Source organism: Lucilia sericata, unplaced genomic scaffold (assembly GCF_015586225.1).
Source record: "Lucilia sericata isolate MDLA Ls3-8-SP2 unplaced genomic scaffold, ASM1558622v1 Contig000106F_arrow, whole genome shotgun sequence".
Classification (NCBI taxonomy): domain Eukaryota; kingdom Metazoa; phylum Arthropoda; class Insecta; order Diptera; family Calliphoridae; genus Lucilia; species Lucilia sericata.
In genome coordinates, this window is record NW_023994138.1 from 331,123 (window position 1) to 403,211 (window position 72,089).

Here is a 72,089-nt window from a genome sequence, read left to right on the forward strand (position 1 = left end):
AATTATTTTTCTAAAATTAAAAGAAATTTAGTACAATGTTGTATAAAATAAAAATAAAAACTAAACCTGTAAATAATAATTACCATATAAGAGTGAGTATCTCTAGTTTCGGTTTCAACATATTTTTTGCCCGTTATAAAACAAACGTTTTTGTTAACGGCTCTTTTTTATTTATTTATGTATATAGTTTTTGTGGACCATTAAAATTTCTATTATATACAGATTTGGATTTTTATATTTATATAGTGGAGAAAAGCGCTAAAAATAATCCCAGTAAGATTTACTCATTTGTCGAAAAATAAATTTATTTTAATTTCGACAGAGTCATAAAGAACAAAAAAAAAGTATTCTATTTGTTAAATTTTATTATTAAGTTTAAGCTTTTTTGGTTGCATCTCTGTTAACAATTTTAAAACGCCATGTGGAAACATTTTGCAAATTCTTTTAAATATTTGTTGTAGTGCTCCTCACTTTCTTATCCTAGTCAATGATGTATATTGTCTGTATAGAGACATCATCATCATTGTTGCAACAGCTAGAAAAATCGCATGTGGCACTCAATCGTTCAGTTCATAACCAAAAAAAAAAAAAAAAAAAAGAGAAAAAATACTGCATAATTTTCCATGTAAGTTTTTATTTAGTTGTAGCTTTTGTTGCTTTAGACCAAAAAGCGTGAAAAGTTGGCAACTCATTGATGAGAAGAAATGTTAAATACATCCGTCACAGTCGGTCATAATGCACAATGATGATGATTTGTGTAAAATGTAAATGTTTACTCAAGGAAATGAACAACTGAACAATGGAGCTAAAAATACTCACTGACTAACATTGGCTTGCAACAGAACATTTGGCATAAATAAATAGTTGCCTAGAAGATAAACAACAAATATTGTCTGTGTTCATTATTCCTCTTGTCATTATCGTCATCATCAACCTCATCATAACAATATTTTGTAACATAAACTTACTGCACTTCATCCATCATTCATTCTACACATATGTATATGTACATGAAAATGCTGCAAAAATTAAAAAAAATCATCCTTGGCGAACATCGTTAGTTTTACTGGCTTAAATGTGCAGAAAAAAAGTTAATGGACTGTGCATGTTTTTCTTTCAGCCGTGGCGCTTAACATTATTTATGATCTATGTATGTATGTATGAATTACAACAACAAATGAGAGAACAAAAAGTAAAAACAATCCATGCAACTTGCAACATGCGAGCAAAATTAAATGCATTATTTAAACTTTATTGCAAATATGTGTATAAAATACATACATCGACACATTCATAGGTACATTGTTCATATATATTTATGTGTGTTTCCTTTGTTTACTAGAATTTTTGTATTTGTGGCTATTTATTGCTGTTTAAAGTAGTTACTTTGGCAATATAGAAAAGTGCATATCTCAAGTTATGCAAAAATATTTCTTTCATTTTTAAAATCACCATACCCAACTCTATGATGTATCAATTTGTTATACATACTTTTAAACAATCTTCTGAAATGTATAAAAAACTAGTTACGAATTTGTTCCTAGTTGAAACAGATTTACACACGTAATTGGAGCACTTAATAAGTTATAATTAAATAAATTTTACTTGCTTTTCTAAGTTCTTCATTGATATCCAAAACTTTATAATTTCATTGTATTAATGAGGAAAATTTTCAGTTTTAATATTCGCTAACATTCTGAAATTCAATTATCATTTACTCCTCCGTATCTCCACCAACACACATATGTATTAAATAAAGAAAGAATTGATCAATATACTGATCATCAAACAAAATTTTTTAATTTCAATAAAAAAACTCACAAAAGTGTTAGAATTTTTTATAATATTTTTGGTGACGTTTACTGTGGAATGGCCCATCAGTTAATTACATTAAATAAAACTATTCGACAAAACTAAATACACACCTGGGAAGTAATACCATCTTTCTGAAAGGTTAATCCGAGTAGAACAAGAATCAGTTTTTGAAAGTTGCCTAGCACCTCCAAAATCTTGAGAAAAAACGGTTTTTCGTACCTTTAAGCACTTATAAGTCAATAACTTCAACCGATTTTAAGTTTCTCAACGGATTTAGAAAGCAGAAGCTGAGGCATTTATAATGACATATATGTATAATGTTCAAGTAACCTAGAGAAATATGTGTGAAATATTCATAGGCAAACATGTTTTTGATTTTAGTATTGCAATGTTTTCCAAGTTTGGAGATGTTTTTACAAAGTATTTTATATAGGAAACGTACGTACGATTGTATAATCCTTAGTGATGCCGCTGATTCTTTTAACACTCTTTCAAAAAGTGACTTTATTTCCGTAATTCTCTTAATTATATTAATATCACGATGAAGTTCAGCAAAAATAGCTTTTATATAGGATCGGCCCACATTTAACTCTATTCCCTTATAACGCATCTTTCAGAAAATCAGTTTTTAAACATTTTTGTACTAAGGGAAATATCAATAACGCCAATGGATTTTAAAAAGAAAAGTTGGGTTTTACTTATGAACAGACAGTTTTCGAATGCATTAATAAATAGTACTGTTCCTATATAAAATACTTTCTAAAAACATCTCCAATCTTGGAAAATGGTGCAAAAATAAAATCAGAAATATGTTTGCCGATGAAATGCACACATATTTCTCCAGGTTACTTAAATATCATATATGTCATTATAAAGGCCTCTTCTTTCTAAATCCGTTGAGAAACTTAAAATCCGTTTAGATTCATCTAAATTAAAGACTTATAAATGCTTAAAGGTACGAAAACCCGGGTTTTTACTCGTATTGGCGGTGTTTGGCAAATTTATAAAACAGAATCTTGTTCTACTCGGATCCACCTTTCAGAAAAATAGTATCACTTCCCAGGTATTTATTTTTGTCGCATAGTGTAATCTATGTATGGCAAAATTTAAAACAATTTTAAATTTTCTGAAAAACTATAAAATTTTTAATATTTTTGAACTCTGCACCTTTGAAAGCGCCTCTCAAAGACCTTTTAGATGTTATCAAAACTTTATATCATGCAAAAAATTTAAAACTTTAAAACAGGACTATTTTATTCTTTGACACAGCACACAAAGTATTGACCCCAGGACAAAAATACACTACCAACTAACCAACCGGAGGCACCCCTAGTTTTAGCAAAAAATATGTAACCAGGATCGTTTTTTGTACTTATGTATAACTGAATCGTTTATAAAAGAAAGTATTATTTATTTGTTTATGGGAATTATTGGTTTTGGTAGGTGAAGCTCCAATATCAGAAATGTTCTATTTGTACTTTTAGCACACACATGCTTATTAACTTTTTGTTTAATTAAATATAAAATGTAGCATATTTGAAGTACATGTATATGTATATAGAATTTACTATTTATTATTTAGTTAATAGTTAATAGTTAAGAGAATTGCACAGATGTTTTTTTGTTTTTGAGAACTGCAACATGCATTAGGACAACAGATATGCAATAGTAAAACAAACAGACGAACATTTGTGCCTGAGTGGATATTAATGTAAACCATTTTGTACATAATTTCACCCTGATTGAATTCAACTAAAACCCACTCTTCTACATGTTGTCAAATATAATTAACGCCTTTTGGCTTTGAATACCATTTTCTTGTAGTTTCATTTCATTCCTCCATTAAATAAATCAATATATTGTGATGACTTAATTATATGACATTAGCTGAAACATTCGGGGGTATCGGTAAATGATGGCAAATATCAGCAGTTTGCGAAACGTTGTCAAACTATAATCCTATAGATTAGTACAGTAACTACATACAATAAGAAACAACCCTAAGTTCATTTAATTAATATAATTGAGGCTTTTTCTGTTCCAATGTACACATACAATATTATTATATACTTATCTGGTTCTTGTTAATTTTCTTTTTTTTTTTTGTTCCATTTTCAACTGAAATTTTTGCTAAATAGAAAATTTTCGGAAAAAAACTAAACATGTCTGCTAATGATCTTCTTTCTTCATTATTGTACAGACAAAGTGAATGAATGAAAAAAAAAAACGAGAAAAAATTCACGTTTAATTAAAAAGTTTTGCAATCGTAAAAAAATTGCGTTCACAACTGTGTAATTAAAAAGTCCGTTTAGTCTGTAAGTGGCATGAGTGAATGTATGAGTGTAAGTAAGTGGCTGTAAGTGTTTGGTCAGCGAGGCAAGTAAAACGGGCATTACGAGTAGTAGTACAAAACACCAGCAACATCTTCCGTCTATATTCTGCTCGTAGTAACTAAGTACAGGCAATACAAGTTGGAAATACATACTCGTACTATGAAATCTAATTTTTTTTTTTTTTAACAAAATATTGTTGCTTTTGCTGTTGTTGGCAATGATGATGACGACGACGACGATGATGAGCATTAATAAAAATAATTGTCAGTGGTTTTGCCACTATTTAAAACATTTTACGACTTTGCAAGTTTAATTAAAAAATTTCGCTGTTATTGCGTTCATTCGTTCGCTTGTCCGCTTCGTTCATTCGTTTACTAACTCACCGAACCACTCACTCGGCCCACTTTTTACATTCAAGTTTTAGATTGTATTTCTGGTTCCTCTTGTAGTTATCTTTATACCTGTAATTTTAATGAACTGCTTTTTTAAGGTTGAGTAGTTGTTGATTACAATTTCTAAAATGTCTTTGCTTTTGCTTATGTACATATGTATGTATGTATCGCTATAGAGGTCATGGTATTGGAACTTAATTTCCCTTTTGATCACGAATTCATACGTTTAATCCAGTTTAAATATAATAATCTCAACCATTTTTATTCTTTAAAAATCGAGGCAAAACTCAACATATGATTTTTAATTTTAGGTGGCGACAATCGCCCATAATTTGCTTATTGCAATTTTTCTAAGCAGTTATTTATTATAACTAATTTCCATTAAATATTCTTCTTTCAGTATTCGCATAATAATTATAAGTTTATTGATTCCTTTTGTATTGAGGGAGAGGTATGAAATAAAGTTTCAGAAGAATAACCAACATATTTAATTTTCAAATGGGACCACACACATTTTCTACATGTGTGGTAAGAAATAAAACGAAAAGATGATATAGATAAATAATATTTAAAACAATAAAATAAATTTTAATATTATTCAAGACAGCGGATGAAAATTAGATATTATAACCTTAATACTTCAAAATTGTTCATATTAGGTACTTGTTTTGATTCCCAGTCATAGGACTGATGTTGGATTCATGAAATATTTCTCAAAATATGTATAAAATTAAAGAATTTTTTTAATATTGTTAAACAAGAAACTTTAAAAAAGTTAGAAGTTTTTTTCAAATCAAAATTTTAAATAAATTCACTGTTATGAATTGATCGGATTTTACGTTCTTTACATTTGAATTTTAGTGCATATTTATAATAGCTTAAGTGCTCTTGGATCGAGATATGGTTTTAGAATATTTCCAGCACGTTTTTTACAATTAAAGCGTTTATACACAAATTAATGTATTTTTTCATCTTTTTTTAAATTTTTAACTTTGAATGCTTATAACTTCCAGATGGAACCACACTTGGTCTTGAATTTTTGCAGGTTTACGACCTTAAATGTTGTAAATAAGTATAATGACATTAAAGAAATATATTTTGGAAAACAAATTTCGGTAAGGTTGAAACAAGGGTTAATGCAAAAATTTTAATATTTAAGAAACTCGACGTGACAGAAAGAAATAATAAGCAGATGTAGGTTTTGAATATTAATATCTTTAATTATATTACAATTTTTCTTAAAGGAGGATTACTAGTGTAGTCTAATTTCTGCAAATTCTATATTAGTAAAGCAAAATGACAATTGGTATTCCATTTTTAGCACAAACTGTAAACATTCCTTTAAAAAAATTACGACATTGGTTCATGTTTTCGAATTTAACTGAAATATAAAATAATCTAGTTAAAACAGTATCCTATTAATCCGGCCCGCACACCTAGGGGCCGGATGAAAACTAGGTTTTATTTTTAGTAAAATTTTGATCAATATGAATGATTATCAATAGATAAATGTATGTACATACTTGTATATATGGAAGTATGCCATTTGTTTAAAGGAACAATAAGTGAATATTGTTAAACTTAGTCTTTAATTTTAAATCATGCTGCAGCAACTTTTGCTGAGAAGTCTGAGAGATTGTAGGCAACCAAATACTGATCGTCAGGGGCTACTGTGCGGACTGGCTGAATTGTTGTATAATTTATAATAAAAATATAAATACAACTGCACTGCATATATACGAAGGCAGTTTCAAAAGTTATTTATAAATATTAAAAATCTAAGTAGATTTGCCATTAACATTTCTACGACAAAATTTTGAATTGTAAACAATACATTTTGCTTCTCTAATGAAAAATCTGCCTGCATATGCTTCCTTAGTTTTGCGGTTTAGAAGCTGACATTATTAAAAAGTCATTATTATTCTAATTTCATGTACATATGTATATAGTGGTAGTCAGTATAAGTACTGAAAATAAAGTAAAAGTAGTTTCTGTGTATTGCTATTTTCAAAACATTAAGTTATTGCATCGATTGAAGATAATTTTCAGGAAGAAATTATAAGTATTGCCTAGAAGAAGTTTCAAGTTGGGCCTCGTATATTCAAACATAGTTGGCGTTCGTATATTTTAAATACGAAATACATCATCTGTGCCGCGTATTGTCTGTCTATGTATAAAGATGTATGTATATTCATGTGTATAAGAATATCAACATTTATTTATTTATACGTGTACGTATCTACTATGTATGTATGTATGTCTTGTATCTATGTGCGATTGTAGTTTATTAAGAGTATTGCTGTTGCCGCTGCTGCTTCTGTTTCAGTTGTTGTTGGTGCCACTCATTGCTCATTTTATTCCATTTCAGACAAACCAAACATTTTTCAGTCTTCATATTCTTCGTATTTTATTTTAGCTTTTTTTATTTTTTTTGTTGTTTTAAATTTTATATGTTTTTCTGTATTTTTTTAGTATTTTTTTCATTTTTTGTTCGTCTAAAGTAAAAAAATATTGAATTAAATTTTTTTTATTTACTGTTTGTTAGTAGCAATTTAACAATTTTCGAGTCGTTATCGCATGCGCGCGTCGCATTATTTTATAAATTTTATTTAGTTTTATTTTATACTTTTTGGTTTCGTTCAAATACAAAATTATTTTAATTACATTTAAATGCTTTAAAATGATAATATTCGTTAAAAGAATAAAAAACCAATAAAAAACGTGTTAATGGCAACGATGTAACAAAAGTGTTTATAAATTCGATAAAAAAATAATTTATTGAATTTTGACCAAATACCAAAAAAAAAAATCTTTCAATAACAGAAGTGTTAAGAATACCTATATTAATTTGAAAAGAAAAATAAATTATATTTAAAAAAATAATAATAATAAAATAATTATCTACAAAGATTATCTGTGCAATTTCCAACAAGTGTTTTAATTATGTTTAATTTACAATAAAATTCCAACAAAATTAACATTTTTTTAAATAAACTGCTGAGGTAAGTTTCAATTGCAAAGCTGCAATCTTTATATTCATAAAATTGATGATCTTTTGTACAAATTATTATTTCATTTTATAAATAAATATTAAATTTATGATTAAAATTATTGACAGAGTGTTTCATTGCAAAGAGATAACAGATATACGAACACACACAGCTACTCACATACTTTTATAATCACATTCACACATACAGATACACTTAAACATACAAATATAGATTTTGTTTATTCTGTTATCGATAATTAAATATTTTTCTTTTTATTCTTATTTAATCCACATCGACTCAAATTTAATGTATTTTTTTTTCTTTTCTGATGTTGTCATTTATTATATTTATGAAATATTTTGTTTAAATTTATATTAAAAAATTAATACTGTTTGTACGTATGCATATGTATATGAATGTGTCTGATTTGATCCCATAATTAATTTTAACATCCATAAATGTCAGTTCATCTTGATGAAGATGTCATTAGCAACTGAAATCTGAATTGTGTTAATTTTTTAGTTTGGTTTATTTATTTTGTATTTTATTTGTTGCTGTGGCCTTATGAAAAATGTTTATTTTAACACATAATTTAAAACGAAAATTATTAATTATATTAATCATTATGTCTAATTAATTTCGAAACTAAAATATATATTTTATGGAAAAAAAAGAATTATTAGAGATACATTTTTCGTGTTTTAGAGATAAATATTAACATTAACAATAAAAATTTCTATGTAAATATTTTTATTTATATTAAAATTTTCACCCTTACTTGGGACCTTTAACCCATAAATTTTCACTTAACCCGTCACCTTGGGTTCGCTATATATTTGTATTTAATTTACCGATTGTGACTATTTAAGTAATACATACATATGCTGGTTTACAAATCATGTGGTTTATATATAAACTAAAATCTGATATGTATTTAGTTGAAATTAATATGTTTCTTACCGATTATTGATACAAAGTATTAAAAAGGGTATTTCATATAAAAAAATATATATATTTAGGAATAATACGTTCCAAAAAGACAACAAAAAATAGTTCGCTTCTGGGACAAATGTGAACTTTTTATTGGTATTTTAATGAAACTAAAAGAACATATTTCACAAGATCTGGAAATTGAATCATGGTATGAATATATATTGGAAAACCCGAAATTGTTTAACTAATGTCCCAGATCATAATATAATATTATTCTACATTTGTATTGCAATTAGTAGTCTCATGCTATATTATCAATTATAATTTTTGGCTATTTGTGTTATAAACTATTTCCCCGATGTAGTCATTAAAATGTTTTTAACTAATTTAAGTCTAAATTTTATTTAAAATAAATTTTATTAATTTTCTACTTTTCTCTTTACAGATATAAAACTAAATTCAATTAATTAAATTCCTGCTACAAAAACATCAAATACGGTATGTACAAATTATTTTTTAACAAAAATATATAATACATATAAATAAACCACAAATTTAAAAATATGAGTATGTTTCACACAAAAATAATTGCAAGAATTCAATTTGTTAAAAAAATATATGTTTTATTTGAATAATTAAAACAGTTTAAGTTTCTATTTATAGAAAACAATTTTTGTTTTTGGTGTCTCTTGAATATTTTTTGTTGCACTTGTACAAATTTCTGCCATTATTAACCAAGCAATAAATATGGGCAGGGAGGACATAATGTATAGTGACGGCCAAATAAAAACATGTTGCCATAATAATGGCGACGATTGTTTTTCATATCGTTAGTAAAAATATAAACGGGTTTGGATACTTATACACAAATATTTAATACAACATTTTGAGCAGAATTTAAACTAAGTATCATTTCATAATTTATAATGAAATTTATACAAATCCTGTAAAATATTGTCTTCTCATGATGCGTTTCAAGTATCGATATGAGGGAATGAATTTGGTTTTATTTTTATGTTGTACCTTTTTAACTTTATGACCAAAACGATTCACAGAGATTCTTTTCAGCAACATACGTCATATGTGGTAATAATACGTTTTCTCAATACATGCAGAACTTAAAATGTATCTTTTCAGTTAGTCGGGGTTTTAAGAAAATATTTTCTAACGAATTTTCTGTCAATTATCCGATTATCTGCAGAAAAATATTTGATGAAATTTTAATAAATTTTCTATTTAGTATAAAAAATATTTAATTTATAGAAAATTTTTCAAAAATATTTATCATTAATTATTGGAAACTTTTCTAAAAAGAATTCAAAGCCTTTTATTTAGTATATCGAGTTAGACCTGGTTCATACCGGGAAACTTTTTTTGGGCCTGTCTATTTATAAGTTTTAATTATTCCCTTTTGAGATCGGAATGGAATTCTGTGACAGGCTTGTGTATGTTGGTTCATAAAAAACTCTGTTAAAAATTTGTTTTATATTTGAATTGCCTTATTCATAAGTTAACGAAATAAACAGTTTTTTGATCTCCAGAAAACTTGTGTTACTTAAAACAGAGACTATAATAAGTGGTAAAATTATTGGTAATAAGGGATAAAATATCAGTTTATTATTTAATAAACACGTGTAATCAGAATAAACTATGGAATATAAATATGTATATAACTCCATATGTAGGAATATTAAATGTAACAAAAATGAAGTAACTCCCTGAAGTAACTCTCAAAAAAAAGCAAAAACAACGAAATTTGGGGATTTAATTCGCTTTTTGGGGCATTATTTCACATTAAAAATGGGGAGTTATTTTATTATGAAATAATTCCTCAAAAAATGAAATAAATCTCTAAAAATATTTTTGGGGAGTTATTTCATTATATTACTTTTATCATACGAAATAAAAAGTAAATGTCTAATAGCCGGCCTTCGGCCGGTCGCAAGGCTTTTCTCTTTGGGGTATATTGGACACCGGCTTAGCTAAGAATACACTCTCCGTGTATCAAGCCGTGTATCAGGCTATGTAGGAAATATTTACTAAGCGAAGCTGGTGTTGGACATATTATATAGTTGTAAATCCTTGCGTCCGGCCGTAGGCTGTCTATTTAAAAATATTTATTAAGCGAAGCCGTAGTTGGACATTTCATAGAGTAGAAAGTTCTTGCACCCAGCCGCAGGCCGGCTATTTAGGAGAGCGATTAAGCGATTAAACTGAAATTTATTAAACTTCGGTGCCGCACTCGAAAGTATGCTCGACCTACTTTATTTAGAAATGTCACTAAAACCGACTTGTTCCATAATTTGTTATTTTTTATCACCAGATTACGAATTATTGAATGGGAACTTATTTCATTTTAAAATAGGGATTTGTTTCATATGAAATAAGTCCCTAAAAATGTGGTGTTATTTCATTAGTTTGGGACTTTTTTCATTTTAAAATTGGGGAGTTATTTCTCAATGAAATAAGTCTCCAAATTTGAGGAGTTATATAATTTTTGTTTTGGGGAGTTATTTCATGACTCCGGGCACAACAAGTTGCATTAACTTCACACAATTTTTGAACGCATTCATTCCTTTAGACTTTTGCAAAAATGTCTGATGTAAATACTTAAATTTGAGGATTGTTAACTGGAACAGTTTGAGCATGTCAATTTGAAAGTGTGTGTGTATTTTTTCTATTTTTAAGGGCATTACACATACTCACGTATGAATATTCCTTGTTAAATAAATAAAAATAAAAAAACAAGAAAACAGTGCCTTGGGAACATTGCATAAACATTAAATTCCAAATTGTTTTTATATATAGACGACATACATGCATACACTGTGTATGTCGTCTACTGAGCAAAAATAAATGGGAGGGGGTATTAAAAATGGTCATAAATAAAATAAAGTGCGCTGAGTACATGATTTTCCTGTTAAAATGGTCTCTTTCTATAAATTTAAGCGCAGTGAAAAAATTCAAAAGAGAATCGTTCAACGACTTAGAAATTAATGTCCTTTTGTTGCTCTTGTGATATGTGGTCAATCAAGAGTCACCCCCTCCTGGCCCTTGAATTGCAAACGAACTTTGACTCCTTCTGATTTTGTGTTTTGTTGTCGTGCAAAAAGGGCAAACTGGCCAATTGTGGTAAATCGGAAGTTAAAACAGGCAATAAAATGCCGCTATAAAAATCTATGAATGACACATTAAATCAATCGCCAAAAAAATAAAAAGCAAATTTCTCAAGTCTTTAGAAGCACAGAGTAAAATTCCCAAAATAAAAAAAGTATGAAATGAACAACTGAAACGAATAAATATTAAGTGAGACTTACTTAAGAGGTCTACCACTAAGATGATTAAAAGTCTATAAAAATTGTTCTTCAAGGTGGGGGCAATAAAATGAATTATGGAACATATTGTTGTTGCCGATGCCGATGCTATTAAATAACGGTCTACTGTTGCATGAATCACCAAATGAAAAAGGTGACAACGGCTTTGGAATGAAAAAGTACACTAACACACATAAGTATTAAAATTAAAATGTCATCAAATGATGAAAAGCCATTATCGAATATTATTAAGCCATTAAAACGGACTAGAGGTGGAGGTTATAATACAAAAAAGCAATTTGTTGCGCTTAAATCTGCTAGATGCAGCCACTAATCACTAGATAATACTTGTACACATACATACATACATATGTATATAAATTTATTCGTTAAACTACTACTCCCCTTGTAAATTGAAACTTTAGTTTTAGTTTGAGTCTACATTAGGCAGCTGTTGTTTTAAAATGCGCCATTTTATTTATTTTATTTACCTTTACGTCCGTTACTCTGCATGATATAATCAAGTCAGGTGTTTCATTTATATACCTTTAATTTCTAAATTAAAAGAAAAAATAAATAATTTGTATCTTTTTCCCAAAAAACAAAAAAAAAAAGAAACTTTAATGTTGTGCTGACATTTACAGCTACATTGTTTTTTTCATTAAAAATTCTTTTGTTTCTTTGTTTTAATCTATAGATTATTTTCTAATAAAGTACGCAAGAATGCAGCAAGAAAGAAATCTTTAACTAAAAATCTATAATTTTATTACTTTTTTACAAAAACAATTTAGCATTTAGTATGGCGTTCGTTGATCATCGTCATCATCAGTTTTGAGCCTTAAACAAATCAAACTGTTAACAAAGAGAGTGCGTGTCGTTTACTACTCTCTTGTACACTTGTTCAATTCCCATAAAATGTCTTCATTTTCAACCTTTATCTCTAAAAGGAATCATTTTATTTTCTACTCGTTTGTTCTTACATCATCACTAGCCTTAAAATGGTTTCCAAAGCAGTCCATTTTTGGGTTTTTAAACAAAAGAACGTTGATAAAAGATTTTGAATTACAAGAGCAATAATTGCTTGACAACAGGATATTGTAGAGAAATATTTTTATTGCATTTCAATCAGCTAAAGAAACGAATGAATTCATTCCACTTGATTGATTTTTATAGGAAATTATTATTAAATATTATTTTTTTTTAAAAGATCATGTGTAAGGTGAAATTATTTAATTCACTTCTTTTTTTCTTTGGTAAAAATACTTAATCTTGTTCAATATTGTTTTACTATAGTGTTAATATTATTATAATGTTATTATTAAGAGAAAACTTCTATGACATTACACAGAGGGAAAAGGAAATATACACGCCTGGTACCAAATTCACACCAAAGAGTTTATAATTTTTCAATAACATCCGTTGTCAAAGTATATATGTACATACGACAACACTATGTAATGTTAACAACGCAATGTTGTGTATATTTCTTTTTCCCTCTGTGCAGGAGGACAAAATGTAAGAGTTTTTATGTATATTCCCAGCAAAAACTGGGTAATTGCTTTCAGTTGCAATTACTTATATACTTTTCCATGACTACTACATATCGTCTGTATTACATAGAAGTAGTAATATATAATAATTAATACTTTCTAATTCATTAGTAATCTTGCCAGTAAAGATATACGATTTACAATCACTACTTTTTCTAATTACTAGTAATCGTTTCTGGTAAATGCTTGCCTCCAATGACATCACGGTGTTAAAATAATGACTTAAAATGCTATTGTGTAAGTGAATTTTAGCATTGGAACCCCTTACATGGTAAAGATTTTTCTGGGTTAATATTTATCCGTAATTTTCGCAGGAAAGTCAAATTATTAGTTTTTTAGTTTTATACACTCAAGTAAATTTTCTGAATAGTTATGCTTTGTAACATCATACCCAATTTTGTATAAACAAATATCGTAAAGATAGAGTAAATTTCGAAAGATTGCCCTATATATGTATGTACTTTGATCATTAATATAACCATTATGTTGAATTTCGAAATAGAGCCATAAATGAGGGCTTGTTTCAATTATGGACCGAGCTCCTGTCATAAAATTTGGTAGAGAGATTTTGTTTCCCTTGAAACTAGTTTGTGTAGAATTTCAACGCTACACATTGTCTAAATAACCTTATAAGAGTGGTTGTGCCAAATATGGCCCGATTTCCACCAATATCGGTCCACGATACTCAATGAAACCGTGGACCGAATCATTGGTGGACATCGGGCTATATTTTCAATACCATTCAGTCAACACACGGACAGACAGACATGACAAGATCGTCTTAGAATTTATTAAAGACCCAGAAATTGGTAGCAGCAACAAACATTTTACGCAAGTAAGGAAATATTTGTATTTAATGAAATCGTAGTATTCAGAACCATAAACGATTTGGTAATTTCTGTGTATATTATCGGCATATAATGATCATTCTTCTTCAATATTTGCATACAAATGTCTTCTGTTCTTTTTACTAAGGACTAAAACTGCTAAATTCTCAAACAATCAACAACAAACAATGAAATGCTTTCACCAAAATATTTAAAATTTCATACTTTAAATTATAGTTTTACCTAAAAATGAAACAGGTTGTATTTTTGTTCAATTTCTTTTGAAATTAATTAAAAAAAGAAACTCATTAAAAACTGGTTGATATAAGGAAAAATTAAATATTTTCTTTTTAACTAAATAAGGTTTCTTTCTTCTTTTTAATTTCTGAGGCCATTTTGATGTCTTCATCGAGTTGTCATTTGAGTCAAGTGAAAACACGTACAAGTAGGTACTACGTACTTTTGGTTCTTAAACGAAATTCTTTTTATATTAATTATGAGTTGTATTGTTGTCAATGTTGTTGTTTTTTTCTCTCTCTCCTTGTTTTTTATTAACGTAATGGTGAACCTTTTGGCCCCTTGCTAAGAATGTATCTGCTCGGTTCTGTATGTCCGTGTTTGTCTCCAACTGACTGAATGACTGCCTGAGTGTAGCTAGCTGTCAGTTATTTGTTGAACGCACATAAAATTGTATAAATTATGTGAAAAGGCGTTTGTTTTGTAACCATGATACTGAGATCACGATGAGTGCAGCCATATACATATATTTTTTTTAAATTTGTTGTTTTTTCTTTTTTCAGTTGCTACAACTTGTTTATACATAGATACAAGTGTATTTTTCTATCTACAAACAAATAAGAATATTATATGCACATGGGATACAAACCAAGCTGGAGTTATTTTCTTTGAAATGAAATCTACTCGTACGATATTTTTTCAAGAATTAAAGTGCTTTTTTTGTATGCCATTAAGCAGTTGTTTGATAAGCTGACTTTTAGATTGTTTCTACTTAAAGAAACTGTTTATAAATGTAAATTAACTTAATTCCTCGTCTGGTTTGGGTTGTGGCTAAAATGACTAAAATTTCAACTTTAAATACCTGCAGTGAAACAACAACATACGAAACCTAAACGGACAAGTGACTGGCCAGGAATAATTCCGAGGCATATCACGTAATCTTTGTTGTTTGTAGAAGACAGAAAGACATAAAATGTTAAATTTATATTTCAATTAATAATGTCATCGACAAAGAGTCACGACACCATCATTGTTGATGAACAAAAAACTTGGTTGGCTGTTTGGTCACCAAATACTATTGATTGAATCAATTTTGGTTCTATTCCCCTTTTATTTGAAACATTTGAAAAGATACAAAAACAAACGCATTTTAATATCGAAATTAAAAAACAGAAAAGGTTTATTGTAATTCATTCCGTATTTCACTTTAGTGATAACTGATATGAAATTCTTTTAAAAATGCAGTTCTGCTGTTCTTTCTGTCTGTCTTTCTTACAGTTCTGTTTGTGTACCTTAACGTTCAAATTCTTAATGTCGGCAGCACCTTTTCATTTTTAACAAACAAATTTTTATATAAAAAAATTCTTTTTGTAGAATAAAGTCATATAAATTATAATAAGCAGGAGGGTTTTTTCGTCTCTCTCTTCTTTAATAAATTAAGTAATTTAATGTGCTTAAAGCGTATCCTATAAAAAACATTCACAATTCCCATTTTACTGAAGAAAAATTAATTTTATGTAGAAAATTTAAATATTTTAGTACTCGTTTAAGGTTCAATATTTTAATAGCTAAATGAGGACTCAGATAACGTTTGTATGATAATTAATTTAAAGTCGAAATGGCGTTTTCAAAATGTTTGCAGTTGGTCCGATGCCCATATATGTATATGTATATGTAAATATATATGTATAAGATTGTACCAAATCTTAAAAATTTTCTCTAAAGAAATTTTTAATTTATAAATCAGTAAATGTTCAGAAAATTACATATATAAAGAATTTTTTAAGCTTGGTCATTCAGAAATTTAACATTGTTATGTTTACTGTACTCACATCATACAATAACTATCTGAATAACTAAGAACACATTAAAAATTCCTTTAATGTTTTCAATTCATATACATACATAGATAGCATTTGCTATAATTTAACAATATATCGAGGGACTATATTCAATAGTCTCTATCTGTCATTTTCATGAAAATAAAATTTTAATGGCAAAATATCCAGAAATCTTCCCGCATCAGTGATATAAATTTCAAAGAAAAAAAATATTTTTTGACAATTTTATAGCATTTTTAAAATTTCTCTATCTTAAAAAAAGAAAAACTCTCTATCTGAAAGTTACAAAAAAATTTTCGCTCTATCTGATATAAATTTGTAAATAATTTTGCAAATAATGCAAAATTTAAATTCTTTTTATATAAGGATTTAGAATATGGTCGTAAAAATATATTGTAGGAGAAAAAATTTAAAAATCTTCACGAACTACCGAAATAAACAGTTTTTTTTCTCTCCTGAAAACTTGTATTATTTTAAATAGAGACGAATATAGTCCCTCGATATGTATGTTTCTTACAACTGAAAATATGATCCAGTAGATATTCGAATACATCTTTTAAGTTATTCACTCAAATTGATATATAGTTTAAAATACTCTCGCCTCTTGCTGTATGATCACACAGCAAGATACATTTTAACTAATTTAATTTCATAATTTCACTTCTATTAAATAAAAAAAATATGTTCAATTTAAAAAGAAATCCATTAAATCTTAAAACACTATAAACCGTGAAAAATCAAAGTTAATCCCTTTGAAGAAAGAAAACAAAATCTCGCTAAAATAACAAAGTACTAAAATACGAAACAGAGGGAGAAAAAAGGGAAAACAAATAAAAATCCCTTAAAGAAAGACTTGGATTTAGTTAGAATATACTACGTATACGTTTCCCTCGTTCTTAAACAGAACGAAGTGTGAATATAAAATATTCAAAATTCATAAAGCTTTAAATCCCTAACACAAGGCAAAATAAAACGAAACAGAAATAAATAAAAAATAAAACTCTGATATTTCTAGTTACATAAAGGAGTGTGTTTGTATGTCTCTAAATATTTCAATATCTAAAATAACAATGTAAAATAATCAAAATAATGAAACAAGTGAAATCATCATACTCCCTCCTATTGCTCGTCTTACTATGATTGTATTTCCAAACAGTTTCTTTTTTAATTTTTTTTTTGTTACAGGGGATGATTTCAACTCATTTCTTTTGAATAAAGCTGGTTTCCTTCTTTTTTATTACATTTAACAGCGTTCAGTGCAAAAAAAAAAAAAAAGAAAAGCAAATACTTTCATCTACATTTTATACTTTTACATTTACATAAGCATAATTTCCACATAGTTATATTCCTAAACAGACTCATCAGATAAAATAAAATAAGAACGAATTTCATAAATACATTTACGTGAGTTGGCAGAAATCGTGCCGGGGGGAACGTAGAACGACAACTGTAGATGATGTTGCAAACGATATAAGGAAACAAGAAAATATAGTATAATGGAAAAAAATAGTAGAGGAGAGTAGAAGGGTACAGTAACAAAAAAGAGAAATGTTTAAAAAACACCCACATAAAAGTTCAATGTATTACAGTAGAATGCTTATAGATTCTAAGAACAGCACTTAAAATAAATTCATTCAATTTTTGGAATATTAAAAATGGTGTTTTATTAAGAGGGTACAATTTTTTACTACAACATACTTACATAGATTCCAATTTGTCTTTTAAAACGACTTGATATATTTAAAACATGTAAAATTTTATTCCAACTTTATACCGATGATTATAATTCTACTTATTTCCTAAAATTTAAATTAAATTTATGTAACGTGTTGTCAAATTTTAACTACCGACTTGTGAACATTTCAGTCACTATAATACACAATAATACTAAGTATAGTGACTAAAAAGTTAAAAATATTAACAATTCTGCATTCCCTTTGAAGAAAATCATTACTTCAAGCGTCTGCATTCTAGCAAACAAGGCGCACATTTTGAAGTCAGCAAAATATTTATTCAAATGGCGTGCTACTCCCTTAAGGTTAATTTCAACATTTTTCTCTACATCGATTATTTTAATGTAAATATGTATATATGTATGTATACTATACGTACATACAAACATACTATGTATACTCTAATACAAACAATTGTGGGTCCTTAAAAAACACCCTCTTTTTGTTGGTTTCTTTCAACCATCGTTGCTTTCGGTTTAAGCATCATTATGGAAGCACGAAAAAAACACACACTCACATAACCTACAGACAAATGCGAGTGAGAATGGTTGGATGGATGGTTGTCAGAAGTGTCTTTTCATTTTGCTTTCGAACCCCATGTTTTTTCTTTTTTTGTTCATTTGAAAGGAAACCACCCCCAACAAAGATTTTTAGTTTCAATTTAAGTTAAAGGCAAATGTACATCACTGATTGTCTGTCTGGTTTTTACTTATTATTATGGGAGCGGATGGTCTTACATTTTGCATGTTCGTCTGTCTGTTCCACAGTCTGACTGTCAGTCTTTGTATATGTATCCACAATTTGTATTTATGCTTCAGTTTGTATGTATTTCTACATTTGTTTTATTTTCGATGTTTTTGCTACAAGTCTGCACAACATGCGATAAACGATTTTTGTTGTTCCTATAGCTCTTATAAGTAACGAGACATACAACATTCGGTTGGAATCCCATCCTGGTTACAATCAAAAGTGTATAACACGAAATCGACTTCAATGTAGAAATACTACTTACATACAATATTTTGTACGTTCTTCTTGTTGAAGTCAAGTTTTTATTCTGATGTTGAATGAAATTTTGTTGAATATGTTTGTATTTGTATAGCAAATACATACATACAACGTTTTGTGCCTCAGTTTGAAAAATAAAAACAAAAAATATCGATCCCTGTTGGGTCGTTGGCTGTTCGTTGTTGTTTCTCTTTTTATTTTAATTTTTAGCTTTCTCTTCTTTTGTATAGTATGTATAAATCTGTTTGTATTTTTACATAATTTCCCAACAAACTTTTTGTTTTCTAAACATGAAATCAAAGAATATTTGCTCTGAAAATAACATTTTCTCGTGAGTAATCTTTAATTTCTTTTAAATTTTTAAACATTTAAAAACAATATTTATATTTCCTGATTTCAATTTGAAATTAAAATGTTTGCTGGGTTTAAATAGGGCATATAAGAAAATAATTTACTTAGTCAAATGGTGCTGGCAATAACAAGATTTTCCATTTTTACATTTATTATTTCCATTTTGTTTTACTTTAACCTAGTACTTTTAAAGTAGATTTTTAAAGTTGTCTGTAGAAACCCAAACTACACTTAGATCCAGTTAGTACGCACACTCGCACAAATGTTTGTGTATATATGTATGTATGTTAGATTTAATTCGTTTTGTTTGTGAGATAGTTTTCATAAAAGTTAGTTATCCCTTCTTAGGACAAAGAACTGTATTAAAATATAAAGTAGATAGAACAGATTTCTAAAAGAAATTCTACTATATTTATAGATATCAGCTAAAAAATTGTACCAATAATCAAACCTATCTGAATATTGAGCATCATGGTAAAACAATATTTTGATCTGCATTCGTAATCATAAAAATAATTAATACAAAAATATGACCTATATATATACATTTACATACATACTTACATATGTATGTATTGTACGTATGGTTATAAATTAAAAGTAATAAACATAGAAATATGTTTATAGTGACCATAACATAGTTGAATTTCCTGCAATGAAATAAGCTTTTATAGGAATTTAAACTGTAGAAATATGTACATATCTGTCCCTTGCGGTTTGCATTTTTTAGTCTTAAAACTACATATATTTACATGAGTCGTACAAATTTTTATTTCGTATGTAGTTCTTCAAAGGAATAATATATTTCATAGAATAGTATAAAATATAATCTATTCCAAATTTGTATCTCCTTTGTATCTATTCCAAATTTGTATCTCCTACATTAGATAATTGCCATTAATAGAGATTTTTAAAATTGATTTCAATCACATTGTATTAAACAATTAAAGTGGCGCTAAAATGACAATGAAAATAAACAAATAAATAGAGTAGAACAAAAATAAAAATAAAAAAATATATATGTATAATAAAAAATCTATAACTTTCGCTTTCGTCACAAGTCGTAACTCAATTTTGTTGTACTAATAAAAACTATTTACGATTATGACGAGTAAACTTGAGCAGAACCTCAACAAGAAGTAGACAAAATCTAAAAACAAAAATAAATGAACAAAATGAATGGGTTCATTTAAACTTAAACACCCATATACTGGATCTACACACAAAACATACATACTTGAGAACACTAAAGAGTGTGTGTATTTAAGAAATAATTATAATGAATATAAGGAATCCAACAATCAACCAACCGACCGACCGACTTGTGAACCACAAAATAATAATTATTTCTTTTTTATTAGATCTTTTATAAATTAAACGAATGACGGATGGATTTTACAATGGCAAATGACAGACTGAATGGACATACATTCATATATGAATGTGAGTACGTATGAATGTCGGTCTGTCTGTCTGTCTGTCTGTCTGTTTGTAATAAAATAATAAATAGTGGCCGTTTGTTTATGAGCACAAAATAATACAATAATAACAATCATAAAAATAAAACATCATCATAAAATTATACACGTACACGAGGGGCAATCAAGAGGCAAACAGAAAATATCAATATTTTAACTACAAATATCAAATGAACCTCGCATACTTTTTTTTATAAATAATTATTGAAAACAGTATCTTATTGTTGAATTATTTAGGGGACACCCCCTCTCCCCCCAAATACACATCTACTTCATAAAGACATGCAGCCAAATACGATATAATTGATTTAAACGACCTTCAAGTTGTAAAAATTTGTATAAGAAGAAAAGAAAATGAATAAAAAATGAATTAATGGCATATTTAGCGTATTTAGCATATTTAACATTTATTTATTGTCCAATAATAGAGTGGTAAAAAAATACACCAACAAGAAAATCATATAGAAAAATTAACTCATTTAAAGTCCATTGACTTTATTTTGATTTTAAGTTATCAAATGAATTTTAATTTGAAACTTAAAACGTACAATATTTTGCAAATATTTAATATAAATACATACATATGTATATATTATTGTTGCTGCTGCTCTTATTGATTTTTTACTTCGATTTAATGAAGACCATAAATTTAATTCCAAGTGATGATATTATTTGAACTTGTACAATTCTACGATTTCTATTTCATTTCGTTTGAGAGCCCCCATAATTTGGAATTTGTCATTATTTGTTCGAATTTAATTTGAATTTTATGGTTTTCTCACCAGCTTATTAATCTTTTATGTATGAGGTAAATATTTGTACTAAATGGATATAAATATTAAATATTCTTAATTTAAATCAGCAGTCATTGATCTTTTTATAATGTTATAATATTGATTTAAATTTAATCGGCTGATCAATACTAGTAAGGTTAAGAGATCAGTAAACATTACGATAACTTATTTAAATAAATAATTAAGTAACGAAAAATATTTTGCAAAAGTTAGAGAATTTTTAACAAACCTTGAAAGATATATAAAATGTTCTTTGTATGATTTCGAATAAATTAATTACTTTAAAATTTAACTGATTGACCAGATATCGAAGATTTTTCGAGATTTTCAAATTTTTTAATGAGTAATGTAGTTATTTCATACATTACGTGGTAAGATATTAAATAAGAATATCAATAATATTAATTAATTTTTGGATTAGGATTTGTAGTTAATGCCGCAAATGAAGTTGGATTAAGCTTGGGCAAAAAATGCCAAAAATTGCGCTAAAATTTTGTTTAACGAAAAACCTAACAATGTTATATTTTTTTGGAATATGACAATTATTAGAAAACGGTTATTTATGATTAATTCACCATTGGATTGGATGCGTCTTTCAAATAATACCACATATAGATTGCCAAAATTTGAAAACAAAAATAATTTAAAAATTCCTCTTCTTAAATTTGGACCAGCTCACGAACGGTCATCGCTAGACCTAAAATATTTTGAGAATTATTGAGAGGGGTAACAAAAACACGATCTTGCTCCTCGTACAGGGAGAGTCGGTCTAATATACTTACATATTTCACTAATGGACGCAATATGATTTTACTCACAATTATGTGATGCAGAGATAGCAAAATTGGTACAATGGTGCTTTTTTTATACTATTTGATGTTCAAAAGTTCCGTGATACTTCCGAGTCTTATTTGATACTCTCAGAGCCACAATCTCAATATCCGATTATCGTTTAATTGCTAGATAATAGGGTTGATTATTCGACATTTTTCAAAAACCGGTTTTCGTATAGTTGGCATTTCAAAAAAACCGGTTGACATTTTTCCAATTCAGGAAAAAGCAGTTAACCGGTTTTTTATTATAAATAACAAAATCCATTTTATATATATCCATTTTTATATATTGAAAAAATTAAATTTAGATATAGTCGTCTGATTTACATTATTTCTTTAATGTAAAAAAAATTGGAAAAAAGTGGGACACTTCTGTTAAATATAAGCAACTATGTAATCCTAGATAAAATCCCTGTTTAGACAATTTTCATAGGCATTCCAAAACATCAAAAATTGTTTAACCGCCAAGTAATTATTGTAATTGAAATATTTTCTTAAGATTGATAAAATTTATCAAATAGTTATTCCAATAAATTTTAAAAATAAAATTTGGTAATTAATTAGGAAAATCAAATAGTTTAACCAAAGGTGCGTTAGAAAAATATACTCTAGTTCCTGGACTCCAATATTTTTAAAATTTAGACGGGCTGTATTGTTATTTACTTCAAAATCTAATCTTTGAATACAAAGCAAATAAAAGTATTCGAAACCGGTTTTTTTTCGATATTCGAAAAATCGACATTTAGAAAAAACCGACACTGGTAAAGCAGAAAAAAACGTTGAAAAACCGAGTAGATCACCCTACTAGATAATCTGCCGGTTAAAATAATGTTTGTGTGAAAACTTTCAATATTTCGTTTCGATCAAAAATAAGAAGACATTGAGAAAATGGGATCAAAGTATCATTAAAATTTCAAATTTTTGAAATAGGAAGTTGTACTTATTTTTATCTTGATGGACATTATATGAATATAAATCTAATTAAAATTTCATTCTTAATATTTAATGCGAAAATTACCATTTCAATTTTGAAAAAATATTTTACTATAAAACAGATGATTTCCAAATGATAGAAACTTAAATGATTCAATTTCTATCTAATATAAAACAATATGTTTTGAAATTAAACATTCAACCAAAGATAATATAAGAAGTTTCTGATCAAAAATATATGGACTTTAAAGCAAATTATTGTTTCATGTCATATTCAGAATCAAATGTACGAGTAAATATCCTATGTAAGGTCTCACGTCATGGAGCGCAATGTGTAGATTTGACAATTGATTTGACAATTGAGTTTTTAAAAAATAAAGAACATATTCAAGCGATTTATTGACAATAAACAACCGATACTAGCAAAAAAATATTTTGGTACTCTCAGATCCAAAAAAGTACCCTGAAACAAAATCTTATTTTCCATTGTGGTGTTTATTCAGAATTATTCACTCGATATTTTTTGTTCAAATAAGATACAATAGCAAAATAGGTCTCATTATAATTGTAACTTATCTGATTTTAAATTTTAATTAATTTTTAAATATTTCGATATCACAATACACAGAAAAAAATATGTACAATTTTTTTTCTTAACAATCGTTTTAAATCGATTTTTATAAATATTTTTATTTAAGTTTATAACGAATTTGTTTGATTTTCACACAGAAGGAAAATGTTTTCTAACAAACACTTTATTGAAATAAATTTAATTTTCAGTAAATATTTTTACTGATTCAATAAATGTTAATGATATAGTTCTTACTTGGTTTATAACATTTAATGTATAAGTGTTTCAGTTTTCACAGTACAAAATTATAGTTTCTAGAATGTGAAATAAAATTGTTGTAAATATATACGTACTTCTTTCTACAAATTTTTATTTTATAGAATTAGTAAAATTTTTGTTAAAATTCAATATATATTTATTAACAAAATTTTTGTAGATCTAATAAGGAATTTTGTGTATAATTATTGCCAAAATAGAATTAATACTTTATATGTTTCAGATAAAATATTTGCTTGAATTTCAGTACAAATAATTTGCGTTATTGTTTTAGTAAAATAATTCTTTGGAAATGGTACGAATATTTATTAAGGTTTTTCGTAAATAGTATATTATTTTAATAAGAAAAATCCTGAAATTTTTTCAATAAAGAATTTATGAATTTGAGTACTTGATTTTACGAATTTCGTGATAGGTCCTATTTTAGTAAAAAAAAATACTTGGCTTTATGAATTTTTTGTTTGATTTTGAATTTTAGTTTTTTCTGTGTACGATATGAGTATTCCTAAATGTTTGAGTAGATTCTTAAATAATTGTAGTACAATTCGGAGGAATTCCATATTAGAATTTGGTGTATTTTTGCTTAAAAAATTTAAAAACAACCTTCTTAGTTTTCTTTGAAACAAATGTAGTTTAAAAGTTTTAAATAAATATTTGTATGCAGCAATACAATACATATAAAACTTTCCCAAAACTGGAAACTGATACTCTTTTTATAGATTATTCAGTTTTATAAATATTTTTAGAAATTCAAGTTCTCATGCTTACAGTTGTAAATAAAGTTCAGTGACTTTAAACTTTTATAAAAAAAAACTTTTGATGAAATTTAAGATGAATTTGACCGAAAATTCTACAAAAATCTTAAATTTTGTGACTACTTTTATTTGAAGTCCAACAAACACATTCATTACTTAGATACAGCTGCAGCTTCTATCAAACAAAACAAACAAAAAAAGAGGCATATATGAAGTTATAGTTGTATTAAGTGTATCACCATCATGATCATCGTCATCCTCTTCAAGCAGAGTTGAGTAAGTGATCTTTTCCGACATTAACTTCATTTTGTATTTTTTTATATCTTTATTTATTTTTTTGTTCTGTTGCCATGTTATATTTTTTAGAGTGAATTTTTATGTCTTCTTAATTGCGGCTTTATTTCTTTGAAATTTTCTACGTTTTAGTTCACAAAAAAAAAAAATATAAAGAAATTTATCCAGAAGAATGTACACAACATTTTAAGTATATGAACAAGAGATGATAGTACTTTTGGCATCTAAAGATGTTGTTGCTTGATTCTTCGAATGACTGGATACATGTGAAGCCATCTTTGTTTTTCGAAATTTTCTTTGAATATATTTATCATTATGGGAACTTGCGACGTACAGATTTTGGGATAAAATTAAAACATTAAATAAAAAAAGAAAAAAACTGAGAATGATACATTACAATGCATTAATGATAAAGCTATGGTGAGAAATTTTGTTAAAATCTTAGAAAAGCTTACGGATTTCAAGGAAATCATAACGTATCCCAAAATATGTTAGATAATATTTTGTGTTTTGTTAAATTCATTGCGTTGGATGTATTGTATTTGCATAAAAATCGCATTATATACTATTTATTTATTTTTTATTTAATAACTTTCAAACTCGTGTATTCGATATTCATCTCAATTACATTTTATATACATTTGATCCAATTAACAATCGTGAAACAGTGTTTGCTTGTTAGTTAAATGGATTTTGAATGTTTGTTAAAAATTTTGTGTTAATGAGTTAATAAAACAATAACAAAGCAACAATAAAATGATTACAGGTGAAATACAATAAATATTCAAGTATGAGTTATTTTATATGATCTACTTAAACCAAAAAACAAACAAAACCAATGAAGAAAAAAGCGGAAAGTAAAAGATCATAAACATTAAGTATATATTAACACCTTATAAAAGCCAATTAACACTTTTAAAGGTCGCTCGCTTAGTCAGTTTTTTCTGTTTTGGTCATAAAGACCAAATTAAGAAATCATATTTTGTTCTTTGTAACTTTCTGACAGATAGATTTCTTATAATGAAAATGTGTTGTTTAGTTTCCATTTGCAAATAAATATGAATGACATGCTGAAGATGTTTGGTTGAATAGAATGAAGTTGGTTTAGTATGGTAATAATGTCAATAAAATAGTAAAATGACTCCAAGGTATTATTTACACGTACATACATACAATTTGTATGCGGCTATTCATTCTATCATCAACAACTACAAGTACAACAAAATATAAACAAATAATAAAAATTAATTTTATTATCATGCAATATTGTATATTTCGTTTGCCACCATAAAATGACGGATAGATGGACTTATGGCAGTATAACTGACTGACTGGATGAATGAATGTGTGAATGGTTATTTGCTTAAATAGTTAGACTTGCTGGATGAATGGTTGGTTGGTTGTTTAGTTTCCAACTTGGTTGGCAATTTGGTAGTGACCAATAAAACTAAATTCAGTTAAGTATGCAACAGCAAACACCAAATAGCGGAAAAACTTTATAAGCATAAAATTCATAATAAAAATTTTTAAAAAGTATAATGGATGAAAAACATAATAAAACATTAGATTCAGCTTTTTTCAGTATTATTTGTTAAAATAGAGAAAACATCGAAATTTGAACGATTCTAAAGAAGGTCAATTAATATTTTAAGTATGTATTTGTACATACATACATATGTATAAATATATTTGGGATAATAACAATTTGTCAAGTTAACTAAGTCCTACAAAGTGTTACAATTAATAACCCTCATGACTTTTCTTTATCATTAAAAGCGGGACTGAGGCAATAAACATAATTTTTATTATTACTTGAAATCAATTCACCCGTATTTTCCCAAACAAATAAAACTCAACTAATACAATATAATCTTAAAATGTTTAAAGAAAGAAAAAGAACAAAACTTTGAACTATTTTATAAATTTAAAGAAAATATAAACGATTGATCTTCAATATAATTTGATGCTCGACTAAAGATCGTGACTTTGAATTTTGGGATTTTACGACAAAAACAAATATTTATCCAAAATCGAGAACATAAAAATTAAACAATTTGCAGCCATTATTTATTAGGAAAACAAAAAATTATGAAAATAAAAGATGACGACAGACGCAAGGATGAAGAGACATTAAGAGTTGTAAATTAAAAAAGACTGTTGACAAATAACAGAAACAATAACAATGTGGAAATGACATTAGTTTTGTTGTAATCTTTTCATAATTCAACAAATTACATAAAAACATACAGTGGGAAATGTTCGTAAGTGTATGTATGTATGTATTTAAAAATTGTATTACAAAAGAAACTTTATTATACAAAATGAAAACATTGACAGCAGGATTTTTATATGCAGGCGCCAAGGGTTCAATTTCTTTTGTTTTCAGAATCCTTTCTTTTGTATGACATTTAAACTTACTATGAAAAAAGGGTTAACATTTCCTTCCCGTTTCCCTTAATGTGACTATTTTTGCATACTCTCACTGACGCAACAACAATAATGTCGTGAGCATAAAGGAAAGATGTCTCAGAGTTGAGAAGTCATTAAGTTTATGACCTGATTTGTTTGATTTTCACACATTTTCTGTCTTCCTGCGTGTATCCAGGTATTGAATCATCATCCATAAAAAATCTTTTTCATGTTGTTACATTTTATTATGCCATGTTTCTTGTTGTTTGCTTTTACTTAAACAAACAACAGGAAGGAAGTGCTCACTTGAACAGAATTATTCAAACTCTCTGCTTAAAGAGTTGCTTGGATGAAAAGACAAGGATGGCAGAAAAGAAGAGAAATCTTAAGACAAGTCATCTTTAGGTAATAAAACATTAAAATTCCTTGTCCATGCTCATCTACAGTTAAATACATAAATGTATGTATATACAGACATGTGTGAGAGTATACATTCATATACAACATACATACATATATAGTACTTATTTATTTATGCATTTAAACGGTAGTTAAAAATTATACATCGTAAATAATGACTTTTTTCCTTTAGACAAATATCGTTAACGCCATTCAGGGTCAAACTTTAAAGGAATTTGTAAGAAAAGAAAATTAGTGGGCATGTTTTCTCTTAAGGCATTTGCGTAATACCTAAACAAATACAATAAAATATATGTAGTATGTATTTACATATAGAATTAAAATGTGTTTCTGTAGTTAGAAAATCAAACCTCTATACATGTGTACATATAGATTTTTTATTTTTATGAACCAAATTACGTCAATGGCAAAGTAGACTTCTTTTCCGTTTGCCTTACAATTGGGGAAATCCAGCAATTAATAATGCAATGAATGAGAAAAATTAAGCAATTAAAATTAATTTGAATTCCCGAACAATGTACGATAGATAACAAGAAATATTGAAAACATAATCAAACACTTTATTTCTGTTAAATCATTGAAGACTTTAGAGGGGCCATATTGTACTGCAAAACTAATGTCCCCATAATTGCCTTAGAATTTGTTTACTATTGAATATCTTCTTTGATTCAACGATGTACGTCTATAGTGTCTAAAATTAAATTTCAACGATTGTAAAAAATTAGCTAATTTTCATAATGATTGATCCTGGACTGACAATCTCATTTTATGTTAATGTTAAACTTCAAAGCAAAATTATTGAAAAACGTTTTACAATTTTGTAATTTAAGAGTTGTGAAAAGAATTGACCATTTAATGGTTTATTTGAAAATTTCTGCCATTAATCAAATATTTTTCAGATATAAAAATTAAACGTTTTCAACATTCATCAAAAACTGATAATATAATAATATTCAATGGTTAATAAAACAAACTTATACTTTGGTATAAAAAACCTTTAAAAATTAGTATGAATAGGATTTTAGGTTTTTATATTTATAAATTCATAACATTTAAATTTATTTAAAAAATAATCTTATTCTATTGTTGAATTGATATCTAGATGGAGCCACTGCAAATTCTTTTGTTTTCATTTGGCTCCAAACCAAACAAATTGTACAATCTATATCGAGCCTGAGATACACACATGTACACGCACCAAATAAACCTTAAGATACATACGCACACACTTGCACAATTATGGACACGAACATGAACATTTTATCAATAAGTTAAAGAATAAAAAAAATTACAATGTTTTGTTGAACTATGAAATACGTGTGGAAGTGTGTAACTGAGTATGCGCATAGAGAATTATTTAGTAGAATTTTTAAATTTAATAAATTAAAGATTCTTTTTATTTTGTATTACATATTTTATTTTGTATTATGTTTTTTTGGAAATCATATTTCTAGAGTCATAAGAGTTTTGAAAATGTTGTATCCATTGGATACTTATTCATTCTTACGTACTCTTTATGTACGTAATCGTTGTCGTAATTCTCTTTAATTCACACGGATTCATAGATGGAGTCACACGTATAGTGTCTGTGTATACATGTGCCTTGTCAAAGAGAGAAAATTTTCTTTGAAATACAATTTATTCAAATTTAAATTTCATCCACCTTACATGCGAAACACTAAATATACTCATACTCCCAGTACAACTTGTATTTCAATATTTTGTGGATACTTCTGAGCGCAGCAACAACAACAACGACTAGATACAAATTTTTATAGTTAAAGAAAGCAAAAAAGAGCGCTTGTGAGCTCAAACTAATCGCTACTACCACCACCAAAGAGCAGCACGTTATCAAACTCATGAACGTATGTACGTGAATAGTGAGAATTATTTATTGATAGAATATTTTTCAAAAAGTTTGTTTTGTTTATATCCACTAGATTGTGTTGTATGCACGTTGGAGTATATGTGTGTGCCTCCGCTTTTTCAACATTTTCAAGAGTATCTTTGAGTACGTTTTGTTAGAAACAAACGAGTTTCTTTTATTTTTTCAATTTTCTAAACTCTCCTGGCTGCGAGAAAAACAAACGTGACGAATTTTCCTTTATTCTAAGTGTTGTAAGTGCGCGCTTCTTGACTTTAGTTGAACGGACGTTTAACTAGTATCTGTGTGTATTTTCCGTCTGTCCGCCTGTGTGTATGAGTAGTGGATGGATGGTTGATTGGAATACGTTGCTTCAACATTGTGTTGTTTGTGTTTTCAGTCGTGTGTGTGTATGAAGACATTTTCAGTTTGTGTATGCGGACAAAAGAATCTCTGTTGTCAGTGTAGATTTGTACTCCGCTGCGTACGGTACAAGGCACACGGCATACAAAATTCAAAACAATCATTTCTTATATTTGTGACAACTTAATACAAAGTCAAAATAAAAAAACAACACATACTACAGTAAAACAAAAAAATCTTATTGTGTGCGCTACAAGCAAGAAAAACCAAAAACAAATTTAATTTTGAAAATTCAACATTGGAAACGGAATAAAGAAAATTGAAAATTTCTAATTAGAAAAAATTGTGAAGTGTGCCTCAAAAGAAAAAATATTTTAAATTAAACATTAAATCACAGAATACAATAAATGTGCAATAAAACTTAATAAAAACAAAAATAAAACAATTAAAAATTGTTTTAAACTCGAAACATACTCAAATATTTTTAAGTTTATGGTTTATTTGAAGATGGAATTAAATACTATAGAAGATTTCAAAAATTAAAATTAAAAAAACAATTTAACTAAATCAACATTGTGCTTTCTTATTTTATTTTATTTACTCCCCAAATTCCCCATCACATTTGACTGCCTTAAAAATAAAACAACAATAACAACATCACCTGCCTATTTGCAACATGGAATACTTCTTCTTGTGCTTTTCCCTCGTCATAAAACGAACATAAATTTCGTTTTTATGGAACCGGCATTTTTTGTGCAAAAATAAACTGAAATAATTAAAAACTACTACTACAATAAAACAAAAACTGTGTTAAATCATAACAAAACGTCATCATCGACATCCAAACAAACAACAAAAATTATTATAAAAAATTATTATTTGTTTTGATCGTAAAATGGAATTTTATGGCCCTTTAAAATACCACCACCAACAACAAAAATAAATACAATAAAAATTATAACAATACAACAACCAAATATCAATAAAAACAAAATAAAACCAAACGCCAAAACTTTTTAAAAATCATAAAAAAAACTATTTTTAATACAAATTGATTTAAAAAAAATTAATTTAACAAAATTATAAACACCCTGTGTTTGGATTTTCTCTTAAACCTTTTAATACAAAAAATCTTAAATTTTGATCGAACTTTATAAAAAATTTTATTTGCAACGAATTTCTTTATTCGCATTGAACCAAATACTCTTCATCTAAAAATCGACTTTACTCTTTGTTTCATTCTAATAAATGTTCTCTTAAACCCAAAAAAATCTAATTCAAACCACCACCATAAATACGTTGTCATTCTACACATGAACACTGTATGTGTGACTACTGAAATGTGTGTAAATGTGTCCACTGCAAACCCTCTGGCGTACGTGAAACGTATACAAATAAATTTATTTTAAACAATTTAATTTAAAAAAAAAAAAAACTAAAAAACTCTCGAAAAAACACAAAAATCGTTACGTATTTGTTGGAAACTTTTAATCTTTGTTTTCATTATCTCGTGTTATTTCTTTAAATATTGCAACGCGTTATATAATATTTTTTAAAATTATTGATTGCGCGCGTACGGTTTAATTTAAATCGCGTTCAAAATAACCGTAAATATTCCACCCCTCCCCCAAACCCCAACCATCCCGCTGGCGTGCGCTCTTTACGACCCCCACGATGTCTCGGCAGTCGGGTCGCACGCCGCTGCCGGGGCTTGGTGGGGGCCACATCATCACGCTACTCCACATCCATCCACAACTGCTGCCACTGCCGCCCTTAATCACCATCAAACGGCAACTGGGACGACGCATCATCATCAACAATTGCATCATCCGGCTCATCACGCACATCCGCATGCCCATGCGCATTTGCATCCACATCATCAACCGCATCTGCAACATCATCACCTGCACCACCAACAACAACAACACAATTCCTCCTCGGCGGGTTTGGCATCTTCGAATGCATCATCTGCCTCCTCATTGTTGGGTACGGAATCGTCACTGCAACAACAACAACAAACATCACAACAACAACAATCCTCAACACAACCAACCACACATTCCACACCTACTCATGCGGTTATGTATGAAGATCCCCCGCCTGTTCCTATAGTTCAACAACAACAGCAGCAGCAACAACAACAACAACAGCAATTACATCTCCCGCATCAACAACAACAGCAAACAAGTAGTCAACAGTCCCACAATAACGTTGATACTACTCCCGTTGGTTGTCTTAGTCCCTCAGAAACACCTGCAGGTCCTGCACCACAATCTCAGCAGCATTTAACATCACCTCATCATCAGCAACAACAACAACAGCAGTCAAATACAGTACCCTCCAGTGCTCCTAGTATTCAACAGCAACAACAGCAGCAGCAGCAACAACAACAGCAACAAAACACAGCAGTGGCGTCCGGCCAGACACTAATTGTTACGCCGACAGCGGCGAGTGTTTCCCCATCCAGTGTTAGTTCCCAACCTCCAGGTGAGTTCAAATGAATATAAAGATTTTTAGTTTCTTTTTTATTTTTTTTTTTTAAATTTACGTTTAAAAAATTAAATTAATTAAAGTTTAAAAATTGCTTTCTAGTAATAATTCAATTAGAATTTCAAGAAATTAAAAAAATATCTATTTAAAAACATATTCAATAAATTTTTTTCTAATTTTTAAAAAATAAGTGCTTTTTTTGTAATTTTGAACAGAAGCATATTTAGAACATTTTGTATATACAAAATTTAAATCTGTTTCATATTAAAAAATGTTCATCTCAATAATTAAATTTTATTTTATAAACGATTTATAAATCAAATTTTGTATGGAAATTTTGTTTTATAAACCATTTTTAAATTAAAATGTGGGCAATTGTATATTTGCAGTAACATCCCAGCAAAAATAAAGCGAAGTACTTCCAAAAGAAGAACATTTATCACCACTTCAAAAGTAGAAATAAGTGATTTTTTTTACCTTCTGTGGAAGTGATGTTTAATGACTTCCGAAGAAGCGAAAATAATTTTATTTTTTCAATGCTAACGATATGTATATTTTTTGCTCTTACATTTTTATGAGATAAAAAATTTTATTTTTGGGCTTCCGTATTAAATTTGTCTATTACCCTTATTAATTTTATATTATTTAAGTCAAATTACTTGTAATCTATAATACTACAATTATAGAATTGTAGAAAGCATACTTCTTGAGAATGACTTCAGAAGTAGTAAATTTGGAATCAAATAAAAAGGACATCCTTCCTATGACAAGCCTGTGTTAAAATCATCACTTCTTCGATATCGTCTACCGAAAATATAAGGCCTTTTTCAAAAATTTTAATTAGTTTTTCTAAATATTTTTATTTTGTGGTTACTGTAATATTAAATTAAAAATTTTCTTAAAAAAGTTTTGATTTTCGAAATTTCTTGTAGTTACAAATGTAACGATTAATATCAAAAATAAGTATTATTTGAATTTCATTTTGCCAATTTGTTTTATAAAATAAAATGTTGTTCATGAATAAGGGGCAATTTCTTAAAAAATTTCTTTTAAAATTTTAATATGATTTTTTAGTTTAAATAATAAAAAATATAAGCAAAATAATAAGATTGTTAAATATTTACCTTGAGATCTTTGAGAAGTTCAAAAGAGTTAATCATCATTTTCCGTAATAAATAAAAAAATCCAAATAATATAAGAAAAAAATGTAGAGATAATTATATTTAATTAAAAAAGTAATAATTTTAAAATTACATGTTATTAAAGTACCTTTATCAAAATGATAAATTACTAAAAGCTACATTTTGCAAGTTATTGACGTGTATTTGTTAATTATTTTAACGTATAACAATTATAACTTTAAAATATACAACTTTAAATACAATCATCAAAACTGCAACCCATTTTTATTTTATAACATTTATTTCAATGTCTGCAGTAATTTTTTATTATTCAAATATATTTTTCTTCAATTACGAAGATGGACCTTGAAAGAGGGCATGCTAACGAATCAAAATAATTTAATAATGAATTAAAAAAATTAAAATAGTTTAAACACAAAAAATTGATTCTTCAACAATACTAGTTAAAATTTTAAATTATTATTTTCTATAATCCAACATAATATAATAAATTGATTTAAACATTTACGACTTATTAAGAGTGGATCCATATAATTATATAATATACAAAAACGAGTTTGTTTTGGCAAATTTTGGTATACAAAAGCATTTCTACCATAAACATTTCATAAACGATCCGATAACAATTTTATGTCGATAATTAAGTATGAACTTACATATATAGAGGATCACGTTTATCGATCCTATTACCCATGTTAAGAATTTGATGATAGAGATATTTAAAGGATCAGAATATCATTAAATTATTAAAATTAGTTCTTTAAATTTTATTTTCTTTAAACAAACTAAAATTTCCTGAGTTTTTAAGTGACTATTCCAAATAGACAACTAAAATATTTGTTATATATTTTTCTTATTTCAGATATGTCCCTCTCATTAGCACCATTGCATATACCCGCGATAAGGCCAGGTTTTGAAGCCGACGCTGCCAGTGCAGCCGTTAAACGGCATCCTCATCCGGCATGGCCGTATGAAAGTGATGGCTTCAGTTCAGCGCAATATCATCATGCATCGCAATACTACTTAGAAAGAGATCGTAAGCCTGTATTCTATGGTTATCCAGAAACGCAATTTCAGGTAAATATCTACAAAATTAAAGCCGCTTCTATTATACAATACATACAAAAATTACAAATACTAAAATTGTTCAATTTCATTGTTAAATAATATAATTTATTAAAATTTACTATATTATGCATTTATTATTTTCCAGCCTTATTGGAATTACCGCGAACAACCCACATCCGCTGCAGCTGCGGCCTACATGAGTGCTAGCGATGATAGACATGCAACGGTTAGTGCTGCTGCTGCAGCCAGACAATCGGTAGAGGGAACCTCACAGTCAAGCTATGAAACGCCAACTTATTCTTCGCCTAGTGGTTTACGAGCGTATCCAAGTGAAGCATATTCAAGTACAGGTAAGTTATACATTCTAAACTCAACATTAGACTGTTGAAAAATTAGAATAATCTTAAGAGTATTTGCTAAGTAGAATGGTGTATTTGGCATACATGAGATTGCACAGTAGGATTTCGCAGTAGCAATTGTAAAATTAATTGATTTATGTGTATGTATGTTTTCTTACTCATATGAATTTAATTAAAAACTTCACTGTCTGCATTTCTTCTCATTCATTAGAATTCATTGAAATGCTAAAAGGCAAAAATAATATTTCATATTTACAGCAGATTACCACGTTTTATGGTTGATTGTCATGCAATATTCAATTAGCACCTTTTTAAATTTTGTTCTTTCAAATGCAACTTAAATAAAAGTTGGGGGCAACAAATGGCGCGAATTTCAGAAAATACATATTTCTTTTCTTTGTGGGAATATATACATATAAAAAATTATGAAAGATTTGTCACGTTTAGCTATAAAATTTAATAATTGTTGGAAAAAGAAGGAACAATGGAAGAGACGAAAATAAAAACGTTTAAAAAGTATTAAACATTTTAACTAGCTTAAAGTCCAATGTTGTCATTGTTTGATAAAAAATTTAAGTTTAGCTAGTTTAAAATAAATTTAAATATTTTCATTATTTTTCGAAATAAATTTATTTTATAACAATATTATTTTAATTGTATTATTTTTATGATTTATTACTAATAAAGCTTAAAAAATAACGCCAGTATCCTTTTTCAAAACAGCAAAGCTGGTTGTAATAGCCCTCGTTACAAGTGTAAAGATTTTAAGTGACTTTCTGGTCAAATTTGCTTGTAGTAGGAGCCCGTATGTGCACCTAAATGCAGTCTTAAGCTTAATGTCTAAGCGTGGGGTTTAAAAATTACTATATAGATTGAGTTGATTTATACTGATCGTAAAATCAAACTGTATAGTGACACTTAATATTTTATAGCTTGTATTTTGTATTAATTGCTTATTAAAATATTATTAGAAAATATAAAAATATACTTAAAATTACCTGTTGTCTATTAGTCATTTATATTATTTTTCTAAATTTTGCAGGTGGTTCTGGTGGTTTATCTGTCGGTGCAGTTGGACCCTGTACACCCACCAATGCTTTGCATGAATGGACCGGTCAGGTTTCTGTACGAAAAAAGCGTAAACCTTATTCGAAATTCCAAACCTTAGAGCTAGAGAAGGAATTCTTGTACAACGCCTACGTGTCCAAACAAAAACGATGGGAATTGGCCAGAAATTTAAATTTGACCGAAAGACAGGTATGTTTTTATTCGAAAGAATCATCCCCAAAATTATAAATATTTAACAAAAAATTTTTTCCACGTGTTTAGGTGAAAATTTGGTTCCAAAATCGTCGCATGAAAAACAAGAAAAACTCACAACGTCAAGCCAATCAACAAAACAACAACAATAGTTCAAATAGTAATCACAATCACAGTCAGGCAGCCCAACAGCATCACAATAATCATCATTTGGGTTTGGGTTTGAGCATGGGTCATCATGCCACAAAAATGCATCAGTGACCTTTGGATAACAGCAGTGCTGGCACCATGGGATTTCCAACTTACTAACATTTAGCCAATATTAAAACGGAAACGTTTACCGAATTTTAGTTCCACAAACACACACACACATATACCCGGAAGACAACCAAAACCAAGAACTCTGCCCCATACTTACAGTTGCAACCAGTTTGCTGAAGAAATTATGAACTGAATACTAAAGAAATCTGTATAAAACTTGAAACCTTAGTCCCAAATTGTAGTTATTACAATGTCAGACACTGTTGTTGTCTACTCTTTAAATGAAAACATTACTACAACCAATCATTAGTTCATTTATACATACACAGATACAGACAGACATGCATACATTCATAAGTAAAAATTTTATAAATGTATGTTAGATTGACTTTTGTACACTCATTGATACATACATACATCAATATAAACATTTAGATACATTTGTGTATATGTATACATATAAATATTTAAAGATTTTATACAAAAATATAAACTAAGTAGAAATTTAAATATTCATATACATACACACTCTCTCACTCTCATCATCAATCCAAAACACATTTATTCATTCATACATAAATAGATTTAAACAAAATTTTTGCATTGTATCTCATAAATACTAAAAAAACAACAACAATTTGTATGCAAAATTAAAACACACACTCAAACACTCAACTCATTTTGAAAAATTTTTTAAAAGTTAATATTTAACCCAAATACAAAAATACTATATTTGAGAAAAATTTGCAAAACTAAAAGAGATAAAATTATATAAAATGATCAAATTTTTAACTTGAAGGAAAAAAATTAAAAGAAATAATTTTAAGAAAATTTAAATAATTGTTTTTAAAAAATTAATGAAATCTAATCTATATGTATTAGACTAACTAATATAGAATTTGTTTAAAATCAGACAAATGTTAAAATTAGAATTTGTTTTAAAAAAAATTGTTTTTCATAGTGTGCAAAAGATTAAGTGGTTCGATATAATAACAAAATAATAAAATACTGTTTGTCTTTTTGAACACAGGATAAAAGTTTACCACTAGGGCCTAGAGTAATCCGCTATTTACACGAGATAATTCACATATTCGTATGCAAAATACGATTGTTAATATCGATTACAAAACAAGTGAAATTCATGTTGCATGAGTAACTTAGTTGTCTGAAAATCATTTGCCACATGTTCTATATATGTCGACCACTGCAAATATTAGTTTACATACCAACTGTTCAAATATATGATGATATATGTATGTTTATTTAATCTTTAATTGCTTTATTAAGATTAAATAAAAATCTATGTTGTAATTTTGTCCATAATGTATACTTGTTTTGTTAATTAAATATTTTAATTGTGATCATGCTATTTTATCAAACATTTGATCATTGGTTGGAGCCTACATTTGGTTTAAAAAGATTTAGTATAAGACAAAACCTAATCAATAATATATTCAGTTTTTAACTTTCTATTATCAAAAGTTTATCTTTATGAGAGTTACTTAACCCTACTTAAATGTATTCTAATGCAATATTTTTCACAAAAAGAATATATTTTTAAAGATTTCAATCAAATTCGGGAATCATATTTTTAGACAGATTCTATACATTATTATGAGAAACTTTAAACAATTCTTTTAACTAAAACACAAAAAATGAAAAGGTATGTTTACAAATAATTAGATTTCATTAATAAATTGTTTTCTTTCTAATTAACAATAATAAATATATAAAAATATAATAAGTTCCTGTAAATACTTAAGATAAAATAAATATTTACTAAATTAAAAAGAGATCAAATTGTAAAATAATTTCATTTAAAACATGCTTTAATGTAGTAAAAACAAAAACAAATACTTAAATATTAATAAAAAAAATAAAAAACATAAACAGTCCAAAATATTCATAAAAAAATATTTAATTAACAAAACACAATATAGTTGATAAATAAAAGTAAAATTTACTTAAAATATTTGATGTGTGTCTGTTTTACTCAATACAAAATGATGGCTTAAAAATAAAAAAAAAAAAATAAAAAAAAAATATTAAAAATAAAGTTTAAAAAAAAATCAAGAAAATGAAAAAGCATAGCATTAGAAAGGCTTCATTATAAATAAATTTATATAATGGTGGCAAATACAACAAAAATTAAATTAAAAATAACAAAAATTTATTAGTTTTTAATAAATACAAAAAATATAAAATCTTGTAAAACAAAGTAAAAATATTTAATAATCGTAAATTTATAATTAAAATAATTAATACTTAATTGAACAACTTGTCCTCTAAATAATTATGTAGTTCTATTTGTAATTATAATTATAATTAAAATAATGTATTAAAATTTTGTTATTGTATATGAGTTGTATTTCTTTTATAATTTTTAATTTTTAATCTTTGAGCTTTTATTTTAAATTCATATTTTTTTAATTTAAAATTATATTTTTAATTATTATAACGCCTTAATTAAGTTTAGACAAAAAGTAAAACTCATCATCTCATTTTAATCTAAATAGTTTAAATAAATATATTAAACAAAAAACTGTTTATTATTATCTTTGTTGTTTATAATTTAAATTATTTCTTTTTAAATAAAATTTATTTTTATGTTAATTATTCATTTGTTTCTTGCTTTAATAAATCATTAATTAATTGGTAGCTGTTTAGAAAAAATAATTGTCAACGATTCTTTTTTAAAAAGTTTTTATTTTAATCATTTTATTGTGTATACACTTTTATATATGAAATGTTTGCTTAAATTAAAAATTATTATTTACTTTTTATACAAAAAAAAATACAAAACGAATACATAGTTGTTTAAAAATTGTCACATAAAAAATAATAAAATTAAAAAAAAAAAACAAAAATAATTAATAGAATAGTCTTAGTTTTATTGTATCCCCTCTCCTCCCTTTAAAATGTAAGATAAAACTTGAATTAATTATTGCTACTCGTATTAGTTAATAATAAATGAATAATAATCGATATTACAAAAAAACTTCTGATATTCGTATGCAGAAACAACAAAAACAAAAAAATAAATTAAATTACAAAAAAAAAAATAAATTTACAAAAAATTCTAATTGTTCATAATTTTTCCAAATTGTCCACTAAAATCTTCCCTTCCAATTAAAATATTAGGTAAGTACCCAATTCCCAAGTTAATAGATTCCTCCATCTCATTTGGCACATTTATCACAAACATTAATGCAACCATTTTATTGTGAAATTATTTCATAATTCATTTCATAACAGTAAATTGAAAATTGTTTGGAGCTGTGATCACCTGTTAGTCAGCAGTATGAACTTTTATGTATATTGTAATCATTTTAGAAGAAACCTAAAAACCACAACCTCTCTCACTAACGAATTTACATAAATAAAAAAGAAAATAAAATATTTAATTAAATAATACAGAAACACTGATAGCAATTGTCTATCGAAGTACTACTTACATTTAAATACCACAATATAATCCCTCTTGCCCCATTTCAATCATTAAACTCATTGGCTTGGAAATTTAAATATTTTTATTTCAATTAATTAAATGTTTTAAATAAATGTATCATAGAGTGTAACAGCTTCACACTGTGAAACAAAGTTAATAAAATGTAAATAAAAAATAAAATTTAATTAAATAAGCATTTAAATTATAAATAATTTTAATAACATTTTAATTAAGACTTAAATTCAATACTATTCGTAATAGCATAAAAGAAAATACTTATTAATTAAATAAAATAATTAAATATTTGGGGGTATTGTTGTTTAATTGTTTCAACTTTCACCACTTTAAGTATTAAAATCCCTTCCGGAGCCGAGTTGGCGATAGTGGTATGTGTGCTCGAGTAACCGTTGATATCAAAGTATATGTCGCATTGATCCGAATATTTTAATAAATTTTAATACACTATCGAAAATCGCTCCAACATATATAACATAAAATATATGATTATTTCAGTAATAACTAGTTCTAAAACAACTTCCACTAAATGTTAAACCTACCAAATTCGAAAACTTTTTAATCGTTGTTATATTCAGAACCAATTGACCAATTACAAAATAAAATTTTGGATTTGAATAGGCTAGTAATAGAAAATATGGAAGAAATAATTTAACAAAAATTGGCAAATATTTTGCACAAATATTGCCATAAAATTCTGAAACTTTCTAGTAATAATATATATATGTATGTATAAATAATTAGGATTTATACTGTGTTTTGTTTTTGTTTGCTTATTGTTTTGTATAAGCATGCACGAAAAAAGAAAATTGTTGATGAAATTTTCAGAGGTGGTCTCGGATTTTTACTCATATCTTCGTTATTTATGGGCCGATTGGGCTGATTTTAAATAGCGTTCTATTCGATCGTATTTTCGATAGAATTATTGAAAATTCGGATCTCGCAGATATCCGGGGTCTTCTGAAAACTGATTTCAACATACACACAGACAGACGGACATGGCTAAATCGACTCCGCTATCTATAAGGATCCAGAATATATATACTTTATAGGGTCGGAAAATTATATTATAGAAATTACAAACGGAATGACAAACTTATATATACCCTTCTCACGAAGGTGAAGGGTATAAATATACACAGAAAAAACTGAAAATGTGTTTTAATTATCAAATTGATTGTATCAAGCAAGTTTTGCACCTATCAACAAAATGATGATATCAATTATGAAATTTGTAAAAAAATATTTTTTTCCAATTAAAGAAATAATCAAAACAATTAACATCAGTAATTAAATTCAAAATTTAAAATTAGTTAATTCATTAATTGGATAAATTAAATTTTAATAAAATAAAACTTACATTTTAATTAGTTTATTAATCAAATAAATTGAACAGTTTGGTTAAAAATGTATTAAAAATCAATAAAGTCGATGATTGAAACAATCAAAGCATTAATTGAATGCTTACAACATTAAAGGATTCCTTAACCTTTAACAATGCGTTAAGCACTCTCAAAAATATCTCTTTATTGTCACATTTGAACAAATAAAGTGATTTATAAATTTTAAAATATTTATGAAACTTCAACTTCTTATGCCTAAAATATTATTGACTATTTGAGAATTATTTTCCGTTATAAATAATGAAATTATTTAAATAAAATATCGAAACAAAAAACCAAAATAAAAAAGTAGGCTGGAAAAACTTTTTCAGCCAATTAAAAAATTAATTGATTCAATTAAAAGTTTAATCAAATTTGTATACTTAGGATCAAAACAATGAGATAATTATGACAATTAAAAAATTGTTTAAATAAAAGTTAAAGAAAGAGGAAAACATCTTAATTGAAAATAAACTACCGATAATTTTTTCTGTGTAGAAAAAATCAATAATAATTTGTTTTATTTTTATACCCTTCACCCTCGTGAGAAGGGTATATATAAGTTTGTCATTCCGTTTGTAATTTCTATAATATAATTTTCCGACCCCATAAAGTATATATATTCTGTATCCTTATAGGTAGCGGATTTGATTAAGCTATGTCCGTCCGTCTGTCTGTCCGTCTGTTTGTCCGTCCGTCTGTCTGTCTGTCCGTCTGTGTGTTTGTTGAAATCAGTTTTTAGAGGACCCCAGATAACGGCGAGATTCAAATCTTCAATAATTCTGTTAGACATGCTTTCGAGAAGATCGCTATTTAAATTCAGCCAAATCGGTCCATAAATACTGGAGATATGAGCAAAAATCCGAGACAACCTCTGAAAATTTCATAAAAAAGTCAATTTTTTTTGCTTTGATATAAGCAACAACAACAACACTGCTTATTCATTGAGTATTTCGTTTCATATGTTTGGATGGCTGTTTGTTTCATTTCCTTGTATATATTGTTTTTGTTTCTTGGTGCATTCAATTTCGTATGTTTGGATGTGTGTTGTTTTCTTTGCGTTGTGTATTTTGTTTTTGCTTTTTTGTGAGTATTTCGTTTCGTATGTTTCATTGCCTTGTGTATATTGGTTTGTTTTTTGGTGTATTCAGTTTCGTATGTTTGGATGTCTGTTGGTTTCATTGCGTTGTCTATTTTGTTTTTGGATGTCTGTTGGTTTTACTCAGTAAAATTTACTGCCTTGTGTATTTTGTTTTTTTGTGTGTTTATTTCGTTTAGCGTTGTTGTTGTTCGTTTTGCTATTGCCCTGCAAACAATTGCTATCTAAATAGTATCCATAACGTAACAACGTGTAGGTAAAAATATCTAAAAAACATCTAATATTGCACAATTTGAATTGAAGAAAAGTAACCGCGTTGGCAAGAAACTGTCCTCCTGTTTAATACTTACTTAGTGAGTCGATTTCGTTTCAGTTTTAAGTCACTTTTTTATAGCATAAAAGTGCGTAAAATTAGTAAAATTTCCAGTTTTGCCATGGCAATAGGGAAACTGGAAATTTATCTAATTTTACACTACTTTATGTAGTAAAAGCGACTTTATAATAAATTTTCTTTATTTCTCTTACTTTATGAATAATTTAAAATTGTTTATACTCACTAATCTCTCACTTATGTTTATTATACCCTTCACCTTCGTGAGAAGGGTATATATAAGTTTGTCATTCCGTTTGTAATTTCTATAATATAATTTTCCGACCCTATAAAGTATATATATTCTGGATCCTTACAGATAGCGGATTCGATTTAGCCATGTCCGTCTGTTTGTCTGTGTGTATGTTGAAATCAGTTTTCAGAAGACCTCAGATATCTGCGAGATCCGAATTTTCAATAATTCTATCGGAAATACGGTCGAATAGAACACTATCAGCCCAATCGGCCCATAAATAACGAAGATATGAGTAAAAATCCGAGTAAAAATCATCAAAAATTTACTTTTTTCGTGCATGCTTATACAAAACAATAAACAAACAAAAACAAAACACAGTATCAAACGGTAAAATTTTTTTGTCATTTGTTATTGTAATTCTTGTTTATAAACACAAAGCAAAGAATGAACTTCACGTTACGTTGTTATTGGCTAGAAACATGAAATTAAATATGTAGAGCCTGGATTAGGCGAGAACACATTAAAGGGCACTTTTTGGTACTTTTTCGTTCTACAAAAGGTACTTTTGAATTTTCTATAATATTGAACCTAGAAACATGAAATTAAGTATGTAGAGCCCGGATTAGGCCAGAACACATAAAAGGGGACTTTTTGGTACTTTTTCGTTCTACAAAAGGTACTTTTTGAATTTTCTATAATATTGAACCTAGAAACATGAAATTTAGCATGGAGGGCCTTGACTAGGTAAGAACCTATAAAAGGGGACTTTTTGGTACTTTTTCGTTCTACAAAAGGTACTTTTTTAATTTTTTATAATATTGAACCTAGAAACATGAAATTAAGTATGTTGAGCCCGAATTAGATCAGAACAAGTAAAAGGGGACTTTTTGGTACTTTTTCGTTCTACAAAAGGTACTTTTTGAATTTTCTATAATATTGAACCTAGAAACATGAAATTTAGCATGTAGGACCTTGACTAAGTAAGAACCTATAAAAAGGGATTTTTTGGTACTTTTTCGTTATACAAAAGAATTTTCTATAAAATTGAACCTAGAAACATGGTATTAAATATGTAGAGCCCGGATTAGGCCAGAGCACAAAAAAGGGGACTTTTTGGTACTTTTTCGTTCTACAAAAGGTACTTTTTGAATTTTCTATAATATTGAACCTAGAAACATGAAATTAAGTATGCTGAGCCCGAATCAGGTCAGAACAAATAAAAGGGGACTTTTTGGTACTTTTTCGTTCTACAAAAGGTACTTTTTGAATTTTCTATAATATGGAACCTAGAAACATGAAATTTAGCATGTAGGACCTTGACTAAGTAAGAACCTATAAAAAGGGATTTTTTGGTACTTTTTCGTTATACAAAAGGTACTCTTTGAATTTTCTATAATATTGAACCTAGAATCATGGTATTAAATATGTAGAGCCCGGATTAGGCCAGAGCACAAAAAGGGGACTTTTTGGTACTTTTTCGTTCTACAAAAGGTACTTTTTGAATTTTCTGTAATATTGAACCTAGAAACATGAAATTAAGTATGTAGAGCCCGGTTTAGGCCAGAACACATAAAAGTGGACTTTTTGGTACTTTTTCGTTCTCCAAAGGGTACTTTTTGAATTTTCTATAATATTGTACCTAGAAACATGAAATTTAGCATGTAGGGCCTTGACTAGGTAAGAACCTATTAAAGGGGACTTTTTGGTACTTTTTCGTTCTACAAAAGGTACTTTTTTAATTTTCTATAATATTGAACCTAGAAACATGAAATTAAGTATGCTGAGCCCGAATTAGGCCAGAACAAATAAAAGGGGCCTTTTTGGTACTTTTTCGTTCTAAAAAAGGTACTTTTTGAATTTTCTATAATATTGAACCTAGAAACATGAAATTTAGCATGTAGGGCCTTGACTAGGTAAGAACCTATAAAAGGGGACTTTTTGGTACTTTTTCGTTCTACAAAAGGTACTTTTTTAATTTTCTATAATATTGAACCTAGAAACATGAAATTTAGCATGTAGGGCCTTGACTTGGTAAGAACCTATAAAAGGGGACCTTTTAGTACTTTTTCGTTTTACAAAAGGTACTTTTTGAAATTTCTATAATATTGAACCTAGAAATATGAAATTAAGCATGAAGAGCACGGATTAAGTTAGAACGTATAAAATGGGATACAATTGGTATTTTTTGATTTTTTTGTAATAAAATTCGTACTGACTGTTTTTTAACACATCATGGTGAAGGGTATATAAGATTCGGAACAGAATATAGTACTCGTACTTGTTATATATTAAATTTATTTTTTATATATTAAATTTTAAATAAAATCATTACAAAATTTCACAATGTGTTACTATTCACACAACTGATCACTATAAACTTAATATATTTACTGAAATATACAAACACTTTTTCTTTTAAATTTTGAGAGCAAAAATAATTCTGTCTTAAATTATCTTGTTAGTGTATTAAAAAGTGTTCTTTTTATACATTTTTATTCTATCTAATTATTATCATTTACGTTTCTTTTTGGTATATTAGATCGAACTTAAATTTTACAAAAATGGGATAAAAATTAGAAAATAATAAGGGTTTTCATTTAAACGATTAAGTTTCCCATTTGTGCATGTAGGCAAACTTATTTTATGAATGCCCAAAGAAAGTAAAAAGAGGAAATTATTGGATTTATTTGATGAATCCGTTGTTGGCGATTTAGGGCCAATCTTTAGGTAAAAGATTAGCGATTAAATTAAAATTAAACCTCGAAAGATGTTTTTGAGTACTCAATTAGTTAATTTTGTTTGCAAGTTTAAGCGCCCAATGGAGGTGGTTTAATCTTAAGCACGAAATGCAAAAGTGTAAACAGCTGATGCAAAAAAATTAATAAAATTATTATAAATATAAACATTAAAATGTTCTATTTATTGATTAGTATAAATTATGGACACTTCAAAATACATTTTTTTGTTTTTAATTTAAGTTTTCATTAATTTTCATATTAAATTTACAATTGTCTTCTTCTTTTTATAAAATATGCATTGTTTTGATAAGAAACAGTGAAGTTTTCTGTTTTTTTGTATGGCAACACTGCGAAGTTTAATCTTGTACTCAAAAACATCAAAGGGGATTAACATAAGATTAAATTTATTTTTAGATTAACTAATCTGATTATTAATTGGCATTTGATTACCATCTCAAAAACCCGGTCTTAATGTTATTGGAATTTTTTGGAGCAGACAATGGTTAGCACATTTGTTTTATACCCACATTAAAAGATATGTTGATTTTGTCGTTCTGTATATGTAATCAAGGTCCTTATAATATTCTATGGCGATTTAGCTAATATTCCAAGCTAATATGTATTCCTTTTACTAGTTTTTTTATTACCATTAATAATTTTGTAGATCAAAAACGCAAGAAAGTAGATGAAATTTTAGAAGATTTTGCATGTGTCCTTGCAGTTGGAGAACATTTTCGGTATGCCTTGCCGCTTGTTCACCATTCAGTTCCAAAGTCATACAATTTGTTATCGAATGTTTTGCCTTACTTGGATGAAACCAGATTTAAACAAATTGCGCGCGTCAGTAGACGAAGTTTTAATTTTATATTAAATTTAATAAGAAATGATGAAATTTTCCATGGAGTGCGTTCATGCAAACAATTTCCAGTAGAAACACAACTAATAATTGTTCTATATCGATTGGGTTCAAGTGGAGAAGGAGCATCCCTGTGTGAAATTGCGAGTTTATTTGGAATTGGTGATGGTGGAACTATCCAAGTAATTACTGACAACTGGTGTTAATCGAATTTTATTAAATAATTAAGAACTATTTCTATCTAGATAATAACCGATCGAATTTTTAAAGCGATCCTCAAAACAAAAAAACAATTTCTGTACTGGCCAGACTCTTCAGAAAGAAAAAATATGGTTGCATATACCATCCATGAATTACCTCATTGTATTGGGTATGTAGATGGTACTGAAATCAAGTTGGCAGAAAAGCCGTTAGATGATCCTGAATCGTATTTTTCGCGAAAACATATTTATTCTTTAAAAGTACAGGGAATTTGTGACTATCGTCTGAGAGTCCGGAACCTAGTGTTGGGATATCCGGGAAGCGTGCACGATGCTACAATATTTAACAACTGCGAGTTATCTTTAATTCCGAAAAAAATTTTTACTGGTGCAGAATGGTTGGTTGGTGATAGTGCGTACAAATTAACTGGCACTGTAGTTACTCCTTTCAGAACAAATGCGACGGAAAGAAGTATAAAAGAACGCACTGATTTTAATAAAACTTTGAGTCGTTACCGAATAAGGATTGAACACTGCTTTGGTATAATTAAAGAGCGTTTTAATAGCCTAAAAGAGTTAAAAATACAAATAAAAAACAAGTCATCTATTAAACGTGCCTGTAATTGGGTTTTGGTATGCGCCATATTGCATAATATTTTATTGGACCAGAATGAAGAAGAAATTGATTTAACATTATCCACTGGAAATCCCTGTGAGATTGAAATGGAAAATTATAACGAAGAACCTGCAAATCACTCCACAATCGAGGGAGAAGTAAAATGACGGGCACTGTTGGAATTAATTAAAGAACAAAACGCATAACGAAGTTTTATTAATATAATATTAAAACGCAATTATAACAATTAAATGCTTTTTAATTACTGTTAGTGTTAGATTTATATTTAACTTCTATTTCATATTTTTTAATTCTTTCTTCGCTTTCAATTTGAAGTTTTCTTATTTCTAAATCTTGTTCTAGCTTGGCTTTTTTCATTTTAATTTCATTTTCGGATATTTCCCTTTCAATGTCAAATTTTTTTACTTCTATTTCCAATTTCTTTTCTTGTAGGGAAATTAGCATAGAAAATGGACTCGTATTTTTCGATTTTGGAGTCCTTTTTGGAATTGTTTTCATAGATTCTTTTAATGATATAGAATCAATTGATGTCTGTGAATTAAATGAAGCTTCTGGAGAACTACTTGTATTGTTTTCGGAAGTTTCAAAGAATTCTTCTTCATCAATAAAACTTGAAATTTTCTTCTTCTCCAACAACACAATCAATATCTCGATCCTCCATTGACGTCTCTATAATTATTAAAGGATTCACACCTCGTCTTTGACCAAATATTTGTTCAAGATACTTAAACATTGAACAAATTTTATCAATGTATTCTTCGACTGTTTTTTCATCCCCAGTAGCAAGAAGACCTGCACCAGTTTGATTTCTCCAATTGAGTGCAGACATATAAGATGATTTAAGATGTCTCATTTTATTTTTCATAGGCACCCATTCAATAGATTTTAGTATACTTGATTTTGCTGCAATTTTTTTATAAAAATATTGCGCGGTTGGTTTCTGAAAGTATTTAAGTAGTTAAAGAATAAGCAATGTACTAAAAAATAATTAACTCTTACTTCATATGATTCTATCTTGTCTATTACTTCTTCAGCAACTTCTTTCACTAAATGGAGCGTTTCCGCATCATTCCAACGATGAGTTCCATTTATTCTTTTTCGCTTTAAAGGCTTCTCTGTTGTTTTCTTTAAAAAATATGTTATTAGATCTGAATTTATTTTTTAAATGTAAACTTACCTCCGCCATTTATTTACAAATGTATACATAAATCTTTTTGCACGAATTAATGAAAACCCCTTTTTTTAAAGGCACTTATTTGCGAAATTATAAATTTGTTAAGATTTTTTCTATCCCGTTTAAAAAAAATTGACAAATGAAAATAATTTTTAATTTTATTTATCAAATGCACAACTAAACAATTCAAGTTTGCCAGCAAAGAATAAAAAGAAATTGGGGCTTGTCAGTTGGTACGTAAAGGAGTTGTCATTCGGTACCTAACTCTAAGTATGTATTGGTAGAATTTTTGTATTAGTATTGGAGCTCCAACCACTTTCACCACACTTTCCAAAAATACGTACTTGCATAAAATCGTACATACAAATTTTAGGAAAAATAAATAACATTTAAATTTCTACATTCGCAGATTTTTAAATTTATTTTGCCCACATCTAATCAGTAAACATTTAATAAATATATTTTTCGGACTTAAAATCTCTTTTTTTTTGCAAAAAAATAAGTTTATTTTAAATAATTTTTTCATTTTCAATACCAAAATATACAACTTTGTTTTGACAATTTTAATTTCAACACACAAAAATTAATTGTCAAAAAAATTAAAAAAATATTTTTTTAGTTTGTAAAAAATAAAAATATTTGTCGAGTAAATTTATTTGGGTTTTGCAAATGAATTTCAATACAATTTTAAAAATTTAATTTTCCAGAGTGGAAAAATGCACAGATTGCACAGTTTGCCTGACTTTTAATCGTTTACATGAGTACCCTTAATGTATTTTGTTTTTGAAAATATTTTTATTTAGCACTGAGAAACAAAGAATATAAAGAAATTGGGGCTTGTCAGTTGGTACGTAAAGGAATTGTCATTCGGTACCTAACTCTAAGTATGTATTGGTAGAATTTTTGTAAAGTGTGGCAATTAGAGTGGCTTTTATTAATTTTTTAATATTTTTAAAGTCTTGGTCCTTTTTACAATACGTTTTACTGCAACTAGGCTTGCTGTAACACCCACTTATTCTTTAATTTTTGCTGCAGAATCACTTAAATTGGAGGCAGATTTTATGAAATGTTTTCTGTCCGCTTTTTTTAGGACTCCATATGTACGTGCATTAATGTTTTCATAATATTTAGACTGTTTTCTTATAAAATTGCGAATAACATTCTGAATTTGCACAATTTTTTTGCCAAATTCCCGTGATTTTCGCAAATCAGACCATTTTAACATTCAAACATTTCCTTCACATTTGCAGTCTATTCTATTTCGAAAATTCATTAAAAACTTTCATTACAGTGATTTCTAAACCAAATTTTAATAACTTTAAAGCATTCCTTTTTATATATATGACAAAGGCACCCAAAACTCCTTATAGTTGAATTTGCCTTTTTGAGCTAATAAATACACTTTCAAATTATCTATTAAGACCTTAAATAGCGATTCTTTAGAATATTTGTCAATGACCGTGCTTACACCTATAAAATTATGGTAAAATACCAAAAAAAGTACAAATACTAAAAAGAAGTACATTTGAGACTTCTTTAGGGGTTATGCAGTTAAAAGTACAATTACTAAAAAAATGTACACATACTGCTAAAAACACTTCGTCTGGCAAACCTAGGTGGAAAGGACGTTCCCCGAAATAATTTTTTTGTATTGGATAATGTGAAAGGAATAATTGGCTATTGATACAAGTCCCATTGCCGTCCAAAAATTTAATTTTTTACGTGGTAGGAATGCTGAAACAAAATTAGTTGGCACATTTCTCAGCAGCTTTGTTCAAAAACTAACACGTAGACTGAAAAAATTATTTACAGAAATTAGAAAGTCTTATGTAATTATTATCCTTCTGCTCCAATATCGTTACTATTTTAACAAATTTAATTATTAATAAAATTTTAAGTTATACCAGCTACTTTGGGTTTCAAAGTACCCATTTTTTATTTTTAAAACTACACCGAATTTCGCCCCACTGTACGATTCGGCATTGGTATATCTGCAATATCTAAAAGAAATCTATAAATTTGATTTTATGATTCTAGTATCAATATTACAGACAATTTAAAAAAGAGTTGAAGAGTTTATGTATTTTAATTAAATCAGAATGATGCATTTTCAACCAAAAATTCCTCGTACACACATTTTTATACAAACAGGAAGCTGCGGGTCCAATTTTATGTTTTTAGGTTTTAGGATAGAAAATTGTGTTTAATTTTACGTTTATATATTCCATATTATAGAAAACTCAAAAAGTACCAGTTAAGGTACGAAAAATATAAAAAGATATCTTTTATTTAATTTCAAGTTCATAAGTTCAATATTCTAGAAAATTCAAAAAGTACCAATTAAAAAACGAAAAAGGACCAGAAAATACTCCAATTTAAATTTTCATTCACTCAAGTCCCTGATTGCTTAAAATTACCAAAGGGTGCTCTTTTATAGATTCTCATAAACTCCTGCTTAATGGTTCAATATTATACAAAAATTCAAAAAGTACCTTTTGAAGAAGGAAAAAGTACCAAAAAGTCCCCTTTTATAGGTTCTCACATAACCTGGGCTCTACATGCTTAATTTCATGTCTCTAGGTTCAATATTATAGAAAATTCAAAAAGTACCTTTTGAAAAACGAAAAAGTTCCCTATTATAGATTCTCATTTACTTCAGGCTCAACATGTTTAATTTAATTTTTCTAGGTTCAATTAAATAGAAAACCCAAAAAGTACAGTCGAAGGACGAAAAAGTACCAAAAAGTCCCATTTTATAGATTCTCATTTACTACTGGCTCTACATGCTTAATTTCTAACGGTCCCCAAAAATTTAGTTTGGGATTCCTACTAATCTCCGAGATAGGCCCTATCTACAAAAACATTTAGATAATAAAGGTAAAAAGTCTAATTTATCTATTTTCATATACGCCATTGTCAACTATCATAACAACTGATAGGTTTCACTATTAAACAATTTGTTTATTTACTACAAATAAATCGCGTTGATAGAAACAAACTTTTCAATTTCAATAGTTTTTTGCTTCTCCTGTAAAATTTTAAAAATGTCAGATAGGGCCGTTTGCGGTTACGGTAGCGATATGTACATTTCATACATTTTTTTAAAGATACATGGACATTTTTGGTCATAAAATTTTTCCAAATGGGAGACTATGGGAAAAATCTTATAAAATTAAAATGCAATTACTCTATTATAGAAAATTCAAAATGTATAATTTGATGAACTAAAAACTACAAAAATCTCCCTCTATAAATTCTCATTTCATAAGGACCGCGTGTCATGTGTTCCGGTTCTCCACTATAGAAAATTCAACAGGTACCATTTGAAGAATGAATATGTAGTAAAGAGTCCCTACTTGCAGAGTATTATTCAGTCAGGACTGAAATTTATTAATTTGTTTATTAGCTGAACAGTTATAAAGGGCCAAAATCAGCTTTGTTACACAGTTTATGTGTGTGAAAAATATGAGTGTGAAAAATACAATTTTTTAATAGTTGTTTAAATATTTTTTATTATTATATACAACGCGCCGTTTCCATTCTTTAAGGGGGTTATTTTATAAATCCCTTCCCCTCACTTCATTTCTCATATAAATTGTTTTTGTATTTTAAAAAATTTGTATAAAAATATTTTCAAAATAAGGGGGTAAATGTTTTTTAAGACTATGTTTTAAAAATCCAAATTTTAAGTTGTTGTATATTTTTTAGTATTGTAATTCCATTGTTGGAGAAATTTATTTCATTTTAGTTTATTTTTATTCTACACAAAACAAAATACAACCCTGATCAGCTGCCGACGCGTCAAAAGTTAAAAGTTGCTGAACTGTGTGTTGTGTACTTCCACCTTTAAGTTGCGTAGCTGTCAACAGCAGTTGAACGCAAAGTATTGTATGTGTTTGAGCCAAGGACCTAAAATAACTGTTATAAAAATTTTAGAAATCAAAAAAAAAATTGCCCCTTTTTAAGAAATATAATTAAAAGATACACAATAACTGTTTTAAGCAACATAAAAAAATAAATGTTGTTCGTAACTGTTATTATTCAATTTATATTTTTTCTATTGTTTTGAAACACTTATATTTGAGAAATATTTTTTTTTCTTGTCAATAAAAATTTTCTAGCAGCAAATGTAATTTTTGTATTATTTAAAACTATTTTAATTTATATAGAAAGAATAGTTAATAATGGACTTAATCTTATAGGAATGAGTAGATAAATGCTGGTTCCTTTAAAGCATCATTATTTGATTCTAGTCCCAAATTTAGTAAATAGATTTTAGTTCTAATTTAGAAAACTTCATTGTGTCGAATATTATCTCTATACTGGTATTTTTAAGCGATGTGAAATAAAAAAGTTTGTTAGAACGAAAAGTAAAACATACAAGTACTGTTATGACTTACTTTATTTTGTGTAGCGTCTCAAAAATACAATAAATGAAACAGCTGTTTCCATTATACTTTGTTAATGTCTTTTGGCATAATGTAAACTGGCTTTAAACGAGACCACGAGAGACTTATTTTTCTAAAGTAAAGCGATATACAATAACACAAAAAAAATTATCAGTAGTTTATTTTCAATTAACATGTTTTTCTCTTTCTTAAATTTTAATTTAAGCAATTTTTTAGTTGTCTTAATTATCTCGTTGCTTAAAACCTAAGTTTACAAATTTGATTAAATTTTTAATTGATTCAATTAGTTTTTTAATTGATTGAAAAAAATTTTCTGGCCAACTTTTCTAGTTCAGTTTTTTTTTTTTATATTTTATTTTGATTTCTTATACTAACAATGTTTATAATTCTTAAATAGTCGATACGATTTTAGGCATATAATATTCAAGTTTCCTGACAATTTATAAAACACTTTATGTTCAAATTTGATAATAAAGTGATATTTTTTGTAAATGCTCAACGCATTGTTAAAGGTCAAGCATTCCTTTAACATTGTGAGTAATCAATTAATAATTTGATTGTTTTAATCATCAACTTAATTGGTTTTAAATACATTTTCTACCAAACAAACTAATTCATTTGATTAATAAATTAATAAAAAATTAGATATTATTTTTATTAAATATTTAATTTATACAATTAATGAATTAATCAATTTTAGATTTTGTCTCAATTATCGATATTAATTGTTCTGATTAATTCGTTATTTGAAAAAAAATATGTTTTTTTAATTTTTTTACAAATTTGATAATTGATATCATCATTTTGGTGATAGGTGCAAAACTTGATTGATACAATTATTTTGATAATTGAAACATATTTTTAGTTTTTTCTGTGAACGAAATATCGAAAATACAGTTAAATTACACTAATTTATTTTTGCTTTTATTAAAAATATATTTTGAACAAAGCAGGAACTGTGAGGCAATGATCCCTAGTAGGAGATCAAGGTCAAACGGAATATTAGAGGAAACATCCTTAGAAATCGGATACATGGTCCGAGCAATTCCAGCTATAGAAAATTATTTGGTTGACTATAGATTTGTGGATTATGAAATCAATAATAATGGCGTTATCAAATAAGGTGTTGTTGTGTCATGTTATGATCTTTTTACCTACATAGCATTAACTCACGAATGCACTGTCAAGCACAACAAAACCATAAATATCATAATGTTAAAGAAAACAAGTAAGAGTCCTATATTCGGCTGTGCCGAATCTTATATACCCTTCACCATGATGTGTTAAATAGAATAGCCAGTACAAAAAATTATTACAAAAAATCAAAAAATACCAGCTGTAAAACGAAAAAGTATCAGAAAGTCCCATTTTATAGATTTTCGATCAATCAGGGTGTTGCGTATGTGCATAAAAACCAAAGAATGTATCATTCGTAGAACAAAAAAGTTCAAAAATCGTTTCCACCAGATTTGTAATAACTTAAAAGTACCAAAATGTCCCACTTTACATGTTTTCACTATACAAAATTTCATGTTTGTTGGTTCAATATTATAGAAAATTCACCAAAATTTTATAGGTTCTCACCTAATCAGGGCTCTACATGCTTAATTTAATGATTCTAGGTTTAATATTATAGAAAATCCAAAAAGTGCCTTTTGTATAACAAAAAAGTACCAAAAAGTCCCCTATTATGTGTTCTCTCTTAATCCGGGCTCTACTCTATTCATATTCATGTTTCTAGGTTCAATATTATAGAAAATTCAAAAAGTACCTTTTGTAGAACGAAAAAATCCCCTTTTATATGTTCTCGTCTAATCAAGGCCCTACATGCAAAATTTCATGTTTCTAGGTTCAATATTATAGGAAAGAATAAAAGTACATTTTGTAGAACGAAAAGGTACCAAAAAGTCTCCTTTTATAGGTTTTCACCTAAATGCTAAATTTTATGTTTCTAGGTTCAATATTATCGAAAAGCCTAAAAGTACCTTTTGTAGAACGAAAAAGTATCAAAAAGTCTCACCTAATCCAGGCCCTACATACCAAATTTCATGGTTCCAGGGTCAATATTATAGGAAATTCAAAAAGTACCTTTTGAAGAACGAAAATGTATCAAAAAGTCCCCTTTTATACACACAGAAAAAAATCATTGTAACAACGGCGAAAACAAGGTTGAATCAATATTTTTCAACTATGATTTTGCTTCACAGGTGTTTCATGTTAATTCAACATGATTTTACAATAACCCAAAAATAACAGTTTTCACTTTAAAACAATTAGAAATCATGTTGAATTAACATTGCTACCCATGTTGAAATAAAGTGGCATCATGTTGAAATAACTGTAAGATTCTAATTAATTCAACATTGTTCAATGTTAAAAAAACATAAATTTCACGTTAAATCAACATGACTTCACGTAGAATCAACATGATTTTCATGTTGAATTAACTATAAAAACCCTTTAAATCAAAATGTTACTCATGTTAAATTGAAATGTTTTCATGTTATTTTAACGTGAAATCAATGTTATTTTAACATAACATGAAAACTATGTTAATTTAACAGACCTATATGTTAGGCATTTCATAACAAAATGCTAATACAAATTATTAACATTTTTCAAAAACATAAAAAATTTCAATTTATATTAGTTTTTTGTTAAAAATATCTGTAATTAAAAAACCAAATGTATTAATATTTAGTTAAAATAATTATTTATTTAAATAAAATAAAAATTCAGAAATTTATACATATAATTAGTAAAGTTAATTAATGTTGAATTAAGTTACTTAAGAGAAATATTTCTTTATCACAAACAAAACAAATCAACATATTGAAATTAATAATTATTTTTTTAAAAAGTTGATAATTTGTTATCATTAATAGGTTTAATTTCGTAAAAGTATTCTTGAATAAACAGCCACGGACCTTGGCAACCTTTTGGATATTCTAAGGACAATGTATAAATTATTTTAAAGCTAATATCTAAACTTTTCAAAAACGAGTCACATTTTAAGAGTGTTTTATCAAAATATACGTAAAATTTTTCAAGATTATAAATACTATGACCTACAACTATTATAAAAGGTTGAATAGTCTGTTATAATATTTCTCTTTAAGTTCTGATATTACCTTTTCATAATCATTTATAGTGGACAATAAAACTCTCGTTAGCATCTGGTATAGAAACCTTTTTTGAAATTTTTCCTCGTTTATCCGGAAAACGTGAGCTAGGTAAAATAACCGAATTTAGCAGAATAGTATATATATAACCTAATGAATATGACTTAAATATATATATATATATATATATATATATATATATATATATATATATATATATATATATATATATATATATATATATATATAATATATATTATAATAATTACTTTGTTCAGTAGTATTCTTTGAATTTGTCAGAACTTCCTTAGACCTTTTGTCTTTTACATGTAAATAGTAATAGCTTACAATTTTTTCCATAAATCCCTTCCATTTACTGAAAAGAAGATGACTCTTATTTATGTGCATTATTTCGAAATCGATATTAATCTATATAAAAAATAGAAATGAAAATAATACTCAATTATGAAATTTCAACACAACTTGTTTAAGCATACTAGTTCGTTAGATCGTGCATTAGAATAAAGAGGCCAGTTCTCTAGAAATTCATAATTATTGAAAGACAACTTCAACTCTTTTTGTCGTACCAAGAATGTTCGTTGCCATTTATCTGTAACTTCATCCCAATTAGAAAAATCTCTAGAAAGGTTAGCTTTTGAAGCTAGTAAAATTGATTCATCGAGTTCATAATTAACTTTTAGCGAGTTAGAATTCGAAGCATCTAAATTGTCTTTAATTTTAACTGAATAGCGTGCTCGCTTTGCCTTTTGGTTAACGTATTTATCCCAAAGCTTCTCTCCTGGATTCGCTTTTCTACCCCGTGGAATAAAATAGTATTCCTAATAGTTAACGAAACAAAGTTATTTCTGTATTAAATTTTTAATTTAAAACTTACTCTTATCTCACTGGGGAAGTTGCTGACAATTTCGTCCACTATAATTGGCAAATCTTTTGGTGATAATTTAGCTTCATCATAAAATATATCTTCCAAAATTATATTAATCAATTCTGTACGAAGTGAATCGGTCAAGTTATCATTTTGTTTATAAAAACTTGTTAAAGATTTCCCCTTAAGACTTTCTTTTAAAATCTGCTTTAGACTCTAAAATTAAATATAAATCAATTATTAGTAGCGGACACCATGAAAACAATTCCATACTTCACCTTTGATAATTTAGAACTTCCAACTGATAGAGAAAAAGATGATGTTGATGTTGATGATGTGCCAATATTAGATTGGTTTTGTAGCCATGAAACTACTTTTTCGGCTATCTCTTCAGACAATGTTTCGTCATCAATTCCATACTGATACATTAATAAAAGTATTCATTAATTCTCAACTACATAGTTGTAATAATGTTTAATACCTCAGTTTTTCTCCAACTAAAAAGTTTTTCTCGGAAACAAGCACGAATACCAATAGGGGGCTTCCTTAATATCTTCCTTTGATAAATACTTTAAACTATCAAATGTAATTTGAGCATCTAAATAAATATATGACATTTATAAAATTATCTTAAAAAATCCATTAAATGCACTTACTTGTTAAATAAGGTTTTACTTCAATTAAGTTAAAAGTTCGCAGCAGCTCATCTAATTGTGAGTTTTCGCTAGTATTCTGAACTGGAATATTTAATATAATATTACCAACTTCGTTACTTAAGAAATTCATGTTTTCTTCAATTGGTACAATTTCTTCCACAACACTTGACACATGAATATTATTTTTATGTTTAAATATAACACTGTGATACAAAAGTGAAGAAAAATAAAATGCAGGCGTTCTCATATACCAATTCCATTTCGTAATAGTCCATAGAGTACGAATATATTTTTAGTTTTCCCCTATCGCTCGTTAACTCACTTTTTAAGAGCAAAAGATGCGAAAAAGAGCTATTTTTGAAGTTTTAACTTTGAGAAATCATAAGTTTAGTAGTTTTCAACCGATTTTCAAATCTGATATTTTGTTTTAATTATACAAGTGTTGCCTTTCAATCCAAAAAAAGAAATCCAAAATGTATGGTGAAAATGTAAACAAGTAAGAAATTATAGTCGGGCGAGGCCGACCATATAATACCCTACACCTGTTACAAAAAAAATATGATTTAGATTTCATAATAAAGCATTTAAGTTTAAATTGTACCTTGCCTCAGATATACTTAAGCCATTTATTGTTGAATAAAATTGTGAACATTTAAGTCGAATTTTAAAGGGGGCTTTGAATAGGGGCTATGGTCAAATGAGACCCTATAATTATAAAATTCATGAGAATCATCGAGGCTAGTATAGCACTTGGTTTTTTAGCTTTTTGTCGAAATACGAGTATATTAAACATAATTATCAACTTAAGAGCCTTATTCGGGGGTTCAGTTGTATGGGGGCTAGGTGAAATAATGGACCGATATTGACTATTTTCAACAGGCTTTGTCTCCGGTACCATAGAAGATCATGTGCCAAATTTCATTGAATTATCTTCAAAATTGCGACCTGTAGTTTGATTACAAAGTTTACAATCCCTATTCAGGGGTTCAGTTGTATGAGGGCTAGGTGAGACGGACGGACATAGCTAAATCGACTCAGAAAATGATTCTAAGCCGATTGGTATACTTTAAGGTGGGTATAGGACCAATATTATTGTGCGTTACAAACATCAGCACAAACCCAATATACCCTCCCCACTAAAGTGGTGTAGGGTATAAAAACGCACGATATTTATTCATGATACTTATTCAAGCTGTACTAATACATAGATGAATGATGCATTTTTTATATTCTAAAATAGCAGTACTTTTTGCAGAATTCAACGTGATTTCATTTCAACCCTTTTTCATGTTAATTCAAAATTCAACAACTTCATTTCAATCTAATTCCAATTATTTTTATCATGGTATAATGTTGATTTAACATGATACAACGTTGATTTAACATGAATCAATGTTAATTTAAAATTATCTGATATAGATTCAACATGATTCAATGTTAATTTAACTTGAACCGATGTTATTTATAATTTGTATAAAAACTGTAATGTTTAGATGATTTTTAAACATGAACCAATATTGATTTAACATTAAAACAATCTTGTTTTAACATGGATTAATGTTGATTCAACTTGAAACCATTTTATTCGCAATTCGTTAATCATTTTAAATTTTCACATGTTGTTTCAACATGTTTCGATGTTGATTTTATTGTAAATAAAATGTTGAATTAACATTGGCCCATGTTATTTTAACTAAACGCAACATTATAAAATGTTAAATCAAATGTGCACAATTTTATTTCAAAACGAATAATGTTGAAACAACTATTTTTTCTGTGTGTAGGTTCTCACCTTATCCGGGCTCCATATGCTTAATTTAATGTTTATAGGTTATCATTTACTGCCTTTTTATAGGTTCTTGCCTAATCCAGGCCCTACATACTTAATTTCTTGTTTCTATGTTCAATATTATAGAAAAGTCAAAAAATACATTTTGAAGCAAGCAAAAATACCAAAAAAATCCCCTTTTATAGATTTTCACTAATTCGTTCCCACTGTACTAGCTTGGGTACAAAAAACAACCGGTTTTATAATGCTAGATTATCCATATTACTGAGTTTTTTGTAAAATTTGATTTTTGGAATATTACTTTAGAATCTAAAGAGTAAATGTACCGAATTATAAAATCATAAAAACATAACGGTAAATTTTAAATATTTTTTTTGTCAACAGAGTTTTTAAATTTTTAGATTTTTCGCACCATTCTTTGCAATTTGATGTCAAACTTTTTCACTTTGATTTGAATGGATTAGAATTTTAATGAAAACTAAAGTAATTAGATCAGCCCATTAGGATTTTGTTAAAAAATTATTAAAAATTTATTTTAAGTTTATTTTTATAAGCTTAAATATTGTACTCGCTTGGGTACAATGGGACTACCCATGCATATTTTTTCATATATCTAAATTATATATTAAGGATGTTTATGTCCTTTTTGGAAAAGAATTTAGAAGGCTTGTAGGTGCTACTGATAATCTTTATAATAAAATCAGTTCACATTTAGATTTTTTCATTACTTTTCCAAATATTGCCAAGAAATTGATGAAAAAGGAATTGATAAATACAGCTAATTACTGGAGAATCTACCAGACAACATTTTTGCTGAATGGAAATTGTACAGTAGTGCCTGTGAAGAATACAACCCATTTGATGAATTTAAATTAATTTATTTTAGCACAAATATCAATAGTGTCGAATACGGTAATTCACATTTCAATACATTTCATAATTAATCAAATGAAAAAATTCTCAATCTCAAACTGGAGGATATGGAGGAGACAAAGAAACTCCTAATGGACTCTCATTTCCTACTCCGTATATCGAATAACATAAATGAACGGATATTGGAGAAAGGGGAGGCTAACACGGGAATTGTAATTACGTATGCTGATAGGATCAACAAGACACATCGGTGCTGGGCGATATGTAGGAGAACTATAGGCATGAAATGGGGTCTTAGTCCTACTATGACAAATTGGCTTTATAAACGTGTAATTAGACCAATTCTAGCTTATGCTTCAATAATCTGATGGACTGCTTTGGACAAAAAGTGTAATATCAAACTACTACAGGGAGTTCAGCGTACATGCTACTTGGGTATAAGTGGTGCCATGTGTACTATTTCAACCAAAGCTCTGGACACTTTGCTAGATATTCCACCCATTGAAATATATTTAAGATATGAGGCGGCACTTACAGCCGAACGTCTCTTTACTTTAGGCGAACTGTCCAAAAGCGGTTATAGGACACGTCATCAATGTATACATTGGAAGGTTATACACAATCATCGGACGTGCCTGATCGCATACCTGACAAAGAATATGTCTGAAACTTTGAAACGCTGATCCCAGATAGAATGTCTTAGTCCAGCGGAAAACTGGAGCAAATACCAGTAGGAATCCGTTGTTATACGGATGGCTCTAAATTGGGGGATTAAAAAAAAATGAAACATAGATTTTTTCTTTTATATGATTTTGAATCTTGTTTAACTAATTTTTAATAAAATTAATTTAATTTTTTAAATAAAATTTTTATATAATTTCATAAAATGGCAAAAATAAAATTTTAATTATCTTCAACACGTAAAAAGTTATGGCTCTTTTTACGAAATTTCAAAGCTATAGGGTTGCCAATATTTTTGAAATTTTAATGAAAGGATGTCATATCTCATGATTGTGGACCTTCCTTTACGTGTTTACAAAATTTAGTCCAAATCGGTGACTATGGGAAAAATATTTTAAATTTAAAATGGAATTCCTCAATATTAAACACATAAACATACAATTTTTGATTGAATATAACTCTATAAGAGTTATTGTATAGTACGTACTTCTTCCTTCTTCAAATAGTACTTACGAAATTTTATATAAAGTGGAAGCAAACCACATTAAATTGAAACAAGTATGAATGTATGATACCCTACATCAGAGAGTGTATTAAAAATGTGGATTATTTTTTAATAAAGCATTTAATTTGTGTTTTACCTTAATTCCCAAATATTTTTACAATTCGTTGATAAAAAAGAGATTTTGTAAATTTTTGTAGAGGAAGTTACGTCTACATTAAAATTATTTATGTAGAATTTCATCGTGTTATTAGTGTTTATGAGTGAATTTTGGCTTTCAAGTCATTTTCGGAAGGGGAGTTTGTATGGAGGCTAGGGTCATAAAGGTCATTTTCAATAGGCTTCATCCTAGGGTCAGAAGCAGATTGTGTGCCAAATTTCATCAAATTATCAGAAGATTGCGATCTGCAGCATGTGCACAAGGTTTACATGGACACGCAGACAGACGAACATACATGTAGCTTAATCGACTCATAAAGTGATATTTTTGGGCGTTACTATACTTTTTGATTTAAATTTAATTTTGCACCGAACTTTCGGCGGTTTCTTTTTTTATTTTTTGACGGTTATTAATAAAAAATGTCTGATTATAAATATTGTTTGTTATTTATGTATGTATGTATGCATCTACTTTTATATATCAATGTATTACATTATGTATCAATATACATACGTATATAAGTATGTGTATAAAGGATTTTATATAAATATTTATTGTAACATTTCCCCTTTTTTAGGGTGTGTTTTTCAAAGAACAAAAACCAACAATCAAAGTTAAATGGGAATTTTATATTACTTATGTATATACATACATGCAAACACGCGTATGTATGTATTTTGCGCATTGAGAGATGTCCGTTAGTGAATGACTGACAGAATGAACAGCTGTCACACTAAAAAACAGATAACGATACAAATAAAATTTGCAGTCGTTTTTGCATACAAATTATCAAAATTGAATTTTTTATCTGCAACGACTTTGTCAATAATTGGCTATTGATTGCAATTGATTTGTCATTGTATTTTTACAGAGTTTGCTTTCTATTTACATACATACAAATGTATGGATGTAATTTATACATATGTAGGTTTAACAACAAGGGTTAATCTACATGTATGTTTTTTATAAAACCAATCCTCACTCCAAAAAATATTATTGATAAATAAATGCATAAAATTTCGAAAACTATTGACTACAAAAAAGTGTACAGTTGTATTAAAGAGTAATAGTATTATTTTAAATTAATTGATAGAAGATGGTCCATCCCGTTTAGGCACACACAAGTAATTGTTTAAAAAACACAACTTTTTCAATACTCAATATGATCATATTCAGACAAGAAATTTTTAATATTTACTGAAAAATCTGTGGAACATTATCAAGATTCACGCTATTTTCATACATAGTGGAAATGAAAATTACGAGGAAAACATTGCAACCTGTAAAATTCCAAATAATGATAGTGTGTATGTATACCTAATTATGTGATTATATTTTTTCCTTTTCTTTTTCCAATACAAACACATATTTATTTCTCTTTTACATTTTTATAAAGTTCAATGACCGTGTCATGATGTTAAAGACAGTATTGTTTGTAATTTCATAAGAAATAAGATTTTTTAAATTTAATCACAAGTAAATTAGACTTTGTTGGCTTATTAAACGTTTTCTCAGGTAGGTATGTACTATATTTTAGTCAAATTTTAATTTATTTGTTCATATACATAACTCAAACAACTGTTGTTGTATCTGGGTATTATTTTTTGTACAAAAAACAAGAGCAACCGGTTGTAGAGAAACCGATTCTAGGGAAAGCTGTTATAGAATTGATAAAGTGGGATCCTGTTCACTAAATTATCCTAGATATTATTTTTTGTTCAAAAACCAATCGACTTTTGCGGAACCGATTATAGAGGTGGCGGTTCTAGTGGAGCCCTTATTGACAATGTGGGTACCAGTTCACAAAATTGCCATGGGTATTTTTTATTAACTTATGAATTTTTTTATAAGTTAAGCTTTATAGATATGTATATGTATACTTTTTATCGATGAAATGTGATTTATTTCCAATTTCACCAAAAATATTTTACATACACTTGCTGCACGTCTCTAATTATATATAGCACAGTGGGTCCAGCAACGTTAACTACATATATACATATTATTTATGGAGTATATTGCTGAAATAAAACACTAAAAATATTTATTTGGAGATGAACGACCATTTTTGTAGTAAAAGATACAATTTTATTATGAAATTCTAAATATAGTAATTAAATTACTATATTAAAAAATTTTAAAAAATTTTAAAAAATTTAAATGAGAAAGAAAACGTGGCAGTTTTCAGATTTTTTTTGGCATAGGTGTTCAGAAATGGAATTTCGTTAGATATTCAAGAATATCTACCTTAAATGCATCACAACTTGAATGGACCTTGTATGTATTCTAACAATCGGTCCATAAAGTGACATACATATATATGTAGCTCCTACAAGAGTTTATATATTTTTTAACATTATTTTTAAATTATTCGATCATAGCTCCTATAAAATATCAAGTTTTTTACTTTTGAAACATCCTTTCCCTATTATTTTGAAGCTACTTCTATCCATTAAGAACAAACACAAAATAAAATACAAATGAATGTAATTTTTAGTATCCACTGTGCATTTTTTTAAAGTTAGTTATTTCGTAGTTTCTTTATTCCGTTTTACTGAAATTTATGATTCTTTCCATTTGTTTCTTACTTATTTTTGAATTCTTTGTCTCATTTTCTTAAAACATTTTAAATTTTATTACAACAACTGCTACCCAGCCAAGTGAATTCGTCAGACATTAAACGGGAGAACGTAGAGGAAGAAGATGGAGCCAAATAAATTCGTCAGCCATTAAACGGGAGAACATAGAGTAAGAAGATGCAAAACAAAACGTCAATAACGAGCAGCAATCCAACAACCACCACCATCAGCGCTACTATCAGAGAGCAGAAGAAATGTCTTAGAAGTCGCCAAGAGTGGAAGAATACAGTATCAATTCAAGTCTGTTGGAAGAGGACTCTTTCATATTTTCAACTCAAAGAGTCTGTCATCGGTGCTAACGACCTTAGAACAGAGTGTCAAAGTGTAAACCCTAGTAGTGACTGCTCGACAGACATACATCTTGTATGTGTGTAAATGGTTTTTTTTTTATTTCATGATAAAGCCCTAATTCAGCCCTTAATACTACACATACATGTTTATTTATATATCGAATTAGTTTTATATTATTTGGACTCGGTTTTCGTTTTATAATAAAAAATTAGGAAGACTGTTTTATAAATTTACATATAGTAACCTTAATATAAACAAGTAAGAGTACTATATTCGGCTGGGCCGAATCTTATATACCCTTCACCATAGTGTATTTAAAAATTCATTTTCCCGACTATATCATTATTATAGCAATAGCAAAACATAATGAACAACAACAACGCTAAACGAAATAAACACACAAAAAAATACACAAGGCAGTAAAACCAACAGACATCCAAACATACGAAACGAAATACAGAAAAAAAACAAAAACAAAATACACAACGCAATGAAACCAACAGACATCCAAACATACGAAATTCAATACACCAAGAAAACAAAAACAATATACACAAGGCAATGAAACACACAGCCATCCAAACGAAATTGAATGTACCAAGAAACAAAAACAATATACACAAGGCAATGAAACACACAGCCATCCAAACATACGAAACGAAATACTCAAAAAAACAAAATACAAAGGCAATGAATAAGCAGTGTTGTTATTTATTTTTAATGAAATTTTCAGAGGTTGTCTCGGATTTTTGCTTATATCTCCGTTGTTTATGAACGGATTTTGAATAGGAAACTTCACGAAAGCATGTCTGATAGAATTATTGAAGATTTGTATCCCAAAGATATCTTGGTCTCCAGAAAACTGATTTCAACAGACAGACAGACGGACATGGCTTAATCGACTCCGCTATCTATAAGGATTCAGAATATATATACTTTATGGGGTCGGAAAATTATATTTTGGAAATTACAAACGGAATGACAAACTTATATATACCCTTCTCACGAAGGTGAAGGGTATAAAAAGACGTAACTAAGTGAAATTTAATTTTTTTCTCGTAAGATGAAAGGAATTTTATAAAAAATCGATGTTTAAGATGAAATAAATGTTATAATTGATTTTAAAAAGTTTATTAGAAAGTCATTATTTGACAAATCCAAAAAAAAATGGAAATCATGTATTCCACAGAATTATACTAAAAAATTAAAAATAACGTTATGTTGAAAAACAATTGTTAGATACATACATCTTTCTTATATTAATGTGACAATATACAAAATATAAATACGATTGTTGTTACAAAAATTAATGGAAAAAATGATTCCAATAAAAACGTAGCCATAATAGTTCCCTGAGTTTGGGCGAATTATTATTTTATTGCCTTACTTCGAGCGTGTTTTAAAGTGCAAAACCCGCAAGATATTCCACTTGTAATAACGAAAAGAAAATTCTCCTCAAATTGCGACACACCAAGTCCGAGGTTAGTATGATGTGGAAGCACAGGGCACAATTATACAGACGGTCAAATTCAGACAAATGTAAAAATGTGGAAAGGATAGTGAAACTCTGCAACATGGAACAAATAGTGACCTATTTGTATATCTTTGGATTTAGAGAACTATACATCTTATTAACCTACTTCGTTCTACCATATAAGTACATATGTATATCCACAATAAATATACGAGATTTTTGATTAAATTTTCTTAGAATAAAATTAAAAATTAAATTTTCAATCATTCTATATTGTTTATTAATAATTAAATCAGAAATACTCATAAAATTACAAAATATGCTAACTAAAATGTTAGTATGTCGAAATTCCTAATTTCAGAGGTAAAATAAAATTATTAAAAGTGAATTTTACAACTTTTAATCGATTTCCTTCACTGGTTCTCGATGTCTGATTGGACTAATTTTACACCAGTTAGTTTGAGACACTAATAAACAGAGTAAGGCCCATCCAACACCTATATTTTTGGGAACCTCTATACATACATACACTGGCGAGCAAATGTGAGTGCATGTTTGTGATTTGTGCAGACTCATCATTAAGATTTTGTCTAGTCCTGTTGTAGAAGTAATTTTTAATGAAAAGGCGACATATAGCACATGTACTAAAGACCTGCAGAAGACAACAATAATGCGACAATTTGTTAAGCACACGAAATTTTTTATCCAATTGTCGCATTATTGTTGTCTTGTGCATGCCTTTAACATGTACAAATCGCACAGAATGGTGTTTCGAAAAAAATTTTTTTATTGATGTAGAATTCAGCTAAAAGCTACCTCAATCCGTTTGAAAATTTTTGCTGAACCCAACCAATTTGGAGGAGCTTTGGCAACGGGTGGGTGAGTATTCAAATAGAATAAAGAACAATTTATAGAAATGTTTCCTAAATATGGAAATAGTGATTTATTTAATATTGGATTTTGTAAAAAATATTAAAAATACTAGCCTTCCCTAAAGATTTCGTTGCGAGCAAAACTCTGTGCATTCGCGTTATTTTATTTTTGTTTGTTTTTTACTCAGAAATTTATGCTTAAATCGTAGTTTATTTTGTTAAATTTTTGAATTTGCTTTATTAGTTTTATTTTTATTCCAAATAAAGTGCACAAATTCCAAACATGTACTCATATTTCCTCGCCATTGTATGTATGTATTTTAATTGCAAATTTTCTACACTTCTCACACAACCATCGTACTGTACATATGGTGAGAGTCACCTTTTCATGCTTCGGACAAAAATATTTTTCCAATTCATAATCAGCGTCGTAGCGGTGTATCGTTGTATATCGACATTTTTTTATTGTTGTGCTTTTGTTTCGAAACATTTGTTAAAAATTTTCGTTTCGAAAAAAGGAAAAATAGTAAAAAAATACGATATACAACGATAGAAAGCTACAATATTTATTGTGAATACGACAGTAATTTTGTTGTATTTTGGCTGGGATGGATGGATGGCTGAGTGGCTCGCAAAATTGTTTTCTTGCTGCCTGCTATACCTACATATCTCTGTTTTATTTTTATTTGATTTCATATTTTTCTCTTTGCTGCCATTTGTTTCTGTATCTTCTGATGTTTCGTTGTTGTTTCGTTTTATAATCTTTAGCTTTGGTTAGCTACCACTGCTGAAAATAACAACCACCACCATCATCGTCATCAATAACTCTCTGGAATGGAATGAGTAAGAATAACAACAACAAGAACGACATTATAACAGACAGAATGTAACATAAATGTATATAATAATAAAAATAAAAAAATAAAACAAGAACAACGACTATGGTAAAAACGAAAGGTTGATACATACAGTTTGTTGTTGTTTTTATATATATGTATTTATTTTCGTTTTTGTTGTATGGCCACTATTTTCTATCAGACCAAGTCACAATCAGTCGTCCTTCTTCCATACATCCATTCATTTACCGATTGATATCTTTTCTAGAATAAACAACGAGCAAACAATGACCTGATACAGACAGTGAACGAACGATGTACACAATTCATCTATCCATCCATTTATCGGATACATTTTTTAACTTTTCTTATTGTCTACATTTTGATTTGATTTCATTTGATACGATTTGACTTTGGCAGTGCCATTTGCCATTTAGTGTATTTAGTTGAGTGTTGAGTTGGTAACATTTGCAAAGCAAAAATTTGTTTGTTGTTTCTGTTTCTTTCAACGCTGGCTGGGCCTTTCTGGCTGCCTTGCTGGATGGTTGGCTGTCATTGTTTTAAATACGCACAATACGTGTGAATCGTCTGCCGTCCGTCGTGTTGTATCTGTGTATTATTTAGCGCGAGTGTTTGTGTTTTATATTTTGCTTTATTTTTTTCTTTACCAATTGGAATAAACAATTTAATATCAGAGTTGTGTGTGAGTGTATGCTTTTTCCTTTAATTTAAACATAATTTCTATTTGTTTAAAAACAACATGTCGAGACAACTATAAAAACTTGTACAAAAATAAACAAAAAAACTAACACGTGTTTAATTAAACTAAACAAAAAACAAAGAAACCAAATTAAAACATTCACTTCAATACTTTGCAATTCGCACGAAAAAAAACTTTGAACAAAATATGTTTTGTTTTAATAATTTCGGAAAAGACAGAATTTGTGGTCATAAATCTTGTTGGCCAACCTTGTTAAACTCACCGCAAGACAATCAGATAAAATAAATAAAACCAGAAATTCAACAACAAAAAACAATGGCCAACAACATCAAGAGAACAAGTTAAACAAGTTGAAGTTTTGTTTGTTTCGTGTTTGCAATCAGTTTATTTCAGTTGTTGTAGCATTTTTTCATGAACCTTTGTTAAATACTAAATTTATTCAATTCCATTAGTAAAATTACAAAAACATCAACAACAAATAATGCAAATAACAACAAATAACAATCGTGTTCCGAGCATTTGTTTTTAATGAAATATGTGCGTGTTTGCAGAGAAAAAATTCGTAAAAAATCAAAGTAAAAATTAGTATAAAATATAATAAATCCGTGTAAATGATTATGAATACGTACGTGTCAGTGAAAACAGAACAGAAAAAATATATTTGGTGAAAAATTAACCAAATAATATTAATTTTGTATAAATAAAATAATTTAGTTAAACCAAAATAAATTAAATAGTACAACTATGCTGTGTGGACAAAGGTGAGTCAACTTTCTTTTTTAATATTTAAATTATAAAATTATTTAGGGTTTGATCATAATAATTTATAGGATGTTTATAAAACAAATGTAGGTGTGTCATGATAATATTAAGATATAAAGGTTTATTTTATTCATTAATGTAAAATTATGTTATGTTCTACATATATTTTGTGACAACAAAATGAAACAAAATTAAAATAAACAAGTCAGAGTGTTATATTCAGCTGTGCCGAATCTCTTATACCCGCTATCAAACTGTATGCCGTAAAAGGAATGCTCCCTATAAACATCAGGTTGATATTTGGAAAATATCTTAAGTCAATTATGGACCGGGCAATTTTGAATTAACAAAATATTGATTTTTAAAATCAATATATTTTTGTTCAATTTTTTAAACCGTGAACATACATATCGTCGTTGCTAATTTTGAACCGATCCACATAAAATTTGGTTGAGAGATTTTGGCTCGTAAGAAACTTACTTGAGTCGAATTTCACCGCTATACTCGTATTTTTAAGCCAGTAATGAGCGTTAAAGCAATTTTCTAAAGGGGACCTTATATGGCGGAAGGGTCAATTATGGACCCATCCACATAAAATTTGGTACAGAGATTTTGGCTCGTATAAAACTTATCTGTGTCGAATTTCTTGGCTACATTAATTTTACATTTAATTTTTTTTAAGCCAGTAATTTTTTGAAAGGGACCTTATATAGGGGGTAGGGTCAATTATGGACCGATCGACATAAAATTTGGTTAAGAGATTTTGGATCGCAAGTAACTTGAGTCGAATTTCATCGCTACATTCGTATTTTAAATTAAATTCATTTTCTTAAGGGCACCACATAAAATTTCGTAGAGAGATTTCGGCTCGCATGAAACTTATGTGTGTCGAATTTCATCGCTATATATGTATGTATTTTTAAGCCAGTAATGAAGGTTATAGTAATTTTTGGAGGGGACCTTATATGGGGTGTAGGGTTAATTATGGACCGATTCTCATAAAATTTGGTATGGAGATTTTGGCTCATATGAAACTTATTAATGTGGAATTTTATCGCTACACTCGTACTTTTAAAATAAATAGATATGTCCCTTAATGCTATTATTCTGGGTCCATTTATATGGGGGCTATTCGAAAACGTGGACCGATATTGCCCATTTTCAATACAAACAACATACCTTACCTATAGAGAATATTTGTGGAAAATTTCAAACCTCTGGCTCATTTTGTTCGGACTCTATCGTGCTTTCAACAGACAGACGGGCAGACGGACGGATATGGCTAGATCATCTTAGAATTTAATAAGGACCCAGAATATACATATATACTTTTGTGGGTCTATAAACAATATTTCGATGTGTTGCAATAGGAATGACTAAATCAATATATGTACCACCTATCTTTTTTATGGTGGGTATAAAAAGTTAGATTGGAAAATATAACGATTTTATTAATAGATATAGGTAGAAAATTAGGGTGGCGTGTCATAATGTCCATGGACGTTATTACACACTAAATTAAGTCATAGTGTCCATGGACGTTATGACAATTTCAAAAGTGTCACAATCCCAATGAGCATAATGACATAAAGACCATGGATTTCAAAGAGTCCATTTATGAAAAAATCTCAATTTAGTGAGATTACCAATCGAAATATCCCAGAGTTTAAAATTCCTGGCCCGGCCAAAGGGTGCTTTTTTAACGGAATCCAAAACGCAACATACAACAAATTTAGGAGCAATTTTTTTCGGGATAAGAGTGTCCCTTGGACACTATGATAATTTTTTTAGGACACTCCACCAAAAATTAGTCCAAATTCAGATATGATTGTATAATTCCATAAATTCGACTATGTATTTGGAATTATTTTTAGTCGAAAAATAATTTGGACATGCTAAACAATATTATTTGATCTTCGTCCTATAATAATTTGCAGGGATATTCCTTGATATCCTTAAAACTTTAATTATTGACAGTTTGTCTATCATAAGTGTATAAAAGGCAATTTAAATCTGGGTGGACTAAATTAAAAAAAATCTGTATCTTCTGAATTTGGAGAAACTTAGTTTTTTCGGTGGCGTGTCATAATGTCCAGTGATATAATGTCCATGGATGTTATGACACACTAAAAAGTGTCATAGTGTCCATGGACGTTATGACATTTTTTAAAAGAGTCATAATGTCCATGGAGATTGTGAGACTTTTAAAACAGAAATGTATTGGAAAATTTGTTTAGAATTTAGGAAAGGGACAGTCTCATCCCGAAAAGAATTGCTCCTAAATTTGGTGTATGTTGCATTTTGGATTCCTTTTAAAAAGTTTCCTGGATAGCCGGACTTCGGCCGGGCGCCGAAATACCCCAGAGTTTTCAACTCTGGGGTATTTCGAATTCTGGCTTCGCTA

General features: G+C 28.0%; 2 protein-coding genes across 3 annotated transcripts; both read left to right on the forward strand.

The window, feature by feature from the left end:
• Nucleotides 1-7,090: 7,090 nt before the first annotated feature.
• On the forward strand, nt 7,091-38,907 carry LOC119600191 (homeobox protein abdominal-B). Of its 2 annotated transcripts, XM_037950289.1 has the most exons (7): nt 7,091-7,542; nt 8,912-8,964; nt 32,409-32,804; nt 34,812-35,026; nt 35,163-35,367; nt 36,419-36,633; nt 36,706-38,907. In XM_037950289.1, exons 4-7 carry the CDS (start codon nt 34,814-34,816, stop codon nt 36,895-36,897), a joined length of 825 nt encoding a protein of 274 aa, XP_037806217.1. In that variant the 5' UTR covers nt 7,091-7,542; nt 8,912-8,964; nt 32,409-32,804; nt 34,812-34,813; the 3' UTR covers nt 36,898-38,907. The 2 variants fall into 2 exon arrangements, with proteins under 2 accessions (XP_037806217.1, XP_037806216.1); XM_037950288.1 differs by lacking the exons at nt 7,091-7,542; nt 8,912-8,964 and having other exon boundaries at nt 31,297-32,804; nt 36,706-38,785.
• An 8,423-nt stretch (nt 38,908-47,330) lies between these two features.
• On the forward strand, nt 47,331-47,984 carry LOC119600186 (protein ANTAGONIST OF LIKE HETEROCHROMATIN PROTEIN 1-like). Its single transcript, XM_037950280.1, has one exon. It carries the CDS (start codon nt 47,331-47,333, stop codon nt 47,982-47,984), a length of 654 nt encoding a protein of 217 aa, XP_037806208.1.
• The last annotated feature ends 24,105 nt before the right edge of the window (nt 47,985-72,089 follow it).

What these genes read in the sequence shown, in the direction of transcription:
- LOC119600191 (XM_037950288.1), top strand. Translation starts at nt 32,399, where the DNA reads ATGTATGAAGATCCCCCGCCTGTTCCTATAGTTCAACAACAACAGCAG. An exon ending in ATCCAGAAACGCAATTTCAG is followed by an intron (nt 35,027 to 35,162) that starts GTAAATATCTAC and finishes ATTATTTTCCAG; the next exon opens with CCTTATTGGAATTACCGCGA. An exon ending in TAAATTTGACCGAAAGACAG is followed by an intron (nt 36,634 to 36,705) that starts GTATGTTTTTAT and finishes CCACGTGTTTAG; the next exon opens with GTGAAAATTTGGTTCCAAAA.
- LOC119600186 (XM_037950280.1), top strand. Translation starts at nt 47,331, where the DNA reads ATGGTTGCATATACCATCCATGAATTACCTCATTGTATTGGGTATGTA.